The 72,089-nt window shown below is 34.9% G+C and overlaps 1 protein-coding gene across 1 annotated transcript; it reads left to right on the top strand.

The window, feature by feature from the left end:
• Window positions 1–55,993: 55,993 nt before the first annotated feature.
• LOC143248699 (barH-like 2 homeobox protein) lies at window positions 55,994–71,856 on the top strand. Its single transcript, XM_076497337.1, has 3 exons — window positions 55,994–56,537; window positions 68,062–68,287; window positions 70,115–71,856. The coding sequence occupies exons 1-3, from the start codon at window positions 56,144–56,146 to the stop codon at window positions 70,353–70,355; spliced, it is 861 nt and encodes a 286-aa protein (XP_076353452.1). The 5' UTR covers window positions 55,994–56,143; the 3' UTR covers window positions 70,356–71,856.
• The last annotated feature ends 233 nt before the right edge of the window (window positions 71,857–72,089 follow it).

Raw genomic sequence — 72,089 nt, 5'->3', positions numbered from 1 at the left:
ATGACTGCTACCGTCTCTGGTAGTGAAGTGTTTCTATTGTTGTCTGTGTACAATGTAGTATGACTGATACCGTCTCTGGTAGTGAAGTGTTTCTATTATTGTCTGTGTACAATGTAGAATGACTGATACCGTCTCTGGTAGTGAAGTGTTTCTATTATTGTCTGTGTACAATGTAGAATGACTGATACCGTCTCTGGTAGTGAAGTATTTCTATTGTTGTCTGTGTACAATGTAGAATGACTGATACCGTCTCTGGTAGTGAAGTGTTTCTATTATTGTCTGTGTACAATGTAGAATGACTGATACCGTCTCTGGTAGTGAAGTATTTCTATTATTGTATGTGTACAGCATAACAATGTGGCATTTTTTTTTAGTTTTCACTGAAAAAACAAAACAACCTAACTGTCTGTAACTGATGTATAATTAATAATGAACAAAACATCCTGTCTATAACTGACGTATAATTAATAATGAACAAAACAATCTATCTGTAACTGATGTATAACTAATAATGAACAAAACATCCTGTCTGTAACTGATGTATAATTAATAATGAACAAAACAACGTAACTGTCTATAACTGACGTATAATTAATAATGAACAAAACATCCTGTCTGTAACTGATGTATAATTAATAATGAACAAAACATCCTGTCTGTAACTGATGTATAATTAATAATGAACAAAACAACTTAACTGTCTATAACTGACGTATAATTAATAATGAACAAAACAACCTGTCTGTAACTGATGTATAATTAATAATGAACAAAACAACGTAACTGTAACTGATGTATAATTAATAATGAACAAAACATCCTGTCTGTAACTGATGTATAATTAATAATGAACAAAACATCCTGTCTGTAACTGATGTATAATTAATAATGAACAAAACATCCTGTCTGTAACTGATGCATAATTAATAATGAACAAAACAACCTATCTGTAACTGATGTATAATTAATAATGAACAAAACATCCTGTCTGTAACTGATGTATAATTAATAATGAACAAAACATCCTGTCTGTAACTGATGTATAATTAATAATGAACAAAACAACGTAACTGTCTATAACTGACGTATAATTAATAATGAACAAAACAACCTATCTGTAACTGATGTATAATTAATAATGAACAAAACAACCTATCTGTAACTGATGTATAATTAATAATGAACAAAACATCCTGTCTGTAACTGATGCATAATTAATAATGAACAAAACAACGTAACTGTAACTGATGTATAATTAATAATGAACAAAACAACCTATCTGTAACTGATGTATAATTAATAATGAACAAAACATCCTGTCTGTAACTGATGCATAATTAATAATGAACAAAACAACGTAACTGTAACTGATATATAATTAATAATGAACAAAACATCCTGTCTGTAACTGATGTATAATTATTAATGAACAAAACAACGTAACTGTCTATAACTGATGTATAATTAATAATGAACAAAACATCCTGTCTGTAACTGATGTATAATTAATAATGAACAAAACAACCTATCTGTAACTGATGTATAATTAATAATGAACAAAACAACCTAACTGTAACTGATGTATAATTAATAATGAACAAAACAACCTAACTGTAACTGATGTATAATTAATAATGAACAAAACAACCTAACTGTAACTGATGTATAATTAATAATGAACAAAACAACCTATCTGTAACTGATGTATAATTAATAATGAACAAAACATCCTGTCTGTAACTGATGTATAATTAATAATGAACAAAACAACCTAACTGTCTATAACTGATGTATAATTAATAATGAACAAAACAACCTAACTGTAACTGATGTATAATTAATAATGAACAAAACAACCTAACTGTAACTGATGTATAATTAATAATGAACAAAACAACCTGACTGTAACTGATGTATAATTAATAATGAACAAAACAACCTATCTGTAACTGATGTATAATTAATAATGAACAAAACAACCTAACTGTCTATAACTGATGTATAATTAATAATGAACAAAACATCCTGTCTGTAACTGATGTATAATTAATAATGAACAAAACAACCTAACTGTCTATAACTGATGTATAATTAATAATGAACAAAACAACGTAACTGTAACTGATGTATAATTAATAATGAACAAAACAACGTAACTGTCTGTAACTGATGTATAACTAATAATGAACAAAACATCCTGTCTGTAACTGATGTATAACTAATAATGAACAAAACAACCTAACTGTCTATAACTGATGTATAATTAATAATGAACAAAACAACGTAACTATCTGTAACTGATGTATAATTAATAATGAACAAAACAACCTAACTGTAACTGATGTATAATTAATAATGAACAAAACAACCTAACTGTAACTGATGTATAATTAATAATGAACAAAACAACCTAACTGTAACTGATGTATAATTAATAATGAACAAAACAACCTAACTGTAACTGATGTATAATTAATAATGAACAAAACAACCTATCTGTAACTGATGTATAATTAATAATGAACAAAACAACCTAACTGTAACTGATGTATAATTAATAATGAACAAAACAACCTAACTGTAACTGATGTATAATTAATAATGAACAAAACAACCTATCTGTAACTGATGTATAATTAATAATGAACAAAACAACCTATCTGTAACTGATGTATAATTAATAATGAACAAAACATCCTGTCTGTAACTGATGTATAATTAATAATGAACAAAACAACCTAACTGTCTATAACTGATGTATAATTAATAATGAACAAAACAACCTAACTGTAACTGATGTATAATTAATAATGAACAAAACAACCTAACTGTAACTGATGTATAATTAATAATGAACAAAACAACCTAACTGTAACTGATGTATAATTAATAATGAACAAAACAACCTAACTGTAACTGATGTATAATTAATAATGAACAAAACATCCTGTCTGTAACTGATGTATAATTAATAATGAACAAAACAACCTAACTGTCTATAACTGATGTATAATTAATAATGAACAAAACAACGTAACTGTAACTGATGTATAATTAATAATGAACAAAACAACGTAACTGTCTGTAACTGATGTATAACTAATAATGAACAAAACATCCTGTCTGTAACTGATGTATAACTAATAATGAACAAAACAACGTAACTGTCTGTAACTGATGTATAATTAATAATGAACAAAACATCCTGTCTGTAACTGATGTATAATTAATAATGAACAAAACAACCTAACTGTCTATAACTGATGTATAATTAATAATGAACAAAACAACGTAACTGTAACTGATGTATAATTAATAATGAACAAAACAACGTAACTATCTGTAACTGATGTATAATTAATAATGAACAAAACAACCTGTCTGTAACTGATGTATAATTAATAATGAACAAAACAACGTAACTGTCTGTAACTGATGTATAATTAATAATGAACAAAACATCCTGTCTGTAACTGATGTATAATTAATAATGAACAAAACATCCTGTCTGTAACTGATGTATAATTAATAATGAACAAAACAACCTAACTGTCTATAACTGATGTATATTTGGTAATGTTTTAACTCGTTGTTATATGTCGCCCCTGTATACAGCTGTTTGATTTATTAATTACACAATATCTAAATATTTCGTTAAGCACTTGAAAAAATTACCTTGAATAAAACTGATAACAAACATGATTCATTAATTAAATTTATTTCATACTATAGCAATCGTTGTTCATGAAAATTCATAATGTATATAGTGTCTAGACCACTACCATGTCTCTGGTGTCTCAGCTGGCCTGATAAGTCTTGGGATTGAGTGAAAGGCTTCGTCTACATTAAAAATGATAGATGTAATGAAGTTGACACGTTACTTGCTGTTATTAGCTTTCACTCATAAGTTTTTAGGATAAACGCAAACATCTTTGTGGGTTTGAAACATGTGGAAAAAAATATTTTTATTTTATGCGAGTTGACTTAGAATTATGAGTAACGTATATATAGTCTGTATATAATTATACTTTGTATAGAATTGTATATGTTTATACGTAGCTTGTACGGAACCGTGTGTGTATATATATATATATATATATAATTTGTTTATAATGAGTTTGAATTTCTAATTTAGGGAAATGTTTACAGTATTCGTCGAGTTAATAAATTATAAAACAAATAAATTAATCTTGTTTATCAAATTGGTGCACTGTGTAAAGTTTATGCGATTGTTTCAGCTATTTGTGCTAGCCGTCTCTTATCTGGAACTGATACATAAGACGATATTTTCGAGTAAAACTTATAATGTTTCTTAAATTAGTGAGTTTTGTAAACACGAGGTCTATAGTGCTTCTTAAGATAAAGTTCCTCTTTTTTTTTAAAATTTACCCTTTAAATTATTATATTTATGTATATATATATATATTGTTTTGAGAAAAAAGTATGTTGTAGATTTATGTATATTGTTTGTGCATAAAATTAATAAAGTGTTAGCTTTGTGTACAGTTCCTACATTTAGTGTTAGTTTGAATAATACTTATATTGTGTGTAGCATATAAGTGTATTGTTGTTTTCCAATTGTCGTATCAGCTCATTTTCATTGTATTTGTACGTACGCTTCTTAAAATCTCTCCTCTCAAAATTCGAGTAATATTTGAAATTGATTAGCGACAAAGTATTAAACTACATTTTATGTACATACATGGTGTTTTACATGCATGGTGACTTACATACATGGTGATGTACATACATGGTGATGTCTTACTAAGTTGTATAATATTTAGAAACAGTAAGTAATACGTTGTCATAGATTCAAGTACATTTTATGTTGTATGCGGTGTACGCAAAGTGAATGACTTACGTAAGTGTTCTAGTGTTTGAAAAGCGGTAACACGTAGCCATTTTGAAATGTCTTTGCTTTAAAACGTTGTTATGTATGGTTTTGTTAAAACAATTCCCATGCGCACACTGTCCACTAGCCCCACCTACTGGTGCATAGTAATAACAACATTGAGTTTTCAGATAAGATCAAATAAAATATATCCTAATTTTCCCACGGAACGAAATCGGCCGTTTCTTCATGATTTACATGAATGTACTGTAGAAACTGAAGACGGGTGCTTTGTGATCTACATTCTACGAATTGTATGCACAATATGCAAAGCTAATATAACCTGAATGATACCCCAATTCAATAATGATCATGTGGAACCGTCCACGAGAGTACACAGTTGGTTATTTTTGAAAGTTCTGTTGCAAAGCGTCATTCTTATAAACTGTCGCCACCTTTAACATACAAATCAACTCATGTATATATATATATATAGGTAAGATCTCGTATTTTGTATGTGTTATAAGTGAATTATGCATAACAAGTTTGTTGTTTATGAATAGCAAGTAATAATAAGATTCATGATAGCACATATGTTACAAACTCAAGTAAATAATAGTTAAGCCTATTTTCCTAAGGCGTGGTTATCTCGTAGGACATCGTTTCATTCAGGTTTGATATCAGTGTTGAAGGGTTGTAAATTATGGATAAAAGTACAATCAGACGGTATTAAGATGTATTACAACTATCGGAACTCTTTCATTAGACTCCGCAACTGCTATTTGGAAGGTGGGTGGGAGTGCAGTATTTTGTCGTTTGATGGTATGTAAGTATTGAATTACATGCTGTCTTTCTCAGCCAGTAAGGGTCTGCTTGATTATTCAAAGACGGACGTGACGTGTTTATCGCATGTGATTTCCTGTCGTAAAATTTGCTGCACGCGAACTGGGAATCAGAAGAGTCTGTAATTTTCCATTCAGTAATGTACAGTTTTAGACGATTTCTGACACCACTTTGCTCTTCATGTCGTGATAAGCCAGTGAGAACTCAAATCACCCGTTTCTTCTACCTGAATCCGTCACCATTATCTGGTAGTCTTAACCCAAGAGGTTCACTTTCTTTAGTTGTTCATTTTTACCCAATTTATTGGTTTTGTGAAGAATTGGCAAGTGTACGAGTTTATATAATGATAATACAGAAGAAGAAAAAAAACGTTCGCTAACTTTCCCCAAACTGTTCATTCTGACTGTCCGCAAACCGCTGGTTCGTTCAGTGCCGGTATACTTTCTACAGTCGTATATGTTACCGTAGTAAACAAACCAAGTTCATTGTTTGTCATATTACTAAAACAATAGCGTTTCCGACAGTGAAACGAGCGATAAAAAAAAGAGTAAACGATTGTTTAAAAAGTCGGAAATTATCAGACGAAACATGAATCGTTGCTGAATGCAGAGTTCCGTTTCGGTAAGCAAATATAAGGGTTGTGCACACAGTCACCCACCGGCTGGCACCACACTTCCTCTTTTCTGTGATAGAAGAGCCCACATAGTTTTGCTTCATAAACAGCCATGAAATTAGCATTTCATTACATTAAATGTACTTGATTATTTGATTTTAAAACAAAAACGTACAGCTGTTATGTAAAAGCAGGCTCTGTCCATAGGTAGAGATTGATTGTACAGCTTCACTTGAATAATCTGGTTTTGTTAGAGAAAAACAACATTTTTTTTCTTATCTGCACCAAACATGCTTGTCCTTTCAGCCGTGGGGGCGTTATAAAGTTACGGTCAATCCCACTGTTTTTTAATTTTGTGCAAAGCTACACAAGGGTTATCTGCGCTAACCGTCCCTAATTTAACAGTGTAAGACTAGAGGGTTTGTTTGTTTTTTGAATATCGCACAAAGCTACTCGAGGGCTATCTGTGCTAGCCGTTCCTAATTTAGCAATGTAAGACTAGAGGGAAAGCAGCTAGTCATCACCACCCACCGCCAACTCTTGGGCTACTCTTTTACCAACAAATAGTGGGATTGACCGTCATATTATAATACCCCAAGGCTGGGAGGGCGAGCATGTTTGGCGCGACGGGAATGCGAACCCGCGACCCTCAGATTACGAGTCGCACGCCTTAATACGCTTGGCCATGACGGGCCAAGACTAGAGGGAATGCAGCTAGTCATCATCGCTTACTCTTAGGCTACTTTTTAACCAACAAATAGTGGGATTGACTGTCACATTATAACGCCCACACGGCTAAAAGGGGCGAGCATGTTTGATGTGACGGGGATTCGAACCCGCGACCCTCGGATTACGAGTCGAATGCTTTAATCAACTGCCCATGCCGGGCCAGGAACAAAAAAAACAACATATGATTGGTTTGCGAATAAATAAATATATATCAACAGTAAACTGACGGATAGACAGACAGGCAGGCAGGCAGACACATGTACTGTACAAAGACGAAATATCTGTCACGCCAATGTCAAACTAGGTATGCGCGCGCCCCACGCTTGATATTGCTTGCGCCCCCTAATCATTATCATTGACTGAAATTTCCCATTGCGTTTACTTGGTTGTCAAGGAGACACACTAACGCAACATCACCAAATTTTGTGCAGTTGGAAACCTCAGATACAACTTTATGGTTTACCCGCAGCACATTTCAATTTTGAAAATAACGAAATTAAATCGCACTTTTGCTCAACAGGCTAACAAAGCCAAAACTAGGAAGACAGTTCAAAGAGAAGACCAGAAAATTCGTAATAACATTTACTGTTATTAACATCAAAATTAATAAGCTGCACGACCATACAGTTGACCAGTAGGTATATGTCTTTGAGAATCAGTTTTTCGCATGTACCGATCTGAAAGGATTTGTCAAAAAGAACATTAAAATTACACAGAAGTCAAAAATGATGATCCAGCAATACTTAAATACATATAAAATACATAATATACACACAAAAATATTGTTTTCGTGAAATGCATATATATATATTGTTACTGGATTATAATTAATTTTTTGGAACATGTTCATGAAACATTTATTTAGATATAATTTTGTGAAGAACGATTAGCCATTATTTCCTGTCATAAGATGGGCAGTCAGGTTATAGATAGAAAAATTTAAATATATACTGGGACAAACGACACATATATTTTTATTTTAATGATTTCAAACAATTTTAAAATATTCTACAGACAAGTGTTTCTTTTCATAAAGTAGTTTAAACAAAGTAATTTAATTACAAATATATATATCATAATATCAAGTTGAAATCTTGAACTGATCCATGTAATTGGTTAGCTCGATGGTACAACCTTAGGTTTGTATTCGAGCACGTGCCAGGCTCCCGACTTTGTGAGGACTCGACGGGGTACATGACGATTGAATTGTGACAGTAAAGACTATAAATCTGAATTGGAACCATTGTTTTCTTCCCGTAGGTACACAACTTGAATTTGTACAATTACGCCTCCCCTATACTCCACTGGCTCAGTAAATTCAAAGATAGAACATTATTTTGTGTTGGAAAAATAAGAAAGATATTTTACGTTAGATCTGACATAAAAATAAGGAAAATCTTTTACATTAGAACTAACACTTTACATTTCTGGATAGAGTTTCGGTGTTGAGAAATAAGCTGAATTAGGTTCTCTAATAATTTCAGATTTGTTGAACTGTTTTTTACACAACAGATTCGTCTTTCCATTGGTATATAGTTGAAAAACTGGACCATCTTCAACCTTTTTTGAATGCTAATAACTCACTCATGACTTAGGTTTTTACGTATTTTTTTGTTTCGTTTGTTTGCTTTGAATTTCGTGCAAAGTTACACAAAGGCTATCTGCGCTAGCCATCGTTAATTTAGCAGTGTAGGACTAGAGGAAATCAGCTAGTCACCACCACCCACTGCCAACGTTTGAGCTATTCTTTTACCAACGAATAGTGTGATTCACCGTAACAATATAACGCCCCCACGGCTGAAAGAACGAGCATGGTTGGTGCGACGGGGATTCGAAACCACGACCCTCGGATTACAAGTCGAACGCCTTAACCCACCTAGCCATGCCGGGCAATATATTTTTGTTTCCGCATGTTTTGTCTGTGCGGGTTATTTCGATTAAATTATAGGTTAAATTACAACGAAATGGAATTAGTTGATTTACTTTAGATCTAACACAAAAGAAGAAAAACAGATTAGTTTCTATTTTTTCAAAGATTTTGAGATATAACACTGTTGAAGTAATGTATTAAAGTCGTTGAGAATCAGTTACTAAGGCTGATGTTGGTGGAAAAAGATAAGTTATTTTTACAGTAACCTTCTGGAGATGTAAACACCATCTTCCATAAAAATATCATATCTAACAGGGTTGAAACGTATTCGTATGCAGGTACGGAAAGTGTTACGGTGTTGGTATCCGTATAAAGTACGACTCCACATGAGCTAAATGGCCAGATAAACGATTTCTAAGGTTTAAGCATAGCCCTAACCAACTCGCCGGGAAGCCTACACTGCTACTCGCCATCGATATGATGAATGGACCGGCGCAACTATACGAACAACGCAGTTAAAAGTCTCAGTGCCATATCGGGACTCGATCCTTGAACCCTCCGATATGGAGTCCGGTGAGTTAAGTTTGAGTGAAAACCAATATATAAAACCATACCGAAATAATAACAATAATATGATAATACAAGTCTCTTGTTTGTTTTAGCTTGGTGCAGGAAAACAATCTGGACACATAATACAGATCGTAAATCTCCACTTTCATAAAATGTAAAGTACACACAAAAAGTATCAATCGTGTGAGTAAAAACCAGAAATATATTTGAATCTAAACTGTTTTCTAGACAGTACTGTACGACTATAATGATTACAGCCAGAAAAACAGATGACTGGCTGACTCTACAGTGGTTGAATAGATGTAATAATACTTGACTGGCTGACTACAGTGGTTGAATAGATGTAATATTCCTTGACTGGCTGACTACAGTGGTTGAATAGATGTAATATTCCTTGACTGGCTGGCTATACAGTGGTTTAATAGATGTGATATTCCTTGACTGACGATACAGTGATTGAACAAATTTAATATTCTTTGACTGTTTTAATGGTTGAACAGATTTAGTACTGCTTGGCTGTCTTCACAATGGCTGAACGGATGTAATATTCCTTGACTGTCTTCACAATGGTTGAACAGGATTGATATTCCTCACTTGAAGATGTTTTTAAGAGTTTTCTATATTATCTTTAATGAAAATATTACTGGCAGACATAACACCCATGGTTGTGTATCATGCCACAAAGTAATCCTCAGTTTTTTAAAATTTTCATATGAAAACAAACAAACAACAAAACACGCACTAGTAAACAAAATTTTGTTACTTACGGTCCAAATGTGTCTCAGGATATTGTTATTTTGTGCAAAAGGTTCGTATTAAAAAAAAAAAAACGTTTTCAAAATGTCAGACTAAATGTCTCTGGTGTTTTTAGGCGTCTTTTGAAAATACGAACATTCCCTTACCGTGTGTAGAAATCTCCGTTGAGCTTACGTTTTCCGCGTCGCCTACCATCATGACCTGGAACGCAGTCGTACAAGACCTGTGTAGGCTTCTGTCACGGGATTGTGTTCCTTACTAAAGAAGATGAAACCTGGCGCTTTTTTGACCATTAGTCAAGGACTATAATATAAAGGGATGCTAGAGGTAATCGAAATGTCGTCGTATGAAAAAAGATAGATGTTAGTAGTGTCTGGGTTCGCGAGTCTTCCAAGAAGCTAGTGTTTTGTGCTAAAGGTTAGATTGTTGTTGTTGTTTTGAATTAAGCACAAAGCTACACAATGGGCTATCTGTGCTCTGCCCACCAAGGGTATCGAAACCCGATTTTTAGCGTTGTAAGGCCGCAGACATACCGCTAAGCCACTGGGGGTCTAAAGGTTAGACCGTGGTAAGATTAGCACATCACGATATAAGATATCATTTTCTAGATAAGATTAGCACAGCACGATATAAGATATCATTTTCTAGATAAGATTAGCACAGCACGATATAAGATATCGTTTTCTAGGTAAGATTAGCACAGCACGATATAAAATATCATTTTCTAGGTAAGATTGGCACAGCACGATATAAGATATCATTTTCTAGGTAAGATTGGCACAGCACGATATAAGATATCATTTTCTAGGTAAGATTAGCACAGCACGATATAAGATATCATTTTCTAGGTAAGATTAGCACAGCACGATATAAAATATCATTTTCTAGGTAAGATTAGCACAGCACGATATAAGATATAATCTTCTGCTACTTTATGTAAACTAATCTCTGTAATGCCTCGTTATCGGACTCAGTGTTTAGTTCTATTTCACATGAAGATGAAAGAGTGACAAGTGGATGTCAGGTAGAGAAGTTTAGGTCGTTTCTTGGAAGTATTGGTAGACAAAATGCTTTGGAAGTATTGGTAGACAAAATGCTTTGGAAGTAATGGTAGACAAAATGCTTTGGAAGTATTGGTGGACAAAATGCTTTGGAAGTATTGGTAGACAAAATGCTTTGGAAGTATTGGTAGACAAAATGCTTTGGAAGTAATGGTAGACAAAATGCTTTGGAAGTATTGGTAGACAAAATGCTTTGGAAGTATTGGTAGACAAAATGCTTTGGAAGTATTGGTAGACAAAATGCTTTGGAAGTATTGGTGGACAAAATGCTTTGGAAGTATTGGTGGACAAAATGCTTTGGAAGTAATGGTAGACAAAATGCTTTGGAAGTATTGGTAGACAAAATGCTTTGGAAGTATTGGTAGACAAAATGCTTTGGAAGTATTGGTAGACAAAATGCTTTGGAAGTATTGGTGGACAAAATGCTTTGGAAGTATTGGTGGACAAAATGCTTTGGAAGTATTGGTAGACAAAATGCTTTGGAAGTATTGGTGGACAAAATGCTTTGGAAGTAATGGTAGACAAAATGCTTTGGAAGTATTGGTAGACAAAATGCTTTGGAAGTATTGGTGGACAAAATGCTTTGGAAGTATTGGTAGACAAAATGCTTTGGAAGTATTGGTAGACAAAATGCTTTGGAAGTATTGGTGGACAAAATGCTTTGGAAGTAATGGTAGACAAAATGCTTTGGAAGTATTGGTAGACAAAATGCTTTGGAAGTATTGGTAGACAAAATGCTTTGGAAGTAATGGTAGACAAAATGCTTTGGAAGTAATGGTAGACAAAATGCTTTGGAAGTAATGGTAGACAAAATGCTTTGGAAGTAATGGTAGACAAAATGCTTTGGAAGTATTGGTAGACAAAATGCTTTGGAAGTAATGGTAGACAAAATGCTTTGGAAGTATTGGTGGACAAAATGCTTTGGAAGTATTGGTAGACAAAATGCTTTGGAAGTATTGGTGGACAAAATGCTTTGGAAATATTGGTGGACAAAATGCTTTGGAAGTATTGGTAGACAAAATGCTTTGGAAGTATTGGTGGACAAAATGCTTTGGAAGTATTGGTGGACAAAATGCTTTGGAAGTATTGGTAGACAAAATGCTCTCGACAAGTGTACAGATTTTATAAAGCTTGATGGAAAACGAGTGATAAATTAACGTAGGACCAAACTGAAGGGTAAAACTAGTATTATAAACCTAAAAATAAATGACGTTATTAGTAACCGACTGATTCAACAGACGCCATAGAATTGTATGGAACGCTATCTATAAGTGTTGAGATCTTTTATTCCCCAATAATGTCAAACAGCTGCGAAAATAACATTTCAAATAAACTGAACAAATATATGCACGTGCTGTGTAGTTCCTCCTGAATATTCTCAAATTGTGATTTACAATAATCTCTCGAACTGACTCGAGTAGTTAATACATAAATATGTAATACACACGCACGCGTTTAATACGCATATGTGTGTAATACATATTCATATATATCTAGCACACATGTATCTAATACGTATATATAGATATATATCACACATTCACATATATCTAACCCACGGATACAGCACACATATCTAAGAAACTCCACATTACGTTTTAAAAACAAGTACGATGTTAAATGATAAATTATTGTATTTCTCTTTCAGTAGACAGGGCAGAATTTCTGTATAATGTACCGAAACAGTACTAAAACTACACATCTCCACCTCTAACGAATTCGTTAGATTGTGGTACATAGATGAGGCCTAGTCTTATTAGTTTTAGATATAGCAATACATGCCCATTGCAGTAACTTAATGTAATTCCACTTTATAGCCACTTGACTTTCTGAAATATATAAATAAATAAAACGAATCGTGTGGGAATAAACATAATAATGATATAATGATTCAGGCGTGGGCGTTCTGGTTCTGGTTTAGTAACTTTCGTTATTTCTAGTAAATTATTACTCTATTTTTAGCGTTGATGAGCCAGTTATGCTACAAATGATAGCCATATTGCCATTTGGACTCCTTTTCACGTGCGCTCGTGCAGTTAAATTATAATATTAGGCTGAAAGAGGAAAGTTTTTAGAGAAAATGGTCTCGACTTATTTAGAAACTTCAAGATAATTAGTAAATGTGTGCGCCATTATGCAAGGTATAGTTTGAATAACAATGGGGAAAATTAGCTTGAAACCTTCGCTAAAAACGAGGTTTTGTCCCGTGTCGTTTTGATTCTTTCAGATTCCCAGGGGTTAACAATGTGCATTTTCCCGGAGATACGGCCCGACCGTCGGCTACAGCTGACCGGAGGAAGGGTGGAGATAAACGCATCGGGTGCAAGAGCGCTCACCCGTGGCTACAAACAAAAGCAGTAGCCAATCTGTTAGCCCAAAATTAAGTTGAATTGTTGAATTAAAGGGGTGGGTCTACTGCACGTGATCAAATTGGAGTTGGCTTGTTGAAGGCTGGAATAAATGGTGTCCAGTTCCGCTGTGTACGGCCACCGACAGCTGGCACCGTGGGTGACTGAGTCACGAGTACTTTAGACGTATTTAGAAGTGAAGTGATTGGAAAGTCACTGGCTATCTCAATGATAGAATGAATTATTGAATAGACACTTGGAGGTATTTTACAGTCGCATGACAAGCTGACCCAACCTCCATCAATTAAAAAAAAAAAAAACAACATTTTGCTTCCTGAATTGAAAAACAAAACTTTCAAATTATTTTTGCTTCTTTCACGATTTTCACTCTGAAATACACGTGGGCCATTCCCGCTTAGCTCACATACATTTTAAACTGTTATCCGACAGACTCTAGGTAAAGCAGTTAACGTAACATAATTATTGGTCCATCTCGGTTGTCACACCCTCTAACGTACACCCATCGTCGCCTCCTCAACAACTGTTTTTCCTGACTGAATAGTGCGAAAGTTAACCGTTAATTTCATATCGCTCTCTTGAAGCCATGGGACACGAACCATAATAACTCGGATTCGTAATCCGACAACACTAATTAATAGGCCACGCCAGGCCTAAAGTCGTTACGAATCCGAGTGTAGTTTATCACATATACCTACAGTGAAAACATAAACTAATAAAGAGCTAAATGAATAACACAATGGAGCTACATAAAGTTCACAAATATATATATATATATGTACGTATGAGCTATATTATGATTCATAACTGTACATGTCTGTACATAAGTTGTTATAGTTCACAACTAATACACAGGAGATAGACAAGAAAAAGCGCCCCCTTGAAAATGCCATTTTTTTATATCTTTTATTAGATAACAGAAAAATATGTAAAACTATATGTTTTTAGAATACACTCAACGAGATTTGCTCAAATATAATCTCGAAACCCAATTTTTAACACTGGCTTTTGTAAATACGTGAAGTTTTCCTGATTTTAAGTTACGTTTTCTCATAAATAGTGTTGTGCACCAGCTACAGTTTCTTAGATCATTTTACTCAAATTAGCCTACAAAATGGTTTTAAAAGTTTTTTAGTTGTGATGTCGTTAAAATAGAAATAAGAGAACCGATGTTATTGAATGACCAGGTCAACCACCTGGTGTTAATACAACTGAAAACTTATGGGCTGTAGAGTTAAACTGATTAACGAAAGATTGCAAGCCAAACACGGAGGATGAACTTTTTGAAGTTCTCAAAGAAAGATTTCAGTCAATCACTCAGGAATATCTGTACATTGAAAGCATGACACGTCGATGCGAAGCAGTAGTGAAATCCAGGGAAATGTCTACTAAATATAAACTTGTGAAACTGGTTTGTGTTATTTTGTGTTTCATTGTTACGCTCGATTATTGTTTTGTTATTTAATAAAAGATATAAGAAATTAACAATATCTTTAAGGGGTGGTCTGTTTGTCTATACACATAAACTATGTTAAAGTTCTCAAATATACATGTATGTATACATGTGTATATATATATATATATATGGCCCACCATGGCCAGGTGGCTAAGACACTCTACTTGCCAATCGTGGGTCGCGAGTTCAAATCCCGTCACACCAAACATGCTCGCCCTTTCAGCCGTGGGGGCGTTATAATGTTACTACCAATCCCACTATTCGTTGGTAAAAGAGTAGTCCAAGAGTTGGCGGTGGGTGGTGATGACTAGCTGTCTTCCCTCTAGTCTTAATTAGGGACGGCTAGTGCAGATAGCCCTCGAGTAGCTTTGCGCGAAATTCAAACCAAACCAAAATATATAAATATGTATAATGCATATTACTGTTCATAACTACGCATATGACCTTGAACACCTAAAAATTGTTCTTACTAAAACTATGGAATAACATCAATGGTTTCTATGTGTTTCATGTATTTTGATAAAATTTTGATTTTTTTCTCATTATCATATGTCACTCTTCCAAACAAGAGCCCTAAATTTGTTTGGTAGTTCTCTCCCCAGCTTGTCGCAAAATTAGGATTAGGAGGTTATCTTTTGGTAGCGCTCTTTAAAAAAACTGAAACAGGAAGTCAGTTACCGGAAATGCCAAAGCTTTCTTTTCTTAGTAGTGAAGGTGGGTAAAAAACTGTTTCAATTTGTGAATTATTGCTTCGTGAAATTAAATCAGCAACTGTAAACAAACTTTGAATGTTATGGTACCCAGTAAGAATGTTTACTTCAAACAGTGTCGAATTATTTTATTATATGATGTCATCGGTATCAGACGTACACAGACATTTTTCAACGAAGGGGCAAACTTTTCCAGGGGTTAATGGCTAAGTAGTGTAAAATTGTGAACTGAATAAAATATCCATGTACATTTGCTTAATGTATAAAGAAAGAATTATGGTTCTCATTCTCCGGGGGGGGGGCTCTGTCTTGGTATTTTAAAACCTGAAAGATCAGAGTTTCCAAGGTTAAACCATATCCTCTCTGGGGAGAGAAAACAATTAGAGGCACCTTATTTCGCTACTATTGACTGAATTCAGAATTAATTATCAATTTCATAACGTGTTCACAGCTGAAAGTGGGGAGTGTGTTCGGGGGTATTTCACCGACTCGAAGCCCTGACCTTCTGTTTCTGTTGCTCATGCGTGGTTCCACTTTACTTTGAAGTTACATTTTGCCCACAGGTCTGCGTGGTGTAACTTCCATCGTTGCGTAAAACTCGATTGTTACGTAATGTCGCGACAACATTTTTAGCCCTAACTACAAAACATGCCCATATCGGTGTGTTGCTTTCACACAGGTTACTTGTTTAAAATTTAGTTCAGCAAAGAGGCATTCCGAAAAATAAAGAAAACTCAGTGAAACAAATGGAGTCCGGATTGAGGAAACTAAACAGAACAACACACAACGTTTTTCGACCTTACTTCTTTTCGTTTGTGTGTGTTTTTAAAGCTGCGGTAAGCGACACGTTTCCTATACAAGTTCAGAGTGACACGAGGCGTCGCCTTCCTCACAACGCTTCACCCATAGTTTGAAAACATTTTATGTTATCAAAACCATATGATCGTCGAGTATCATAAATATTTTGTTTAATGACACATAGTAGTTCTGGTAATAATAATGAGAACACAAAAGCGCAGTACAAACACACGTGTGTGCACCAGTTTGTATCTAAGGCAACGAACTTGAAAGAAAGAAATTAATTTAATATCTATTTTGAACAGCTCGTCTATGCTTCTTACAGTAATCACACACGACAGTAAAGCTTTTGTAATAATCAAAAGCAGTTTCAAAAAAGAACTGAAACCGTCATTTACGAACGTTTGAATACAGAACGTGTGGGTTTATGACAGCTCTTCATGTATGGCTGATTGTAATAGCAGGTTTGACAAAACTGAATGTGTTATTTAACGGCTTAGTGTAGCACAGAATTACCATTGCAGCTGCTGGTTTCCAGTGCCAATCGGTCCTCATGATGGTGGAAATAACAAGTCACCTTTATTAGATTGATTTAGTTCTACCACGGGCTTTTCCAGTCTACTATACATTTTTTAATTCGTCAGAAAATGATGAATTAATTGTCCTTATTAAACATGCTTAACTTCGGTGGAACTGTCGTAATGACCGATATTATGAAATTATTGCGAGACAATCTCCACCTCAAGTTATTTATACCAGGAGGCGCTATTGAAAGCAGTTGAAGGAGATAACTGGTATTTAAGTCTTCCACTGGTGTAGATTTGCAGGTGTTTGTTCTCATCGCCTAAAGAAATGGTCAGTTTCTGGTGGAGTTGAGATCCACGATTTCTATAGAAAACTGTACCACTGTTTTGAAAATAAAGTGTGTTGTATGTTGTAGGTGTTTTAATACAATAAACTACATATGTATTTTATGTGTGTTGTATGTTGTAGATGTTTTAATACAATACTCTATTTTATGTGTGATGTGTGTTGTAGATGTTTTAATACAATACACTGCTTTATGTTTGGAAAATAGGTCTGGGTTGTAGAAATCTGTATGGTGTACATTATATAGTTTTACGTAGAGAGACGTTTGTGTTGTAGACGTCTGTAAGTTGTACATTATATAATATTACGTAGAGAGAGGTTTGTGTTGTAGACGTCTCTATGGTGTACATTATATAGTATTACGTAGAGAGAAGTTAGTGCTGTAGACGTCTGTATGGTGTACATTATATTGTATTACGTGGAGAGAAGATTGTGCTGTAGACGTCTGTATGGTGTACATTATATAGTATTACGTGGAGAGAAGTTAGTGCTGTAGACGTCTGTATGGTGTACATTATATTGTATTACGTGGAGAGAAGTTTGTGTTGTAGACGTCTGTATGGTGTACATTATATTGTATTACGTGGAGAGAAGTTTGTGTTGTAGACGTCTGTATGGTGTACATTATATAGTATTACGTGGAGAGAAGTTAGTGCTGTAGACGTCTGTATGGTGTACATTATATTGTATTACGTGGAGAGAAGATTGTGCTGTAGACGTCTGTATGGTGTACATTATATAGTATTACGTAGAGAGAGGTTTGTGTTGTAGACGTCTGTATGGTATACATTATATAGTATTACGTAGAGAGAAGTTAGTGTTGTAGACGTCTGTATGGTGTACATTATATAGTATTACGTAGAGAGAAGTTTGTGTTGTAGACGTCTGTATGGTATACATTATATAGTATTACGTAGAGAGAGGTTTGTGTTGTAGACGTCTCTATGGTGTACATTATATTGTATTACGTGGAGAGAAGATTGTGCTGTAGACGTCTGTATGGTGTACATTATATAGTATTACGTAGAGAGAGGTTTGTGTTGTAGACGTCTGTATGGTGTACATTATATAGTATTACGTGGAGAGAAGTTTGTGTTGTAGACGTCTGTATGGTGTACATTATATAGTATTACGTAGAGAGAAGTTTGTGTTGTAGACGTCTGTATGGTATACATTATATAGTATTACGTAGAGAGAGGTTTGTGTTGTAGACGTCTGTATGGTGTACATTATATTGTATTACGTGGAGAGAAGATTGTGCTGTAGACGTCTGTATGGTGTACATTATATAGTATTACGTAGAGAGAGGTTTGTGTTGTAGACGTCTGTATGGTGTACATTATATTGTATTACGTAGAGAGAGGTTTGTGTTGGAGACGTCTGTATGGTGTACATTATATAGTATTACGTAGAGAGAAGTTTGTGTTGTAGACGTCTGTATGGTGTACATTATATAGTATTACGTGGAGCGAAGTTTGTGTTGTAGACGTCTGTATGGTGTACATTATATAGTATTACGTAGAGAGAAGTTTGTGTTGTAGACGTCTGTATGGTGTACATTATCTAGTATTACGTGGAGAGAAGTTTGTGTTGTAGACGTCTGTATGGTATACATTATATAGTATTACGTAGAGAGAGGTTTGTGTTGTAGACGTCTGTATGGTGTACATTATATTGTATTACGTGGAGAGAAGATTGTGCTGTAGACGTCTGTATGGTGTACATTATATAGTATTACGTGGAGAGAAGTTTGTGTTGTAGACGTCTGTATGGTGTACATTATATAGTATTACGTGGAGAGAAGTTTGTGTTGTAGACGTCTGTATGGTGTACATTATCTAGTATTACGTGGAGAGAAGTTTGTGTTGTAGACGTCTGTATGGTGTACATTATATAGTATTACGTAGAGAGAACTTTGTGTTGTAGACGTCTGTATGGTGTACATTATATAGTATTACGTAGAGAGAGGTTTGTGTTGTAGACGTCTGTATGGTGTACATTATATAGTATTACGTAGAGAGAAGTTTGTGTTGTAGACGTCTGTATGGTGTACATTATATAGTATTACGTGGAGCGAAGTTTGTGTTGTAGACGTCTGTATGGTGTACATTATATAGTATTACGTAGAGAGAGGTTTGTGTTGTAGACGTCTGTATGGTGTACATTATATAGTATTACGTGGAGAGAAGTTTGTGTTGTAGACGTCTGTATGGTGTACATTATATAGTATTACGTAGAGAGAACTTTGTGTTGTAGACGTCTGTATGGTGTACATTATATAGTATTACGTGGAGAGAGGTTTGTGTTGTAGACGTCTGTATGGTGTACATTATCTAGTATTACGTAGAGAGAAGTTTGTGTTGTAGACGTCTGTATGGTGTACATTATATGGTATTGTTTAGAGACAAGCTTGTGTTATCTGTATGGAGTACATTGTATAATATTGCTTTTAAACTAGACTTCTGTTTTGTCATGGGTTTGTTGAAAACCAAAGATCTGGTTTCGTGAGGTTTCAAATCCGACATTTATATCGGACTTACTTGTTTGTTTGTAGCTGAGCACAAAGTTACACAATGGGTTATCTGCGATGTGTCCACTACGGGTATCGAAAACCGGTTTCTAGCGTTGTAAGCCTGCTGACTTACAACTGTGCCATAAGGGGCCTGCCACATAAGAATATAAATACTCTCACACCAATTATTTCTGATTGAGATTGGCTTAGCTTCATGATGTAACACTTCTTTCGTTAAGCTGTTCGGATTTTCCAGTAAGTTCTTTAATTCCAAGAACCAGGGCCCGGGATGGCCAGGTGGGTTAAGGCGTTCGACTCGTAACCTGAGGGTCGCAGGTTCGAATCCCGGTCGCACCAAACATGCTCTCCCTTTCAGTCGTGGGGGCGTTATAATGTGATGGTCAATCCCACTATTCGTTGGTAAAAGAGTAGCCCAAGAGCTGGCGGTGGGTAGTGACGACTAGCTGCCTTCCCTCTAGTCTTACACTGCTAAAACAACAAAAAATAAACTTGTCGCTAAAAGACACACGTTTTATCCTAAGTGGCATAGCACAGATAGATCATAAGGAAGATTTGCTATAAAGAATTGTGTAACAACACTGAGTTATTGAGAAACATCATTACTTGTAATTATTGTTTTTTGTTGTTGTTTATTGATAATGTAATTCTCCATATTTCTCAATATTTTACCGATTTTTTCCAGCTTAATAGAGAAAAGTTGTATTTTCTGTAGATACTTAGTGTCAGTAGGTAATACGAATGAATTTTAAGTCACAAGAGATTACCACCTAATTGAACTTTAAAGTATACGTAATTATAATTAATTACAATCACGCTTCACCTACTCAGGAAAGTTGTCCAGAATAATAATTAACCAGTTACTACTGTGTGACGTATGAACGATTACTCCAATGGCTTTATATAACAATAAACATATTATCAGTTTCCTGTCCGTTAGTTACTGAATTATTTGATGTCGTGACGGTAACGTGTCATCAGTTATTTGTTAGTTACTGAGTTAGTCGACATCATGACATATTTAGACAACATGTCATTACTTATTTTTATTTACTTTGTTGGTTGATGTCGCGACATTACACCGATAACGTGTCATCAGTTATTTGTTGGTTACTGAGTTAGTTGATGTCACGAGATGACTTCAGATGTCTGACAATGTTTGTTTGAATTTTACTCAAATCTAAATAGCATTTCCTTAGTATAAGCTGACAGATTAGAAAGGAAACACCTAGTCGAAAGTACCCACCAACTCTTGTTTACTTGAATAGTCAGAAATAACAGTCACTGTTACAGCGCACCCAGAGTGCAGAGCTTGACTTTGCGTCAACGGGATGAATACCACGAATCTTCGGATAAACAATCGGATCATATCAACCACTAGGCCACCGTGATTGGTCCGTATAATGATTCAGCGTATTCACGTGCATAATTTATTTTGCTCATCACGAAAGCGGTTCCAGCAACATTTTAATAAACTAATAAAAGTCTGACAACTTTGAACAAAATGTACAAACCTGATACATTAAATGTTGCCTTGATGTTAAATTAGTACTACACAGTACGCTATTTATTTATAGTACCAAACTACAATATTTACTTATAGTTCCACACTGTAAAACATTTATTCATAATATCACACAATACCACATTTAATTTTACGTTATGCCCTCCACACGATAGTGAATAAGGTAAATGAAAATAAAAATTTATGCTACTTGTCTATTATAATTTATGTTACTTGTCTATTACTATTTATGTTATTTGTTTATTATAATTTATATTACTTGGGTGTTATAATTTAGCCCCCTAGTCGCTCAGCGGTATGTCTGTGGACTCCCAACGCTAAAAACCGCGTTTCGATATCCCTGGTGGGCAGAGCACAGATAGCCCATTAAGTAGCTTTGTGCTTAATTCAAAACAACAAGCAACTATTATAATTTATGTTACCTGTCTGTCATAATTTATGTTCCTCGCCTATTACCATTTATGTTACTTGTCTATTATAATTTTTTGGTAGGACATTACTTTATTTCTACACTGTGGATATTGTATTATCGTCTGCAGTAACGATATAACTTCTGTGTGACTTATCTATTGAACATATAAAACCACATTTTCCTTTGTACATTTAGTTGAATAATCGTTCATTGTTCTCTGCGTTTCAATAACATACATAAGATGAAGTGTATTCAACGTTAATATATTTTAAGTACCTGACCACTAGGGTTAAGTGCATCTAGATATATTCGAACTTTATCATAAGAAGCCCAGTAACAACCAGAGATATACAGAAACGTTAAAGATGGCAAATCCTAAACAATGATTTTTTTTACTACATTATGATTTTAATTTCTGGACTTTTTACTTTTCTGTGATACTTCACTGCTATTACGTGTTGAGAAGTTATTTTGTTTTCGGATCTTAAACAAAATTATATTTTATTTATCATTGGTGTGTGATTTAAATCACTATATACGATTTGTGATTCCAGAGTTTGAAGAGATTTTATTACGATGTGACAGAATTGTTCTAGAATTGTAAGGCGTTTAGTGCTTCTTTTAAACTGTAGGGGAGTTGTTTTTTTCCGGTGTTTTAAGGCACTTAATATTTGTTGTTATGTTTCAAAGATTCATCAACTCTATTGTTTCTAGAATTAAAAACATTTGTTTTTATTGTGTTTTATCAGCAGTTCGGGAGTGATTTTGCTACAACTGTAAGACATTCAGTAATTGTTATAGTAACTTCCTTCAGTTTTGTGGAGCCTGTTGCTGGAGTTAGGAGAGATTTAGTATGTGTGGTTTATTACATTTCATTCAGTGTCTTCAGAAACTGTTTCTTTTTTTAACAGTTTCATCAACTGTTTGGGAGTTGTTTTCAAATTTTGAAAACGTTTTATGTTTCTATTATTTCGTTTTACCAACTTCGTGACAAATACTGTTTTCAGAGTATGAAGACATTTACTATTGTTTTTTATTAAAATGTTTTATCAACTGCGAGTTGTTGTTTCGAGAGTTTGGAATCAGTTGTTTCTTAATTCATCAGTAAATACTGTAAGAGTTGTTTCAAGATTTTATGAAAACATGTGACGTAACAATGAATGAAAACCTTACTTAGAAAATATATATAGACTATAAATAAATATGCATGTGTATCCTATGTTAATTTAAGTTGTGTGTTTACCATTTATCTCTTGTCCGCGAACTGCTTCCATAACTTTGCAGCTAGCAGGGCCATAACAGTTACTAAAAGTGGCTAAAGCGTGTCCGGAGAGTCACCCAGCCATAATGGTAGGTTAGGAGAAGGTTTTTAGGTTTGCTGAACCTGAATCTAACATTGTAGGTTGTATTTATGTCTCTCCTCTGGATCCAATGAGCTCCTTTTTTGCAACTGTGTTCATCTACCCTCTCGCGAAGACTCTGTTAAATACACAGGTTCCAATAATTAACTTTGACACTCGATAATATATTCATGGATTTTGTTACCTAGCTCTCAAAATCTAACTAAAAACAAGATGGTTAAGAAACGTGCCACGTTATCATCCAGCACTCGACATCATTTCTGATGGAATACTTAGTGACATATTGTATAGGTTTAAATTACGAGGCCACTCAATTCCAGACTTACACTATAGATATTCAACTACCTTTCCATGTGTGAATACATTCTTAGGACACATATGTTAATGTGCACGCGTGAAGGAATTGTAAAACTGAGAGCAATGAAACTAGAATTCACAAAGTATAAATACTTGGAAAGTTACCCATGGACAGTTCTAGTGTGAAAGAAGAAGAGATCCGAATGGACTTTAACCTTCTCGGGTCAGATGAGACTTAAACACCAGTCAAAACCAACAGATCTCAAGCAAATGGGAATTCAATATGCCACACATGCTCAAATGTCACGAGATAATGTTCTTAAAATGTTTGTTCAAAACACGACCGTCCTGCTTCTGGGGAAGCTATAGAATTGATTGGGGATAATGACGGAGCATGGTCGCTACAATGGTGACTTCTGTGGATTACACAGGGGGAGTTTTGAACCCCATAGGTGGGTGCTAGTATTTTATACTAGTGTATGTATATACATTAATAATGTTATTGTTTCTTTTTATCACATTTCCACTTACACGAATAATATTGATTTTATTTAGTAAGGTGAGAATATTTTATATCAGTGAAAATATTTTTCTACACTGTTTAGTTAACAGTTTTGGTCATGAGTAAACACACCAGAGCCACAAAAAATATTTTTACCAAAACTACATCGTTTTATCATTACTAATACCATTGATTAGTTCTATTCTTCTTTATGTTTGAAGTCATCCCTTAAGTAATGCCCGATTTTAGGTTCAGAAAAAGAGAAAGGATTTCAAACGCTTTTAATGTTATTTAATCAGTAATGTATGCTCCACTATTATTAATTACTTCCTGCCAATGATTCTCAATCTTCTGAATGTCACTTCTATAAAATGATTGGGGTTTGGAGGAAAAGAATGTAGAGAGGGTAGTTTTGACATCTTCATGTGTTCCAAGCTCTTTTCCATCAAGATAGTTCTGCAAACTTTGGAACAGATGATAATCAGATGGGGCAAGGTCTGGAGAACAAGGAGGATGTGGAAGATTTTTCCCAGTCTAGCTCTTCAATCTCTGCAGATGTAATACTTGCTGTATGGGGCCATGTATTATCCTGGTGTAACACAACATCTTTATGATTGATCGAAGCAGGCCTCTTTTCTTTTAGTGCAACATTCAAGCGCTCTAACTGTTGACAATAGAAGTCTGATGTAATTGTTACATTGAGTGGTAGCAACTAAAAGTGGATCACACCAACAATATCTGACCAAACGCTTAACAAGACTTTCCTAGGGTGGAGGTCCATTTTGGACTGTTCTTTAGTCAGTTTACCAGCACTGAGCCAATAAATGTTTGCAGCGCTTAACATTTTTATAAAATATTCATTTTGCTTATCCAGTCACTATCCTGTACAAAAAAGGTGTGCCACGTTCATGAGAGTGCAGAGAAGTGCAAATGTCCACTATTACTCTAAGGTTGGCTTCTGTAAAATCATGGAGGACCCATTTTCCGAGTTTGACATTATTCCAAGCTGTTGCAGATGAGTGAACTGTTGAATGGGTTGAATTAAGCTTATGTGCTAGTTTATCAACTGTTACAGCACAATCTTCATCAAGTGCAACCAACAGCAAGTCATCATTAAACTCAGCAGGATGACCTGAACGTGGCGCATCACTTAAGCTGTGGTCACCTGATCTGAACTTCTGAAACCACCTTCAACAATGTCTTTCATTGAGAGACTCCGCACCATAAACACCTTGAATGTTTCGTGTAGTTTCTGCGGCACTATTGCCTTTTTTAAACTCATAAAGTATTATATGTCTAATGTGCTCCTCAGACACATCCATCTTCATAAGGGTTTATTTGATTAATGATTTAAAAAAGTGAAGTTGGATTAGTTCCTTTTATTTGTCTGAACATTTTTATACATGTTGTACTACATATTTTAGTCATTAAAGCCTTCTATAAAGTCAGAAATTATGATGCACTTTTTATATTATATTTTCGGACATTACTTATGGGATGACCTGATACATTTCACATAGAGAGCAAACGATTTGTTTGTTTGTTTGTTTTTGCATCTCGTGCAGTGCTATACGAGAACTATCTGCACTAGCCATCCCTCATTTCGCAGTGTAAGACTAGAAGGAATGCAGCTAATCATCGCCACCCACCGCCAACTCTTGAGCTACCAACGATGATGATGGGATTGACCATCACATTATAAAATTCTCACAGCTGAAAGGGCGGGCATATTTGGTGTGACGGGAATTCGAACCCGCGATCCTCGAATTACAAGTCGAGTGCTTTAACCATCTGGCCATGCCGGGGCAAAACCAACGTGTTCACCCACCCTTTTATGTCCAGTCCACTTCTTTACTTCTAGTGTCGTAATAGATAACAACTTAACATCGCTCAATACGCAATATATGAATCCGACCAATAAAAAACAATATAAAAACAACAAGGCAATTAGATAGCGCAGCTTACGAAAATATTAAAGTGAAATTTTTGGAGAGAATTCTGTATTGTTTAGTGTTTCTAAAATATTCATAAGTTTCTCTAATATTTTTTTGGGGGGTTAGCTGCATTGCATCTCTCTGCAAATATCAACACACCATCTTTACTTGTTTTTGTCTTTTTTATCTATTATTCTGAACTAGATCCAGAAGGCCATTCTGATGTCACAGGGAAACATACAAGAGTTAACTGGTTAATTTCGAAATTCTAATTATTTTCGTCTTTTCGTGACTTGCAACCATGAAGTTTCTTTTTTTTAAGAATGACGACAACAACAACAAGATGAGAACAGGAACGATTCACGTGAAATTTTTCATCACTGTTCCTTCTAAATGACTATGATCAAAATAATCCAAAATCGCATAGGAATTTACGTTTGAATTTGTGCGAGCGCTCATGTGTGACTTCTATCAAACTACTTCACTCGGGTTTTTTATTATTATTACTTTAGAACTATGTATACACTTATTCCGGGACCGGTTTGTCAGACATTATTTTTTTTAACACCAATTTTCTGCCTGCAACTGAAACTAAACCATAACCACATCAACAGAAAGACGCGTGGGAACATCTTAGATGACGTCAGCATTCCACATTTCATATATTTTAATAACCACTCTCCAATGTCACGATTTTTCTCGACTTCCCTTCTTTATGTATCAATAGGCCATTCATCCATCTATCTGTCTCATTAACATCCATCCATATATAGATTAAATATATAGATCTATTCATCTACATGGTCATTCATCCATAGATCAACATCTATTTATTTATAATGTCATCCATCCATCTAGAGATCAACAAGTATTTATTTACAATGCCATTCATTCATTTACAAATCAACATCTATTTATTTTCAATACCATCCATCCATCCATCTAGAGATCAACATCTATTTATCTATATGGTCCTCCATCCATTAAAAGATCAATATCTATCTATTTACATGGTCATCCATCCATCTATAGATAACATCTATTCATTTACATGGCCATTAGCCCATCAACAAATTAACATCTATTTATCTACATAGTAATTCATCCATCTATACATCAACATCTGCTTATTTACAATGCCATTCATTCACCCATAGATCAACATCTATATATCTACTTGGCCATTCATTCAACTATAGATCAACATGTATATATTTACAATGTCATTCATCCATCTACAGATCAACAACTATTTATTTACAATGTCACCCCTCCATTTATAGATCAACATCTATTTATCTACTTGGCCATTCATTCATCTATAGACCAATATCTATTTATTTACAATGTCTTTCATTCATCTACAGATCAACATCTATTTATTTACAATCTCTTCCATCTATATATATTTCAATATCAATTTTTCACAATGTCATCCCTCGATCTATAGATCAACATATATTTATTTACAATGTCTTCCAGCCATCTATATTTCAACATCTATTTATTTACAATGTCTTCCATTCATCTAAAGATCAATATCTATTTATTTACAATGTCATCCATCCTTTTATAGATCAACATATATTTATTTACAATGTCATTCATCCATCTATTTACTTAATGATCACCCTTCATCCATAGAGCAACATCTATTTACTTACATGGTCATCCATCCATGTATAGATCAACATGCATTTATTTACAATGTCATTCATCCATTTATCGATCAATAACTATTTATTTACAATCTTACTCCTCCATCTATAGATCAACATTTATTTATCTATCTGGTCATTCATCCATCTATAGATCAACATCTATTTATTTACATGGTCATCCATCCATGTATTGATAAAAATATATTTTTTAACAATTTAATCCCTCCATCTATTGATAAAAATATATTTTTTAACAATAAAATCACTCCATGTATAGATTAACATCTATTTATCTACTTGATCATTCATTCATCTAAGATCAACATCTATTTATTTACAATGTCATCCATCCATATTTTGATAAACGTCTGTTTATTTACATTGCCATCCATTCATCTATAGATCAACATCTATTAACTTACATGGGCATCCATCCATGTATAGATCAAAATGTATTTATTTACAATGTCATTCATCCATCTACAGATAAAAACCTATTTTTGCACAATATCATCCCTCCATCTATAGATCAACATCTATTTATCTACTTGGTCATTCATTCATCTCAAATCAGCATCTATTTATTTACAATGTCATTCATTCATCTATAGATCAAAATTTATTTATTTACAATGTCTTCCACCTATCTATATTTAATATCTATTTTTCACAATGTCATCACTCCATCCATAGAACAACATCTATTTGCTTACATGATAATCGATCCATGTACAGATCAACATGTATTTATTTACAATGTCATCCCTCCATCTATAGATCAACATCTATATATTTACAATGTTATTCATCCATTTATAGATCAACAACTATTTATTTACAATCTCTCCCCTCCATCTATAGATCAACATCTATTTATCTACTTGGAATTCATTCATCTATAGATCAAAGTCTATTTATTAACAATGTCTTTCATTCATCTATAGATCAACATCTATTTATATACAATGTCATCCCTCCTTTTATAGATCAACATCTATTTATTTACAATGTCATTCTTCCATTTATAGATCAACAACTATTTATTTACAATCTCTCCCCTCCATCTATAGATCAACATCTATTTATCTACTTGGCATTCATTCATCTATAGATCAACGTCTATTTATTAACAATGTCTTTCATTCATCTATAGATCAACATCTATCTATATACAATGTCATCCCTCCTTTTATAGATCAACATCTATTTATTTGCATGATCATCCCTCCATCTATTGATCAACATCTATTTATTTACAATGTCGTTCATCCATCTATAGATCAACAACTATTTATTTACAATCTCACCCCTCCATCTATAGATCAACATCTATTTATCTACTTGGTCATTCATTCATCTATAGAGCAACATCTATTTATTTACAATGTCTTTCATTCATCTATAGATCAACATCTATTTATTTACAATGCCATCCTTCCATTTATAGATCAACATGTATTTATTTAGAATGCCAGTCATCCACCTATAGATCAAAATCTATTTATTTACATGAATATCCATCCATCAATACATCAACATCTATTTATCTACATGGTCATCCATCCATGTATTAATCAACATATATTTTTACAATGTTATTCATCCATTTTTTTGATAAAAATAAATGTTTTTACAATATCATCCCTCAATCTATAGATCAACATCTATTTATCTATTTGGTCATTCATTCATCTATAGATTAACATCTATTTATCTATTTGGTCATTCATTCATCTATAGATCAACATCTATTTATGTATTTGGTCATTCATTCATCTATAGATCAACATCTATTTATCTATTTGGTCATTCATTCATCTATAGATCAACATCTATTTATGTATTTGGTCATTCATTCATCTATAGATCAACATCCATTTATCTATTTGGTCATTCATTCATCTATAGATCAACATGTTTTTATTTACATGATCATCCGTCCATCTATAGATCAACATCTATTTATTTACAATGTCATTCATTCATCTATAGCTCAACATCTATTTATTTACAATGTTTTCCATTCATCTATAGATCAACATCTATTTATTTATATCATCATCCATCCATCTATAGATCAACATCTACCTATCTACATGAACATTCATCCATCTAGAGATATACGTCCATTTATTTACTATGTCATCCCAACATCTTTAGATCAAAATCTATTTACTTACAATGTCATTCCTCCATCTATAGATCAACATCTATATATTCACAATGTCATTCATCCATCTATTGATCAACAACTATTTATTTACAATCTCAACCCTCTATCTATAGATGAACATCTATTTATCTACTTGGTCATTCATTCATCTATAGAGCAACATCTATTTATTTACAATGTCTTTCATTCATCTATAGATCAACATCTATTTATTTACAATGCCATCCTTCCATTTATAGATCAACATGTATTTATTTAGAATGCCAGTCATCCACCTATAGATCAAAATCTATTTATCTACATGAATATCCATCCATCAATACATCAACATCTATTTATCTACATGGTCATCCATCCATGTATTAATCAACATATATTTTTACAATGTCATTCATCCATTTTTGATAAAAATAAATGTTTTTACAATATCATCCCTCAATCTATAGATCAACATCTATTTATCTATTTGGTCATTCATTCATCTATAGATTAACATCTATTTATCTATTTGGTCATTCATTCATCTATAGATCAACATCTATTTATGTATTTGGTCATTCATTCATCTATAGGTCAACATCTATTTATCTATTTGGTCATTCATTCATCTATAGATCAACATCTATTTATTTACAATGTCATTCCTTCATCTATATTTCAACATCTATTTATTTTCAATATCATCCATACATTTATAGATCAACATCTATTTTTTTAAAATGTCATTCATCCATCTATAGATAAACGTCTATATATTTACATTTTCATCTCTCCATCTACAGATCAACATTTATTTATCTACTTGGTCATTCATCCATTTATAGATAAACATCTATTTATTTACATGGTCATCCATTCATGTATAGATAAAAATATATTTTTAACAATATAATGCCTCAACCTATAAATGAAAATATATTTTTTAACAATATAATGCCTCCACCTATAAATGAAAATATATTTTTAACAATATAATCCCTTCATCTATAGATCAACATCTATTTATCTATTTGGTCATTCATTCATCTATAGATTAACATCTATTTATCTATTTGGTCATTCATTCATCTATAGATTAACATCTATTTATCTATTTGGTCATTCATTCATCTATAGATTAACATCTATTTATCTATTTGGTCATTCATTCATCTATAGATCAACATCTATTTATGTATTTGGTCATTCATTCATCTATAGGTCAACATCTATTTATCTATTTGGTCATTCATTCATCTATAGATCAACATCTATTTATTTACAATGTCATTCCTTCATCTATATTTCAACATCTATTTATTTTCAATATCATCCATACATTTATAGATCAACATCTATTTTTTTAAAATGTCATTCATCCATCTATAGATAAACGTCTATATATTTACATTTTCATCTCTCCATCTACAGATCAACATTTATTTATCTACTTGGTCATTCATTCATCTATAGATTAACATCTATTGATCTATTTGGTCATTCATTTATTTATCTACTTGGTCATTCATTCATCTATAGATTAACATCTATTGATCTATTTGGTCATTCATTCATCTATAGATCAACATCTGTTTATTTACAATGTTTTCCATCCATCTATATTTCAACATCTATTTATTTACAATGTCATTTATCCATCTATAGATCAACATTTATTCATTTACATGATCATCCATCTATCTATAGATATACGTCTAATTATTTACACTGTCATCCCTCCATCTATAGATCAACATCTATTTATTTATATCATATTCCATCCATCTATATATCAACATCTACCTATCTACATGATCATTCATCCATCTATAGATATACGTCCATTTATTTACATTGTCATCCCAACATATATGGAAAAAGATCTATTTATCTACTTGGTCATTCATCCATTTGTAGATCAACATCTATATTTCAATATCTATTTATTTACATTCTCATCCCTCCATCTAGAGATCAACATCTATTTATTTACAATGTCATCCATCCATCTATAGATCACCATTTATTTACTTAATGATCACCCTCCATCTATAGAGCAACTTCCATTTACTTACATGGTCATCCATCCATGTATAGATCAACATGTCTTTATTTACAACATCATTCATCCATCTATAGATCAACATCTATTTATTTACATGATCATCCATCCATCTATAGATCAACATCTATTTATTTACATGATCATCCATCCATCTATCTCTTTTAATCGCCCGTCTATATACTTACAACTATCTATCTGTCTATCTGAGAAAGTGGTCCCATCTATAATTTGAAAAGTGCCAAACTACACAAGCTTTGCAACAGTGAGAGCGACTCTATAGGTTAGTCACTGCAGGTGTCGATTAATAGCACACCTATCACTAGTAGGCCGACGATCTCAAGGGCTTTCCAGTTATTTAGAATGAGCCTTCTCAAACAATGATCACCGCAATGATTTTTAAGGACTCTGCTAAAATAAAAGAAGCTTTAGGTCACGTCATACAAGTCCAACCCTGTTGTAGGCCTCAGCAAGTCACTTGTGTCTCCTGAGCTACAAGACTACAATGTACAGTTATTCATCAGGTACATCGTGGAGGCACTTCAGGTGCACGCGATCTCAGAATTACTCCACTTAACAGATCTCCATTTCTATCGCCTCGCACAAAGACTGCTTTGAAGCCTGTGGCGAGAGTAATCGATGAAACCAAAAAGTCCTGTATCACAAGATTGTCAAGATAAACATACGACCGATAGCAATTGCTACCGCGAGCGGCCATTTACGCCAGCGGAATCAAAGCTTTTGAAGATAGCAGTGTAGCTAGCAACAATAGTCACGACCAACAATAACACGAGCTTCTGCTATTCCTGAAGCGTCGAGCACAGCTGCTCATTTTACACGATCATGCCAACTATCAAGTCTACTGGCCGACCAACTACTATTAAAAAGTATCGTTTCGTTGTGGAACCGAGGGAATCTGTGCAGACTTTCCACTTTCTAGAACAGATTATAGGATAGCAAGATTCGTCATAAAATAAATTACACTTTTATTGTGTAGTAAATAATGACTATCGACAACGACATTTTCTGCTCGAGATTCTCTGAGAAAATGTTTTTTTCAATTTTCGTCCATGAGTTGAAGAAACAAAAGAAAGTCCTATCGTATAGTTGTTTATACTGCTTGTTATATGTAAGCGGCTTTGAAAACTGTGACTTTAAGACCTCTCTCCTTTCCGTAGTAAACAATGGGTTGCCACGTGCGCTTTTGTACATCATTCTATGGAAACTGTGTGGTGTCAGTTTCACTGGAACGTACCCTGCTAACGACAATGGTAGAAAGGGCATGTTTAAATCTCGTATCCGTATCTTAGAAGCAAACATTTCCATAAACCATCAAGTAAAGTTTGTATTTAATTAACCTCTATATTATAATAACACATTCTAATCAATCTTCGCTGTATTTTGCACGATCCGTGGTTGGTTCGTTTGCTGTTGGGCTGTCTGCGCTGTACCCGCCATAGGTATCGAAACCCGTATTTTTAGTTTCATAAGCTCTCACGTTCACCGCCAAGCCATCGCTAGGGGAAGGGACCAGTGGCACAGCGGTGTGTCTGCGGACTTACAACTCTAGAAACCTAGTTTCGATACCCGTTTTGGGAAGAGCGCAGATAGCCCATTGCGTAGATTTGTGTAAAAACTTCAAACAAAGAAACTGCAAATCCGAGCCTCAACTCTGTGTATCTTGATTACAGGATGAAAATTCACAAAGATTTAGATATACTGGGTTTGTGATAAATTATAATACACCTTCACCGGAATCTGTCACTAAAGGTTGTAAAACAATAAACGATATCACGTTTTAAACATTCCTCGGAGTCAATGGAACATTCTAGAACGTTAATTGTTAATAATCAGAACATTCTACAAAGTTAACTGTTAATAATCAGAACATTCTAGAACGTTAATTGTTAATAATCAGAACATTCTAGAAAGTTAACTGTTAATAATCAGAAGATTCTAGAAAGTTAACTGTTAATAATCAGAACATTCTAGAACGTTAATTGTTAATAATCAGAACATTCTAGAAAGTTAACTGTTAATAATCAGAACAATCTAGAAAGTTAACTGTTATTAATCAGAACAATCTAGAAAGTTAACTGTTATTAATCAGAACATTCTATAACGTTAATTGTTAATAATCAAAACATTCTGGAACGTTAATTGTTAATAATCAGAACATTTTAGAAAGTTAACTGTTAATAATCAGAACATTCTAGAAAGTTAACTATTAATAATCAGAATATTCTAGAAAGTTAACTGTTAATAATCAGAACATTCTAGAACGTTAATTGTTAATAATCAGAACATTCTGGAACGTTAATTGTCAATAATCAGAACATTCTAGAAAGTTAACTGTTAATAATCAGAACATTCTAGAACGTTAATTGTTAATAATCTTCGATGTTTTGTTCGCAGTTTCCTCCTGAATTATTTTGTTTTTGTTTTTTTAGGTCACGGAAAGAAAGAGGAAAACAAAACAAATGTTATTAGTTAAAAACACAACACCTGTATAAGATAAGCCTAAAGTACTTAATGAAAATCACAACAAAAAACTAGGGGTTTGAAACAATTACAAAGCTTAAAGGGACAATTTATTAAACACTGATAAAAAGGAGGCGTGAAACTGTTGCTATAAACCTGTCATTTTCACTGCATAGGTGTCAGTCAATGACGGGTGGATTTAACCTTTTTCTTTTTTCAACATGGCCAGGTGGGTTAAGGCACCCGACTCATAATCTGAGGTTCGTGGGTTCGAATCCCCGTCGTACCAAACATGCTCACCCTTTCAGCCGTGGGTGCGTCATAAAGTGACGGTCAATCCCACTGTTCGTTGGTAAAAGAGTAGCCCAAGAGTTGTCGGTGGGTGGTGATGACTAGTTACCTTCCCTCTAGTCTTACACTGCTAAATTAGGGACGGCTAGCTCAGATAGCCCAAGTGTAGCTTTGCGCAAAATTCAAAGTAAACAAACATATATTAATCTAGAAATTTTCTAAAAGTGAAGTTCCGTGAAATAAGTTGATTATTTCTTTAGTTAGTTTGGGTATTATAACAGTTCCATTTTATTTTCGCTACTTAGTTTACACTGGCAAAACAGAGACTGGACATAGCATATCTCGGTCTGCGGATCGAAAGACCCAGGGTTCGAGACTTAGTGCCGCTTGAATACGCACTGAAATTTTAATTGTTAGAGGGTAAATATTTTTAAAGATCCAGACACAACCCTTGTGGCGGTGGGTGCTTCTAGCTAGCTTCCTATCTTCTCATTATTAAATAACTAATATTGTATATTAACTCGCATCTCAACAAACGTGTGAAGAAATTCACGCACGTTTCATTTGAGGAGCATCTGGTGAGCAATAACCGTGGAAGAAGAAAACATTTTCAAAGGTTTGGTTTGTTTTGAATTTCGCGCAAAGCTACACAAGAGCTATCAGCGCTAGCTGTCCCTAATTTTGCAGTGTAAGACTAGAGAGAAGGCAGCTAGTCATCACCACCCACCGCCAACTCTTGGGCTACTCTTTTACCAACGAATAGTGGGATTGACCGTTACATTATAGCTCCCCAATGGCTGAAAGGACGAGCATATTTGGTGTGAGGGGGATTCGAACCCGTGATTCTCGGATTACGAAGCGAGTGACTTAACCACCTCGCCATGTCGGGCTATCTCCAATGGTCTGTGATCAAGTTTATAGAACATGCATTCACATCCAACGAGTAAATGGGATTTCATGTTTCATGTCTCACCATCTATTGTTTTCTCAAATTCAAACTTTAATTTTATAGCATCGTCAGTTTCCCTCCTTTTCCTTTTTAATCAAATCATATGAAATCTAACCAATCAGATCATATGGAATCTAGACAATCAGATAATACGAAATCCACAAAGCTTTTACTGACGTCACCAGAACGAAGTCGTCGAAACTTGGTGATTTAAAAAAACCATGATTTGAGTTAGCCCTCTACTGAAGACAATTAGTTTATTATATAGGAAATAAACCAGCGAAATTCAAACTTTCCAGGAACAACTGTCAAAGACAGGTGTAGATAGAAGTGGTAAAAATTCTCTTTACCATCGACAAAAACAAACGTTTAGGTGGGTAGCGTCCACTCTCAGAGCCTAAAGAGTGTCTGTAACACAGTGGGGATAACTAGGTGATAAAAGAGGTGATAAGTTTTTGCCATTGTTACGTAGAGGCTTTGGAAGTATATTCTCCCATGCTGGTCACAAGTCCGTGTATTTTTTCGTTAAGCAAGAAAGTAACTGATTATAAACCAGTGTTGTTGTTCGATAAAAATGAGTTCCCCAACTGTGGTAGATGAGAGATCAAAATGAACATTTGATGTTATTACCCGTCTCCGTACACACAAACACGGCCACATGTGGTAGTTGGAGAATATGCCAATACTATGGACTTGATAACTTATTGCCCATAAGCCTAACGTTTGATTGTTTGCCAGAGAATAAACACGTGTGAAAAAAAGAGGGGGGAGGGCGATTCTAAAAGAAAGTTCAAGGACGTCGTATTACATTGGAAAACGCACGCTTAAAAACACGCAGAAGCCACCTGTTACGTAGAGCACTAGCGATTAGCCCTCGGGCCCCTCCTGGCGCACACAATTCTCCATGTTGCTATATCTGACCCTTGGGCCCAGGGAAGTATTCCGTTACTCAAAAGGTGGTCCCAAATCATCGTTTTCGTTAGGGGGTTGGTTATTACTGAAACTATAATTGAAGGGTGTAAAGTGACCTGATGTGTTTCTCGGCTACCGGACCTAGTCTGAGCACATCAGAGTCTAAGATTAGAGCTAGAAACTATAGTGAATATTTCTGGTAAGGTATTAATATCGATCCGAGTATTGCTTCCGTTAAGTGAATAACAAAAGTGTGAACCAAAGGATTCTTGGTTTGCTTTCTTACGACACAAAAACACACTTCGCCCTTTAGAATCATGGGTGCGCTATAAGAATGACAATCAAACCCCACTGTCCGGTTAGGTAAGTGTACCCCAAGAGCTAGCGATGAGTGCTGTTGATTCGCTGACTTCCTTCTAGCCTATCGGTTCGAAAATATGGAAAATTATGTGTAGGTAGCCATGTGTGTGGCTTTGTGCGAAATTATAGAACTAATCATAAACTTATTGTCCCTCAGGTCAGTCATTTCGAGTTTCTATACTTGCGTCCTGCTTTTCTTACGAACAAGAGTTTCGCATACTCTGACCGTATGTATAATCCTACCTTATATTATGCTAACGAGGTACGTCCCTCGTATTAAAGGCGATGAAAAGAATTGTAGAACCTGACCTAATCAGTGAGGACTTTACATGGCCTCATGGTTAGGGCACTGACTAGCAACAGGCGGGTCGCGGAATCACATCGTGTCAGTGAACATGTTCACCCTTTTAGCTATGGGGTCGTCATAATGTGCAGAATTCTATGATTCGTTGATAAATAGTAGTCCAAGAGTTGACGAAGGTTGATTTTTTTCCTCTCTCTCGTTGAGACCTTAATCCTAGCGCAGATAGCCCTTGTGTAGCTTTGCGCGAAATTCAAAACAAACCAAAACCTTAATCTAAAGTCGTTTGGATTAGAGTCAGCCGGTATTGTTTGTAAGTCATGATGAATTTTATTTAGAACCGAGTGGCAATTATAGATGACCGGCGCCAGAGATTCGAACTTGCAACCCTCAGATTGTGAGTCAAACGCACTAACCACTAGGCCATGTCTGGTCTCTTTCCAGTGTATCACATCAAAATTAGGGACAGCTGGTGTAGATAGTCCTCGAGTAACTTTGTGCAAAATTTAAACAAATAAAGAAAAATCAGTTGATAAAGTGGAAAGTTGAGTCCGAGAGAGTGGCCCCCTAGTCGCTCAGCGGCTTGTCTGCGGACTTATAACGCTAAAATCCGGGTTTCGATACCCGTGATGGGCAGAGAACAGATAGCCCATTGTGTAGCTTTGTGCTTAATTCAAAAACAACAACAACAATAACCGAGAGGGTGAGCTTGGCCATTCCTCTTTGAAAATATTTTTTTTAAAAATTAACCGTCCAATGTAAAATGTCGCTAAGTATATAACATATCTTAAGGGTAAACACAATCATTTTCAGATTTTATAAGAACCGAAGCTGGACTATTTAAAACGACTTTGCGTGAGAGGTAAAATGTTCGCCACGCCCATCGCTACCTGATCCACCTGGTGAAGGAAAGTTAGCCGCATATTTCAATCTTTTCTGGTGAAGACAGTTTTAGCACATTCAAACAAATTGAAATCATTATCCCTACTTTAGTCGGGGTTAGTTAAACGAGCTAAGCCACTCGAGCGTAATGAGGACATTTCAGAAATCTTTTGTTAAAAAAGACACAAAAAAAACTTGTTAAATGTTTTATAAACAGTTTCAGAAGTTAACGTTGTAGTCGTCGTCATTCAAGTGACTGATACCGTTAGCTACTTTTTATTAAAACATATTTTTAGCGCATGTAGGCTACTATCTCAAATATAGAAAGGTCTGGTAATATTTCAAGCTATTTAAATATTAATGCTTAAATGTATATTAGCAAAACGTTCGCATTTCAAACGGTAAAAGAAAAAAAGTTGCTAGACGTGTTTTCCACTAACACAGTAACGTGACGCGTTCATTGGGTATCTTCCTAGTGAGTTGCAGTTGATGTGTAAGCTCACGTGCTAAATGAAGTTGTGTACTGGTGTATCAAAAACACACATATGACTTACAGTACCCTAAAATGGAAGCTAATTCATCGCTGGTCGCTAATTTACTTATATAAAAATATAATACAAATAAGTGGCCAGTAAGACCGTTCGTTGTGCTTGTTGGAATGATTTAAGGTTTTTAGCCAGAATAAGAAAATAGGTTCCATGTTAAGATTGTTTTATTTCGCCTGTAATGTTCCAGATCAGATACAGAAATGTGTCAGTAAAACAAGCGTTGAGAAGCAACGCTCAAATCTGTCTCAGTTAAATAAATGAACACACAGTTTCTAATCAACTAACAGTAGATGTGTTAGTTCTACGTCAGTTTCTCAATGAAGCCCATATAATTCACACTTTTATAAATTATTTCTCAAAGCACTGTATTTTGTTTTAATGTTTCTACATACGACACTCATTTAATTACACTAACTTACAATATTTCCTCGTCTGTCTTCCTCTTAGTAACACTCAGTTATAATATTTTTTTGGATTTAATGTTCATTTACTCACACTTTATTATAACATGTTATAATAGCATTATGCTGTTTATTTATGTTCTCAGATTGGTCTTCTGTCATCTGAACTTCCACGTTTGACGAAATAATTCGTGATGATTTCAATAATTAGTTAGTCCTGGTTAACTATCTTTAATTTACAATTTCCACTACGCTAGGTAACAGAGCAACACACAGCAACTCTTCAGTGTTTGTGTTCTGTTTATCAACGTAAAACAATCAAGAAGCCTGGATTAAGACTAAGCAATCCACCAGCGGCCATAGATCTATAATCCTATTCGAATTAATATGACGCCTTCCCCTCAGTTAAATGTCTGAGGGCTTCTAACGCTAAGAATCGTGTTTCGATACCTGTTGCCACTATGCTGAACATTTGTCACTTGAGATAGACTGATTTATTTCCTCTCAAGTTCAATTTTAACCAAGGGATCCTTCCAATGATCGAAGGATAGGATGCAGCCTGTGGGCTAACCGATAGATAGCTTCGATTCCAAGAGACTCCAACTTGGATGTACTTGACTCAATGCTCGAAGTGAGAGGGGCATGTTTCTATTATTAAAATAAACATCAGTTTAGCTTCGTGAGAGTCAGCCACTCTGTATAAAATAGTATTCTCCCCAAATACTGATGAAGTTGGTTTTTAATGGTAATGGTGCTCTATGTTCTATCACTTTGAAATTTAATTTTGATCTAATTGATAACTAATCAATGTGCTCGTGGAATTGATGTCAAGTCGTGACAATTCGAGCACTGCTTAACAGTTTGTACCGAAAATTGGAGCGAGTGAAGGCAGGGCTCCTTGAAATGTTGTTTACCCCCTCAAATTAAGAAATTTTGGGGTTGATACTGAAGTACACGTCAGGCTGGTAGAATGTATATGTATTTCGTTATATTTTTGAGCTTTCTCTTGTTAGAGTTCACGTTTCGAGTACTACAAGTTTTAAGGGATGTTTAATAATATTTTAGTGAAACTCAGATTACAGAACCGATGGTTTCTTGATTTATGGATTAGAAGCAGAGTATGAACCAATGATATTACTGCTAAGATTGCGCGAGGACGCTTACTACCAATCACAATGAACTGGTACGTTTAATTATGAATAAACAATATATTCGAACATTTACCACTTGGCAGGTGTAGACTCGTTAGCATTTAATCTTGGACATTTAAATTGTAAACTTTACAGGGCACACCTGGTTTAGCAAGCAAACAGGTGGCGCTCTCCAAATGTTATTCAGTTAATGGAATAACATTAATCATTATTTGCGCTAAGACTGCTGGCCTGAACGTGAAGGAACGTAATTTTCTCCACGTGGTTGTTTGCTGTGGATAATGACTTACCGATAGCGAGAGTTAATACAGGATTTCAACCAACCGAGACATTGGCAATGATTGAGGCTTGTTTGTGTTTATACATTTAAAATGAATTGAAGCCGCATCTTCAGTAAAACGTGTCACTGAAGAAAAAACACACAAAAAAAAACATCTTACACTAGTCACTGTTTAGTCAGGTCTGTATATTTTCTGTCTATGGCTGTTTCAAAACCCTGGAAGTCCGAAAATTTTTGGTTTACCTAAAACAGTAAAAACTTCGAAATAATTTGAAGACAATTTTAACGTCAATAGTCTAAGTTGGTTTTGGTCGTTTTCCATCCAAAATGATTTATAAATTAAATCTTTTTTTCTCTCTATCTTCCAAGTAATAGGAATTATTTTCGCTGTTTATCGGGTTGTTTTATTACAACTACAAGAATGGTAACCGAAGTAATCTCACAGTTTACCATAGCCTGATCTGCAGAATAGAACAGTTTCGAAATGCGACAAAAACATTAGTGAGACACTTTTACTTTCCATAGAAATATGACATTCTCTTTACACGTTTCTTTGTAAATGTTTGTTTGTGAATTTCCTGCGAAGCTACACGAAGGCTATATGCACTAGCCGTCCATAATTTAGGTATAAGACTAGAAGGAAGGCGGTTAGTCATCATCACTCACCACCGACTCTTGGGCTAATCTTGTACGAACGAATAGTGGGATTAACCTTCACATTATAACGTTCTCACCGCTGAAAGGGCGAGCATGTTTGGCGTGATGGGGATCCGAACTCACGATCTTCAGATTACGAGTCGAGCGCCCTAACCACCTGGCCATGCCAGGCCGTCTGGAAATGAAAACTAACGTTTTACGAAACTATATATATATAAGAGGCTAAATATTTACCGATGTTGAGCCGGGTATAACGAAAACGAATAAAAGTCACGACATCTTGTTCAGATATTTAGGAATGATCTTATCCCCAGCAATGTCTTGAAGTGAATCCTAATTAAACGATAATAGATTCAGAATAAATGGATGCTATTTCATAAACAACATTTCATTACCGAAGATGGCCTAAGAAGGTCAAACGTTGTTCTCTGCTTTATTTTAGTAAAAATTTTAATATCCATACCAGTCGTCTTAAGATACCTTTTTACTTCAAGTGGGTTTCTCGTCATCGCGAATTACTTCATAACCTGATTTATATGAAATTGTTAGAGAAAATTTCAGTGTATTTTTTTTTATTTGCATGTAGAAAGATTTGATGATGCAATTACAAAAATATTTTTCGTTTCAAAAAATTAAAGTATCCTCACCTCCGCGGGGTTTCTACCTGGGGAAGAACAATATACTTACTAAACTATTAACTTTCTATAACCGCCGAAAGCCTTTCCTGGAATTATATATAAAGAGAGAGAGAGCAACGTGACTTGATAAATAATTAGAGATGAAATTCTTCAATGATAGCGATTTTACTGAGCAAGTTTCTACACATTTCACCGGTTATTTAACGTCCTAAGGCAGACCGAATTATCTTGTTTTTCTCTTAAATTCGTACAAATGGATAATAAAACAGTATAGTAGTTATTTGGTTGTCGCTTTAAGTCAATTACGATTTTCCAAGCGAGTTTAAAGCAAGTACACTGTGGGAATTGGGTTACAGTCATCAGGTGGTAGTTGAACACTGACACCAATTCTTTGTAGTCTCTGTAAAGTGAGATGTGGGTGAGTGGTAACGGAGTAGAAAACTGGAAACTTAAAAACAAAAACGACAACGAATCACATAACAGGGAAGGTTATTAGCAGTTTAGATATCGATTAGAACTTTTAACTTGAACATGACAATAGTACAGGATTATTCGAGATTGCTTCCAACGAATTCGTTTTATCATTATTCGCAACGTATGGTACAACTAATAAGGTTGGCATAATTATCACGCCCTAAACGTTAAGCCTAGCAATGTTTTAAACGCGAGTTGGGGTGGGGGAATGTGAGGACATTTTTATGATGCGAGTATCGTTTCTCTATGTTCCCTGTACTAGAAGAAATGTACTTTAACCTTTGACATGGCCAATTCCACATGGTAATGTCATAGTGAAAAGTTATTATTAGTTTTTCATGTTGATGAGAAACCCACTTAAAATAAAACCGTATTCTAAAGACGACTGGTATGGGTATTAAAACTTTAATGAAGAACGGGTACGAGATTGTAGAGGGCATTAAAGTTAGATGTATTTATTAAATATTAACTCAAAATCTAACTGCAACGCCCTCTACAATCTCGTACGTATTAAGACTCTCGTCCCTGAGACATGCACCCTACAACGGTCAGATGCTAACTCTCTTTGTTAACCTGAATATGACCTAAGAAGATCAAAACGTTGTTCTGTAGTTTATTGTAAATCAAGTTTTAATACCCACACAGGTCGTTTTTAAAATATAAATAATTAAGACAATTCTTGTCAAAATCGCACAACACTCTAACGCATAACAATCCCAAAACAAATGTGCCAAAGCCTTGCTTTAGAAACTATAATGTTGCTAAGTTTTTAATCAAGTTATCACCATTGCTTTGAACTTAACATGAACTCGGTTATGAGGTTATTAGAACATGAGTTAGAGATGTATTCCTGTTTTAAAAACTGATCCAGAGGATATTATTCTTCTGAAACGACACAATGTTAAAACCTAGTCCTGACCAATTCAGTTTTAACTTCGTTTTGAATTTCCCTCAAACATTTACTGTTCTTTAATCCAAACCATCTATTTTATATCCACCAGTTTAACAACCCTTGTTCACATTTACAGTTGTTTAATCCAAACCATCTATTTCATATACACCAGTTTAACAACTCTTGTTTACATTTACAGTTCTTTAATCCAAACCATCTATTTTATATCCACCAGTTTAACAACCCTTGTTCACATTTACTGTTCTTTAGTCCAAACCATCTATTTTATATCCACCAGTTTAACAACCCTTGTTCACATTTACAGTTCTTTAATCCAAACCATCTATTTTATATCCACCAGTTTAACAACCCTTGTTCACATTTACATTTCTTTAATCCAAACCATCTATTTTATATCCACCAGTTTAACAACCCTTGTTTACATTTACTGTTCTTTAATCCAAACCATCTATTTCATATCCACCAGTTTAACAACCCTTGTTCACATTTACTGTTTTTTAATCCAAACCATCTATTTTATATCCACCAGTTTAACAACCCTTGTTCACATTTACAGTTCTTTAATCAAAACCATCTATTTTATATCCACCAGTTTAACAACCCTTGTTTACATTTACAGTTCTTTAATCTAAACCATGTATTTCATATCAACCAGTTTAACAACCCTTGTTCACATTTACAGTTCTTTAATCCAAACCATATATTTTATATCCACCAGTTTAACAACCCTTGTTCACATTTACTGTTCTTTAATCCAATCCATCTATTTTATATCTACCAGTTTAACAACCCTTGTTCACATTTACTGTTCTTTAATCCAAACCATCAATTTTATATCCACCAGTTTAACAACCCCTTTTCACATTTACTGTTCTTTAATCCAAACCATCTATTTTATATCCACCAGTTTAACAACCCTTGTTCACATTTACTGTTCTTTAATCCAAACCATCTATTTAATATCCACCAGTTTAACAACCCTTGTTCACATTTACTGTTCTTTAATCCAAACCATCTATTTTATATCCACCAGTTTAACAACCTTTGTTCACATTTACAGTTATTTAATCCAAACCATCTATTTTATATCCACCAGTTTAACAACCCTTGTTTACATTTACTGTTCTTTAATCCAAACCATCTATTTTATATCCACCAGTTTAACAACCCTTGTTCACATTTACTGTTCTTTAATCCAAACCATCTATTTTATATTCACCAGTTTAACAACCCTTGTTTACATTTACTGTTCTTTAATCCAAACCATCTATTTCATATCCACCAGTTTAACAACCCTTGTTCACATTTACTGTTCTTTAGTCCTCGACATTTTGAATGGAAAAAATATAGAACATAATTTCACAAAGAGTAAGTTTATGAATACATCAGTGTTCGTTGGTAATTTGACTCATTTTTATTTGGATGATACTGTCACCAAGTATTTCCTTTAAATTACGTTGCTAAATATATTTTCATACTCAGCGTTAGATGTACGAAATAGAAAAAATGATTGATAGTTGTAAATGGACGAACTTTACGTAAGAATAAATTTACGAAAAGAAGGTTTAAAAAAAAAGAGTCTCTGATAAAAATTATATAAAGTAGTTCAAGATATTAAACTATGGAAAGAAGGTTAGGTAGCGTATGAAGAACAAAAACACAGTTTTATCCAATAAAGTGTATTTTTCAGCCGCGGCATAGTGGCTCATAGAACGACTCTGGGTTTTTTGCTTCTTGTTTTCCAAGTACAAAGTCTTAGTTCTGTTATTTCTTGACCGGTTTCAGATCTGGTTACAATTTTAGACCCAGGAGGTCAAGCTCTTTCAGTTGATGTATTTGACCATGCTCAAAGCTTCATAGATTAATTTACTCTAATCGTGACTGTAAGTGTAGGCTGGTAGAGGTCTTTGTGAGTAATAAAACCGAATCGGGTACACGCGTGCCTCACTTTTGTGAACGCTGGAGTACGAAAATGTGGGTAACAAAAAGGGGTCTGATGGATAAATTTGCACTAACTCTGCCTAAAAGAATTTCAAATTCCACGATTATTGAGAATTCCCTCTTGTTTACGTATCAAACAGTACGTTAAGGTATATAAAGTAATAAGAAATACGCAGTTTCCTTTTTCTTCGGTATTCCTATTTAAATTCACACACAAGGACTTTTGAAGAAGTCGTGCTCAGGTTGTAACTATAACTCTGGAGTTAGTGAGGCTGTAATAATACGAAGACTAGTTGATGGCGGTGGTTAGGTATATCTTAGTGTTGCCCTGTATTATCTCGGGCGTTCTCTGTAATTCAGTGGTGCTATTCACCGACTGAAATTGATTACGTTCAAGGTATTAAAATACAGAGCGACATCTCTTGAGTGGTGCCTCGTCGGAGGTGGACCCTTTCAACAGTTCCTTCAACGACTGCTATGAGGTGTGACCTTTAACTTTGGGCGTGGGGCGGATAGTGCTGACCCTGTAATTTTAGACACCGAAGAAACTACTGGTCTTGTCGCTGGCGCCATCAGAAGAATACGATATTTGCATTCAATTCGATTTAGTTTAAATTTGAATTCGCTAATTCCAAGACATCTCCAGGAGTCAATTTTTAAACAGTTTATTAGTGATCAGTATTTCAAAACAGGCACACACAAACAATTAAATAACTTACAATATTCTAGTATTGATAAGGTACCTTAGTTTTACCTAAGAAAAAAATTGAATTCCAATACCTGCCCTGGGCAGACCGAAGATAACTCATTGTGTAACCTTTGTGATTAATAAGAAACAAAAACGTAAACTCAACCTGTGTTTATGTGTAAATATCATGCATTTTTATTTACATATTTCAATGGTCCACCGCTAGGAGAACTGTAAGTCTTCAGATTTATAGCACTATACTCAGGGGTTTGAGTTCTCTCGACGGATACAATAGAAGACACGTTGTGGCTTTACTATATACAAAAATTAACAACAACACCCACCCATACGTATTTCATCGGTTTTCATGTAAACCATTTATTTCTGTTGATTCGATTTTGGCAAAATACTTCGTTACGAGGTTTCTGTCTAACAAGATATTCAACTTTCCCTGAATGAATCAATATTATATTGTGTTAACAGTAAGAAACTTTTGAATGTTTTTTCTGGAGTCTGGAGAACTGGGAACTTCTTTGGAAAAGTATAAAATATAAACTGACAAAATATAAGGATATTTAGGGAAGTAGACAGGGAAGTAGCGTGGAAAGACTTACTTAGTTCAACGGAATTTCAAACAGAAATAAAATCACACACAGCTTCTACGAGTTATACTATAGTTAACTATAATTATACATTCGCGTGTGGTATTAGTTATCGATTGTTTTTAAAGTAATTAGTAATGATAAAAGATGTTCAGGAGAGCCTCGAGTTCACATAACTATAGGTTTTCATAGGTTTCTGTTTGTTAGACAGCGACACGTATTTTAGCTTGGAAAGTAGGCGCCATTTTGGTTCTTAACAAACGAATAATTGTTTGGTTTCTACCTCCAGAGTGTGTGACGTCCCAAGAAATATTTCAGTATGCAGATGGTTGATCCAGTTTAAATTAGGTTTATCTTTCTCTCTGTGACGTTGCTTATCTAGACATCTCAGTCTGGGGGTTTCTGATCAAATATTTAGGTCTGTTATGAACCTCACACAATGCCAGGGCTGTCTGCGTAGCAGTCCCTACTTTAGCGTTGATAGACTAGAGGGAAGGCAGCTAGTCAACACCACCCATCAACAAAGAATAGTGGGATTGATCATAACTTTATAACACACGTAAGGTTTAAAATGTAGAACTTATACGGTAACGGTATTCGAGCGTCCTAGCTACCAGGACATACTAGGCTGGTCAGATAACTTAAATAAGTGACGCAAAAAATCGTCGTTTTATTTTTTCGAACATTTGCAAAAACAAACAAACAAAACTACACAAGGACTATCTGCGCTAGCCGCCGTTAAGTTTCAACAGATATAGGAGAGAAAAAAGACAGCTTGTCAAACGCGCACACCACCAACTAACTCTTGAGCTAATACAATCGAACAGTGATTTTAACTGTTTCTCAGATTACGCACTAACGCCCATAGAGCGTAGAGTTCGTCTGATGGGACACGAATTATAGACTATCGGAATCACATTCCAGTACCTTGACTACTGGGTCACACCCAGCTCAGCAGACAAGAAATTAAACACAATCACTGTATCCATTAAGGATATTAAAAATAGAAACTAGTGAAACAAAACGTTGAAGGTATGCTGTATGTGTTGGCGGAAAGAAAACTATATCGATATTATGTACTTTATCAAAGGATAGTTGAATATACCCGCGTACAAGAAAAACTCTTGAAAAACAGTAGGTGACAGATGTTCAAATTTACTGTTATTTCCACAACATGAAGAATGAACGCACACTGTGTAACACTTGAACCAAGGGGCAGGAAGTATCAGGAAACAAACAAATTTACAGATTTACCCTCAACTTTACGTGCCTTCAGGGTTCAGACACAAGGGAACAAGAATTCGCAACCTTATCATTTGATAACGTGAACGTCGTTTTTGCGCCAGTTGTATAATTAAATTACGACATATTTTCACCTCAGACATTTTTTTTATTATTCGCTACGTAACGAGAATACAATGATAAAAAAAATGTAATATAATATTGCCTGAAGCATCCATTGAAACAAGTTATTATTTTTTTTCTGTGAAAATGGATATTTTATGAGTAAGAAATACGCTTGCGAATTAAGACCTCTGTCTATCTGTAGAAGGTAATATACAGAGCATGTTTCCTATAGCAAAACGTAACAATAAAGTGGTTTAATCAATCCATATAGAACACGAACGTACCGTTAATACCGTTTTAATTCAATGGGGTTACGTATCACAATATATAATCTCTATTTCAGATGTAATGAAACTGACTATTGATTATGACCCAAGTATTAAAATGAGAGCGAATGAGATAGCAATGATACGGATTGAGAGGGGAATAATATATAACAGCAAGAGGCAATTGAAGGATAATAAAAATTAATTTAAGATGTCAACGCACATTAAAGCAGGGCGTATGAATGAACCAGGCAAATGAAAAAATAAATACAGAAGCTACTGATTATGATGACGTTATAATGTAGCGAGCACGGTTAAAGATAAAAAATAAAACAGTTAATATTTCAGTTATTAACTGTGACCAATTAAAACACCAAGTTGATGTAGTTAATAATTCAAGCTGAAGCTGTTGTAGTTAATAATTCAAACTCAAGTTGATGTAGTTAATAATTCAAGCTGAAGCTGTTGTAGTTAATAATTCAAACTCAAGTTGATGTAGTTAATAATTCAAACTCAAGTTGATGTAGTAAATAATTCAAACACCAAGTTGATGTAATTAATAATTCAAACTCAAGTTGATGTAGTTAATAATTCAAACTCAAGTTGATATAGTCAATAAATCAATCACCAGGTTGATGTAGTTAATAATTCAAACTCAAGTTGATGTAGTTAATAATTCAAACACCAAGACATTGCAGTTAATAATTAAAACACTAAGTTGATGTAATTGATAATTTAAACTCAAGTTGATGTAGTTAATAATTCAAACTCAAGTTGATATAGTCAATAAATCAATCACCAGGTTGATGTAGTTAATAATTCAAACTCAAGTTGATGTATTTAATAATTCAAACACCAAGATCTTGCAGTTAATAATTAAAACACTAAGTTGATGTAATTGATAATTTAAACTCAAGCTGTTGAAGTTAATAATTTAAACACCAACTTGATATGGTTAATAATTCAAACACCAAGTGGATGTAGTTAATAATTCAAACTCAAGTTGATGTATTTAATAATTTAAACACCAAGATCTTGCAGTTAATAATTCAAACACCAAGATCTTGCAATTAATAATTAAAACACTAAATTGATGTAATTGATAATTCAAGCTCAAGCGGTTGTAGTTAATAATTAAAACACCAAGTTGATGTAGTTAATAATTCAAACACCAAGATCTTGCAGTTAATAATTAAAACACCAAGTTGATGTAGTTATTAATTTAAAAATCAAGATGTTGTAATTAATAATTCAAACACCAAGATATGTAAATAATATTTCAAACATGAAGTTGATGTACTAAAAATTCAAACACTAAGTTGCTGTAGTTAATAATTCAAACTCAAGTTGATACAGTCAATAAATCAATCACAATGTTGTTGTAGTTAATAATTAGAACATCAAAATGTTGTAGTTAATAATTCAAATACCAAGATATTGTAGTTAATAATTCAAACATCAAGATGTTGTAATTAATAATTCAAACACCAAGATGTTGTAGTTAAATCAAACACCAAGATGTTGAAGTTAAATCAAACACCAAGAAGTTGTAGTTCATAATTCAAACGCCAAGATGTTGTAGTTAATAATTCAAATATTAAGATGCTGTAATTAATAACTCAATCACCAACTTGATGTAGTTAATAATTCAAATATTAAGTTGTTGTAGTTAATACCAATATCTAACAAAATGTTTAACTTTTCTTGTTCCTGGGCAGAAAGTGTTATTTCCCAATTTCTTGTGCCTAAAGTAAATGGAAAAGACCTATTTTTCTCTTCAAACTTTGCTTTTGTGACCTAAGTAATGAAATTTTCAAATTTATCCATTTTCCAGAACATTCCAGGTAGATTCAGTGCTGAGTAGCTGATAGAACTTACAAGAATTTTCAAGAACTTTCTCAAATGTTGTAGAAATTCAATAACCTTTTAGAATTTTCTAGAACTTTCCATAGTAATATATATACAGGGGCTCACCATTCACCACTTCAGTTTAGTTTTAACTGCTTAAGTGAACACATAGACCTATCTGTTTTTATCAGAGATAGCATCAAGAAGCTGCAAGCATTCTGCTATGTATGTAGCCAATTTATCAAGACAAGAGCGAAAACGTACTCTGTGACAGCGTCTGCTAAAATGTGTGAAGCCTATAAGGCATATTTTGGCATGCCTATCGGGGATCAAGACAAACTATGAGCATCTCATTTTACCTGCGAGCACTACAAAAAAACTCTAGAAGGTAAGACGGAGAATTTGTGCTTCCTTGAATAGTAAGATTTTATATTATACAAATTTTATACCTTTTAAAATTTAAATATTTTTTTTAAATTTCCAATAGTATAGAAAAATATCACATATAGAATATTTTGCATAAACCTCTTACACATTAGTTGTGGATGAAATAAATGTATTCTTCATAATAACAATTTTATTTTGCTCTTTTGCAGTATGGTACAGAGGGGAAAAGAGAGACATGGAGTTCACTATTCCAAGAATTTGGTGTGAGCCTACTGACCACTCAAGTAATTGCTACTTCTGCATGGTGGAAGCTTCCAAACGTCGGACTGGCAAGAATGCATCTGCCATCATGTATCCAGACCTTCCATCGCCCCAGTGTCACACTGCCCTGAGCTTCCTGCACCCACTCTGCCAGAGAGAAAGCAGTCATCATCAGAAGAAAGCAGCAAATCAGAAGAGGAGGTAGGTATTGAAGATCCAGATTACAATTTCAGAGATACAGCTGGTGAGGGAAACCCATACTACCCCAACCAAAGAGACCTCAATGACTTGATCAGATATCTTGGTCTAAGAAAGTTTAATGCCAAGACTATATTTGGGGGCTGATACGTGAAAGTGATTTACATTACAATCGCAAGTCTCGAAAAACTACTCACTTCTAAACATTTTTGTATAACTTTAGTATAAATACATGTAAATATTGATTCATATGTTGTTTTATTCAGACCTTATGTTGACGAAAATGTGCAGATTTGCCCGTTTTTACATAGAAAATAGGCTAATTTCTAAATTTCATTATCCAGGTTACAAAAGCAAAGCTTAAAGGGAATAATGGCCATTCTCTGTACTTTTACAACATAAGCAGTTAAGAAATAACACATACTATCCAGGAATAAAATTTGTGTTACATACTGTTATTCAAACATCAAGTGGTTGCAAGTTGACAATTCCAACACTAAGTTGTTGTAGTTAATAATTCAATCACTAAGTTGCTGTAATTAATAATTCAAATGAGGAAGTGAACATAATCACTAACACAGGATATACAGTGAACATTTCTACTCTACAAACAACACAGTTAACAATACCAGCACAACGTTAAATAGTTTATTTTGGAATTTCGCACAAAGCTACTCGAGGGCTATCTATGTTAGCCGTCCCTAATTTAGCAGTGTAAGACTAGAGGGAAGGCAGCTAGTCATCACCACCCACCGCCAACTCTTGGGCTACTCTTTTACCAAGGAATAGTGGGATTGACCGTCACATAATAACGCCCCCACGGCTGGGAGGGCGAGCATGTTTTGGCGCGAGTCGGGCGCGAACCCACGACCCTCAGATTACGAAGTGGACGCCTTAACGCGCTAGGCCATGCCAGGCCAAGTTAAATAGATACATTCAACTTCAGATATAGAACAATGTACAAAACTAAATAAACATATAAAATAGCAAACACAATAAAACTATCTAAGATATGTAACAGTACGTAACAGCTAAGTAAATGGTGAGCAATAATAAGCACATTGTAACAGGCAATGGTTAATTGTATATAAAAAGGAGGCATCCTATGAGAATCCTAGTGTTTAAATTGGTGATAAAATGGTCGCCTTCTTTAAGGCAGCTGTTTTTCAGGTTATGGTGTAAAGTAGGCCTTCTGTGAAAATGTTAGAGGTTTTGTTTATAATAATAATAAAAAAAAGAGGCCAAGCTTTTCATAAGACTTTTAATAGTTGATTTTATAATAAAAAAAATACTTTCTATGAGACGCCTGTTTGAGAGATGAATTTACGAAACTGACTTCATGATATATTTAGAAAACTTCTTTGTTACTTGTAAAAATACTGTTTGATCGTTTTCGGACAATTTCTAACAGATCAGCGAAAGCTTATTTGAAGTTAATGGTACGACCTCACCCACATTGGTGCCCTCTTGTATTTGGAACCCTCGGTAACTGGGTAATTCCCCTATCCTTATCGCTGCTCCTGACCTCAAAACCCTTTTTTTTTATTTTCTTAGGATCCACAATCTTAAGTCCTTTCGCAAACAGCAAATGTACGGAACAATACCGGGCTTAAACAATTAGTGTTACAAATGGGCCACTCCTTTCACTATTATGAGCCGTGGCAAACGCATCGTGCGTCTTATGTTAAGGGCCTTGAAATCTTTATTTGGTATCGGATTTTAGAATTCTGCTACCTAACTCCGCGCTCAGTTGAGCCCTTATTAAAGTGTTATATTTAAAAAACAAACAAACAGACAAAGTCCAACCATTCATTCTGTAATTTATCAGTTTAAACTCTTGTATAAAATTCAATCCAAGTCAGTTTTGTTTGTTGCTACATATAACGGGTGACAGTAGATACAGAGACGAACAGCTTTGCCCTGTCTATAAAGAGGTAATTGTTATTTTTGGAAAGGATCGATTGATGTTACTCAGCACGTGTCTCTGGAAAAAAATCAATAAAAGTAATTAGTATGAACAAGCAAAACGAAAAACGTGTTTTAATTTACAAGTACAAAAATAATTGGCTGTTTGTTTTTGTAATTTTGTTCAAAGCTAACTGGGCTAGCCATAAGTGATATTGTAATGATAGACTACATGGAAGTTAGCTACACAACACCACCCTCCCCAACTCTTGGGATACTCTTTTACCAACTAAATGAGAGATTGACCGTCACTCCATAACTTAGGCTGAAATGGTGAGTAAGATCGGTAAAATAACGAGGGTTGTTTTAGAGTAGTGTCGCATGACTAGAAGTGTGGTATGTCGCATGACTAGAAGTGTGGTATGTCGAATGACTTGAAGTGTGGTATGTCGCTAGAATGACGAATGAGAAGTGTGGTATGTCTTGAAATCGCATGACTAGAAGTGTGGTATGTCAAATAATGTCGCATGACTAGAAGTGTGGTATGTCAAATAACTAGAAGTGTAGTATGTCAAATGACTAGAAGTGTGGTATGTCGAATGACTAGAAGTGTGGTATGTCGCATGACTAGAAGTGTGGTATGTCGAATGACTTGAAGTGTGGTATGTCGAATGACTAGAAGTGTGGTATGTCGCATGACTAGAAGTGTGGTATGTCGAATGACTAGAAGTGTGGTATGTCGAATGACTAGAAGTGTGGTATGTCGAATGACTAGAAGTGTGGTATGTCGAATGACATGTATAAGTTTTTATTTAAAGTGCAAGTGTGATTTGCAAGTTTTGTTGTTGCTACGTTTATGAAAGTCTTCGTATGACCTTGTGTTTAAGAAGCTCCAGTTGCCACCGTCAAACATCAACATAGTTGTGTTGGTATAACACCATTAACACTATAAGTACTGTAAACATAGTTGTGTTGGTATAACACCATTAACACTATAAGTACTGTAAACATAGTTGTGTTGGTATAACACCATTAACACTATAAGTACTGTAACCATAGTTGTGTTGGTATAACACCATTAACACTATAAGTACTGTAAACATAGTTGTGTTGGTATAACACCATTAACACTATAAGTACTGTAAACATACTTGTGTTGGTATAACACCATTAACACTATAAGTACTGTAAACATACTTGTGTTGGTATTCAACAAACACTATTAACACTACAAGTTCTGTAAACATACATGTATTCAACAAACACCATTAACACTATAAGTTCTGTAAACATACATGTATTCAACAAACAACATTAACACTATAAGTACTGTAAACATACATGTATTCAACAAACAACATTAACACTACAAGTACTGTAAATAGAATTGTGTTGGCATCCAACAAACAACTCCAACACTACGTATACAGTAAGTATAAGTGTGTTGGCATTCAACAAACATCATTAACACTACAAGTACTGTAAATAGAATTGTGTTGGCTCCAACAAACAACTCCAACACTACGTATACAGTAAGTATAAGTGTGTTGGCATTCAACAAACATCATTAACACTACAAGTACTGTAAATAGAATTGTGTTGGCTCCAACAAACAACTCCAACACTACGTATACAGTAAGTATAAGTGTGTTTGCATTCAACAAACACCATTAACACTACAAGTACTGTAAACATACTTGTGTTGGTATTCAACAAACACTATTAACACTACAAATACTGTAAACATAATAGTGTTGGCATTCAACAAACAACATTAACGCTACAAGTACTGTAAACATAATAGTGTTGGCATTCAACAAACAACATTAACGCTACAAGTACTATAAACATAATTGTGTTAGTATTCAACAAACAACATTAACACTAAAACTATACTGTAAAAAATAATTGTGTTAGTATTCAACAAACAACATTAACACTACAAGTACTGTAAACACACTTGTGTTGGTATTCAACAAACAACGTTAACACTACAAGTACTGTAAATATAATTGTGTTAGTATTCAACAAACAACATTAACGCTACAAGTACTGTAAATATACTTTTGTTAGTATTCAACAAACAACGTTAACACTACAAGTACTGTAAACACACTTGTGTTGGTATTCAACAAACACCATTAACACTACAAGTACTGTAAACACACTTGTGTTGGTATTCAACAAACAACGTTAACACTACAAGTACTGTAAACACACTTGTGTTGGTATTCAACAAACACTATTAACACTACAAGTACTGTAAACATAATTGTGTTAGTATTCAACAAACAACATTAACGCTACAAGTACTGTAAATATACTTTTGTTAGTGTTCAACAAACAACGTTAACGCTACAAGTACTGTAAATATACTTTTGTTAGTGTTCAACAAACAACGTTAACACTACAAGTACTGTAAATATACTTTTGTTAGTATTCAACAAACAACGTTAACGCTACAAGTACTGTAAATATACTTTTGTTAGTGTTCAACAAACAACGTTAACGCTACAAGTACTGTAAATATACTTTTGTTAGTGTTCAACAAACAACATTAACGCTACAAGTACTGTAAATATACTTTTGTTAGTATTCAACAAACAACGTTAACGCTACAAGTACTGTAAATATACTTTTGTTAGTGTTCAACAAACAACGTTAACGCTACAAGTACTGTAAATATACTTTTGTTAGTATTCAACAAACAACGTTAACACTACAAGTGTTGGTGTTCAATATGCGCATATACCTTTAAGTCAGAGAAACAATCTTATGTTTGTGTTAAACACGTAACATAAACTTAAAAGTAAAATGAACTTTTGTATTATAATATTTAGTATACAACATTCATCTTACAAACATATTAAACTATTTATGTTAATCCAATAAGCTTATGTTTTGAAATAAACTTTAATTTATAGTCCTACCAAATATTTATATAATATGCAGAGTGTTTAAAATGCAAAGGAACAGTTTACAATAGTTTTACATGCCCAGCAAACGATAGATTCACACCACACCTCAATAATTATAACAAAATTAAAATTAGTTTAGTTAGTTGGATAATGACTATTTATTCAGTCCTCGTGACATCGATACTCAACTTAGTTACTCTAATTTATTGAAAAAATCGTTTCACTTAATGGTATTGAGACAGATTTAATAGTTTGTAAACTATAGGTTTCTGCTGTAAAGTATTTACATTGTAAATCGTTCGCCATTCGAAACGCAGAAAATCGAGACCTTTCGGCTAAATAACTATTTAATTTTATGTTAGGCTTATGGTTGTCCTTATGCTTCTGATTGGTTGAACTAATTCGAAGTTATTTCAGGAAGTTGTGTGATTGGATTAAGGCCCCGTGCTAAGCATAAGAAAATCCAATGGAGGTGCGCAAAATCTTGTCAATCACGGGGTCGACTGCGAGAGGAAAGCGGGTTCTGAGCTCAGCCCATTAACCATGTCTGCACTTTCAGTTACAAAGAAGAATCAAAACCAGGTCGTTATAGGCTGGTCGCAGTCTGCGTTCAAGTTGTCCTAATTGGTTCTTATATGGATTGTTGGCAAAGAGCTGGACAACAAAACCAGTTCAGAGTCATGACCATTGACGTTCGCGTGCCCACCGAGCATATGTCGGCAGGAGAAAGAAGTAACGAAAACGGCACGTGTCCCCACGATCGTCGGTCTTCTACGGAGAGTCCTACACCGTCATCGTTTTTCATTCGGGATATTCTGAACGAAACAGCCGATGTAAAGTGTGGGTTGGTCCGTAAAGATCCAAAGAACGACACTTCGTCAATTTCAAGAGAATTTGGTGAGTGTAAGACTAGCCTGACACAAGCTCCTGAGACGAACAGCCGTGTTAAGCCTAGCTTCCCACCAAGTCGTTACGGAGAAAACCTAAATGAAGCGAACCCGCTTAGTGATGAAGAGGACATAGTAACAGGTTAGAAAACTTGTTTTGTTTTGTTGTTTTTTTTTTTTTTTTTGGGGGGGTAAGTTTTTGTAAAATCTTTATAAATGTAAGGTATCGTGTGAGTATAAAGCGTAACTTAGAAATATGAAGTTATATTATGACTCGAAACTCAGCAAAACCCAACTTTTGCTTCCTTAAAATTCGCCAACCATGATCTAATTCAAAGAAAATAATATTAAAAATTTTAATATAATTACTGTGTTTATAGAATATATTAGCGAAGACAGACTGTCAGAAAGTATAATTTCCTAACGTAGACTAAATTACGACAAGTGCACGTGGTAACTGTTCGCAAACATGTATGTTTAAAAATAACATCAGATATTAACCAATTTCTTGGTATTTTAAGCAAACAGGATCAACTAATTTCTCGCCCGATTTTTATCCTGACGTCATCATTAAATTAAAAATCAAATTTATTAATATTTAACTTCACACCCACACTTTATCTTGACAAACAATGCCTTCTTAGGCCCGGCATGGCCAGGTGGTTAGGACGCTCGATTCGTAATCCGAGGGTCGCGGGTTCGAATTCCCGTCGCACTAAACATGCTCGCTGTTTCAGCTATGGGGGCATTATAATGTGACGGTCAATCCCAGTATTTGCTGTTAAAAGAGTAGCCCAAGAGTTGGCGGCTGGGGTGATGATTAGCTGCCTTCCCTCTAGTAACACATTGCTGAATTAGGAACGACTAGTGCAGATAACCCTCGTGTAGCCTTGCACAAATTTCCAAAACCAAACAAACAAACAACGCCTTCTACCTCTGGACAGTTGATGTTACCTAACTTCACAACTGGTGAAACATTTGTACTTTCTTCTTACTGGAACCTAACAGAGGACCAATAAAGGAGCAACTGCAGAAGAGTGACGTCAGTTTAGAGTGATACCAACAATTGATTAAAGAGTATACTTCGTCAGCTTCTGGTAGCCTGGTCAGGTGCAAGACTCACTATCACAGAACCAGGACAAAACTCACACTTTGTAAATCTGTTTAACCCTGAAATGATGGCTTATTGGTGTGTGTGTGTTTGTTCATAAGCCAAGTAATGCATGATGGGTTATATATTCCGTGTCCGCCTCGAGTGTCGAAACCCTGTTTTTATAGTTATGATCTCTCAGACTTTCCGCTGAGCACGCTGGATAGCAGTTTATTCCCGTGTGTTTATATGTTTAGTAACTCAGAAGTAGTGCAGCTGCGTAAGATAACATGCTGTTCTCTCTTAGTAACTACTAAAAATGTAATGTTTCTACTGTTAAAAGACATGAGTCCTAAGTATAAAAGGTTATATTGAGCGCTATCTGGTGTTAAGAATTAAACGCTATGTGACATTAGAGTCAATCCTTAAAGTTAATTGGTATAACATAGGTAGGTAATTTTGTCTAGAGCCATTTACAGTGTTAGGTGTAAACTCTCTAGTGAACGCCATCTGACGTCCAGTCTATAGATATACACATTAGAGGTACAACACGTTGCCAGTAGTTCTATCGATCGCCATCTGGTGTCAAAAGTACAGAATATAAATAGTATTATAAATTTAGGATAATCAATTCTACTAAGTATCATTTAATGAAATGTTTGATATTGCCTGAATAGAAGCTCATTTATAATTGGTAGAGGTCGTTGACACATCACACCAACTAACGAATCGGAGACCTAGTTACTTATGACTTTACATATTATGGTAACAGATTGGTGCAATAATTTATAAACAAAAATCGTACGCCATTTTCAATAGGGTCGGTCTAGAAATTATTGAACAAAATTTAGGGTCGGCCGGGTAACTGGAAAAAAAAAAAAAAAAAAAAGAATTTTTTTCTTACCAGGCCTTAATGACCCTGTGCCTAGATATGAAGAATTGTCGACCTCTTGATGGAAAACGTTTGTTTGTGTGTTGTAAAGTGCGAAACTACATAATGGAGTATCTGTTCTCTGTCCATCACGACTATCAAAATCTGACCTTAGGAGGGCTTGGAAACGTTTCATGGAAATGTCTGTCTTGCGTACGTATCAGAATCCAGCTTCTTAAACAACCATGTAGTCACATGATGATGGCTTTGTGGTAGGTAGAGAAATTCGTTAAATACTTGTCGTTAGGTATGTGTATACTAGAGCTGACTGTAGACAGTGATCATTCTGTCCTTTGTTAATGGAAAAACAATCTTTCTTTGTCCGGTGAGTACTTGCTGGGTTATAAAGAGATTCTTCTGTAAATACTGGTCAATAAACGGTCAGGTTTGACCCTCTTAATTATAACAGAAAGTTGAGCTGAAGAAAATTGCTGCTTATGGTTCGGTGGTCAACTTACGTTATTGTTTACGTTGGAAATCTCAATTATCGGTTTTCTTTTCATTGTACAATAATAGCGACATTCAGTTTGTATGTCCTTCACTAATCTCTATTTCATTCTCTAAACCACATACATGTCCACACGGTCGCTCAGTTCAAATGTTGTTCTGCTCTCATCTCGGACTTCAGTTTACTACTGCATTTTTGTAAACTATGTATTCTATCTGTCGTCGATGTTTATATAAGTTTCATGTTCAGTTTCCCAGAGTTAATGTTTACACAGTTTCACTCTTATTCGTCGGTATTTCTAACGGAAATCATTTTCGATGAATAGTTTAAGGTGTTTCTGATTCGTCATTAAACAATCCATACGTAAGTTTCATTCTGTAATCTAGTTTTCACACTGTTTTTATATTTTACAAGACGTTCGTTTTGTTATACCGGCAGGAAAACTTTTTTAATAGATGGCAAAACGTTTCTTCCCTTTTTCGGGCAAAGACCACATCAGCTAGAACTATCAGCTGAGCTGCTCTACATACAGATAGTTTTTAATACGGTAAGTGCGCCGTTTTTTCATAAGCCCACTTTTTTGCGTGCTAATCTGTTTTCATACGATAGCATGCCACAGCGTCTGGCTTAGGTGGCCAGTCTCATATTTTTCTCGGTAGTCACGTGAAAGTTTATGTTCCCCCCCCCCTCAGTAACTGATGATCTCGTGTTTTTGAATTTATTCCTATTCATTATTCTCAGTTAACTTTATAAATTTGTACACATTTATTTTTGTCTCAAGTTTTAGGTTATTAATACAAATTGGATTAGTTTTGTAGTTTCGAGGACGTCGGTTTCAGAATCGCTTTGGCAGAACCTCTAAGTTTTCTAACGATAGAGTGGTTGGTGTTCTACAGCCCAATTACGACACTAATTTAGGGGCCGCAGCACCGGCTTGCCGGAGTAAGGGGGGAGGGGGCTGACTTTTACGCTATTGTGGATTGCCACCTGTTCGCTCCCAGTTGCGCGTCGCTGCACGTGTCACTGCACCGATCAATAGCGCTCAATAGAGAAACTGTTTTCCGTAAATTTTGTTCATATCCGGCACATGGTAGATAAACTGTATCGCTGATAGTTGTTATTAAAAAAAAAATTCATAATACGCATAGAAATAAGCGAACTTTCTTTAGTGGCTTGTACCGATCCGCAGATGTGTCGTTACGGACTTGTCTACCCGCTACCCAAAGAAGTGGCTCGCTTTCCCAGAATAAAAACTGAAACCTGGATTTCGGTGAGTGCATCAAAGAGGGCTACATAAGTTTAATGTTCAGCTAACACTGCTTTACACATATGACTTCTTCAGTGTCCAGTTAGTTCAAAATGGCGTCCTGGCACCGCATGTTTATTCTTTCGTTGATGTATCGTGTATAACAAGCTCTGCATGGAATGTTAAAAACTGTGTCGATACGTGTGTAACTAAACAGGTAAACTTTGCTACTATAACACACCGAGTTATAAAACAACAAAACTCAAACCACAAGGAGGAAAGAAGAGCAGTTTTGGGTTAAGTCTGGTCATTTCAGCTGGGCCAGTAATAAGAAGCGCCACCTAGTAGTATATATACACAGTTTCTCAGACATAGGAAGCAGTGCTACAGTGACAACTATGCGTGGTGACGGGTTGTTTAGTGTCGGTATTAATAAAGCCAAATACAGTTTTGCATAGAAAGTAGAAATTTGAAGTCCAGTTAAGTCAATAGGGCACAAACAGTCTGGTTGCTTTGTGCTAATAAATGCCAAACATCCACCCAACAAAGTGAATAATAGGTTGTAATCCTTATTTCCTGTTTTCTTCACTGAAGAATTAGAACCGAATGGAAAACTACTGATATCTCTCGTTTCATTTCTTTTATTTGGAATGAAAAATTAAGCAAGTTGTACTAATAAAAACAAATACAAGTTGTTCACATATATTAATTTAACATTTCATAAAATTATTTCATCATCGACTTGAGTTAGAGATCCTGTAAGGCGGGTACCGTCTGTCTGGTCGTTTTGTTACCTAATTTGTTTACTCCCCAGTGGTTTAGCTCGAAATTAGTGTGCTTATGACGCTAAAAACCTGGTTTCGATACCCGTGGTGAGCACAGCATAGACAACCCATTGTGTAATTTCGCGCTTAACGACTAACAAACAGCTTGTACCAAACTTTAAGAGGTTTAGGCTTAGCTGGAATACTGTAATTTCTATCACTTTCTCGTAACGTAAGGATATGAAGATGGGACAAACTACGTAGCCCAAACCTGAAGTGTTGTACCGAATTATACCGTACCAACGCACCAACGCCTTGAGCTTTATATAGAAACAAGATGTGTAAGGTGTTTCACGACTTGAGCTTTATATGGAAACAAGGCGTGTAAGGTGTTTCATGACTTGAGCTTTGTATAGAAAAAAGACCTGTGAGGTGTTTCACGACTTGAGCTTTATATAGAAACAAGACATGTTAGGAGTTTCATGACTACTATCGTCTTTATTTAGCTTTGTAACCAAACTAGATATATAATCGTGTTTCAGGGTTCCCATTGAGGAGGCGGGGGGGGGGGTATTCATGGTGGCGATCGAGTCTCCTCCTTTTTAGACTGCTAATACACGTTAATACCACAAGAAGCCATATCTAATTACACATTAATTAACAGCGAAACTGGTATCCTTAGCACAGCACGTCGTTTCAAGCGTTCTGTACGACCAACAATCCAGTTTCGTAATACAAAGTGAATGGATGGGGTACAATAGAAAAGCGTTCTACACTACATTGACCGGTACAGCTCCGTACTATAAAATCACATCCTGTTTAGGGTAAACCGTTTAGATTTCTATCTAGGCTAGAACAAAAAAATATAATTCGGAAGGCTGGTCTGTTTCTTCACATCTGACTACTCCTAGCCAGTACAATACAGCTCTTAAACTGGACGATTTATATTACAACATGTCTACTTCATATTATATAACAATGTTCAAAATAGTTACTAAAAGGAAATGTATTTACCTGTAACTGTAAATCACGTGTGTATACTTTAAGTAATATTGATCAGACAGTATCCACTTAATTTTTTAAAAACTCATATCAATATTTATTACAATATAACTTATTCGTCAGAGAATTCTCGTTATAACACATGCAATAGATATTTCTAAGAAACGTTTCCTATCCAAAGAAAACCGTGGGACGACTTTTATGGTCGTTATGGAGAAGTTGCATCTGTCCTGTACTCTAGTGGATATCACGTACATGTAAACTAGGATATATTTATTTAATTATTAAAATTATTGCGATAGATATGAATTATTAAATGTTAATAATGCATGGTTATATTCGCCAATAACCTTCCGTGTTTTCAACATTTGATTTTGTGGATGAGTGGCTCAGATAATATAGCCTCTTCCGGTCAAAGATTAACAGTTTATTACGTCATTCTTACAGCTCTGGGAAGGTAAGTTACTCAATTTAGACGGAAACCATATGATTTCACAATCAAAACTGTTTGTATACTTAGTTTTTAAGTGTGACGTTTCTTTCTACTATATCTCATGTTCGTCTGATTTATAGATAGTTAGGAACGTGGCATGTTCCAGATAACGGGGTGGGGGCTCTCCGAACAGTAAGAATTATAGAAATGAAGGGGGTGTTTCCAGTTCCTGCTACCAGTGTTTCTGGTCTGTAACCTTCAACACCTATTAACCCTAAACCGTAATAGAAGCTAAAATCTCTCCCTGCAGGTCCGGAAATACAAACCGTGGGAAGCCTCGAGATCATGCGCTTGTTGCCCACCTGCGCGTGAGCATATTCACTCTCTTTCTCAGCCCTCCATCCCCCCCCTCTCGCTTTCTTCTCTTCCCCGAGTCAATAAAAACAAGAAGGTCACTCTAAGGCAGATTACCTGTGAGATTGTGGGAGGGAAGAACTCATGGTGAATGAATCTCCATGGTTACGCAGATCCCCGACACTTCATTAAATGATAATAGTCGCTATCGAACCATTATAATGTTTGCTGGTCGTCGGAACGTGAACAAACTATCTGCAATCGCAATTGTTAACCCTAGAAAAAAAAATAGAAAAAGTGAAACTTGAATCGGCAATTACAAATCCTTCATAAAACATCTGTCTATGATAAAGGCTTTATTTAATACAATTAAGCCTATGTGACTGTAGGTTAGATATTATCTGTTGTTTGATTAAACAGGCTATTATCGAAAAGTCCTAAAGCTGTTAGTAGTAGTTCTTTGTGTGTGTTTTATTTAAAGAAAGAACCTGAAATGTAATCATGTTGAGGCCATTATGTTTTGTATTGTTAACAGAACCCGTGTTGACTGCTTTGTTTATTATAGGTTAGAGTGTTTGGGGACTGCTCAATGGTGTTGTTAAGCAGATATGTATTAACGTCGTATTTAATGTATATATTAAGCTAAGTAATTCTTGAATATAGTATTACATGTATAACTTATATTGTTTTTTGTTGTTTTTTTTCAAGTTGTGCTGTTTTTTGAACGCAAGATGTTCCATAGTCAGACGTATTTAAAAGCGGGTTAACCCTAATATACATACCTATATGGGCTCCGTCTGATTTCTAACGTGTCTTTTGAAAGTATTTATGCACCAAGCTGTGTTTGCGGGTCCATGACTCTTGTTTTCAGGGTTTTCCTAACAACATACGAGTCACTCTGTGATGGAGCCAATATTGCAACTAATTCTACGTTATTTTGTTATAACTCTAATCAATACAATGCAAAAGTGAATGATATGTAAATCGTTTGGTAACTTAGTGCTTAGATAAACTTGGGTTCTGTTAGTAATGCAATTATCCGGTAATACGCGTACGATATGTTTGTACACATGTACGAATTTGAATCTGACATCTGAAAGCCTTAAAGCAGGAGTATGTTTAATGTTTATAAAACTTTATTCTGTTAACATAGTTTATAGTGGCAGGTTTTGACAGGAGTAGCGATTTCAAAGAACTTCGTTAAAATGTTATATAATATTTCTTAGCCGTTGTAAAAAGAAACTCTCTATATATATACATAATATATATATATTTATAGGTGTAACAATTGCTTGAACAAGTGTATTTTAAAGTTTTAATCCCACGAAACGATGCTAAATTGTTTATTAACATGTTGAATAAATTTGTTTATCAAGTTGCTAAGTCGTCCGCAAGGTGTTGCAATACGATGCCTAAGTAATTGGTTTGTTTGTTTTTGAATTTCGCACAAAGCTACTCGAGGGCTATCTGTGCTAGCCGTCCCTGATTTAGCAGTGTAAGACTAGAGGGAAGGCAGCTAGTCATCACCACCCACCGCCAACTCTTGGGCTGCTCTTTTACCAACGAATAGTGGGATTGACCGTCACATTATAACGCCCCCACGGCTGAAAGGGCGAGCATGTTTGGCGCGACCGGGATGCGAACCCGCGACCCTCAGATTACGAGTCGCACACCTTAACACGCTTGGCCATGCCGGGCCAGCCTAAGTAATTCAATGGTTGAAGGATAAGTGTATGGTAATGTGATGATTATTCGTTTATATCCACCCTGTGTTCGACATATCCACTTACAAATACGTTAAGAGCAAGATATGCGTACATAGAGCTTGTAAAAATATCATAAGCTCATATCTTAGCATATATTTGCTGTGTGCTCTAGACCAGAAGTTCTATTTAAAGTTCTGACTATATATATATATATGTATACACATATACACACACATGACTATATGTATGCATATAGTTCTTAGAAAGTTATTGGTCAATGTGAAAACGACAACACTTATTATATCCAATTATTATAAAATATACACTCCTTCAAATTTGACGCTAATCACAGTGAAATCATTGAGCCAGGTTAAATTGTCCTGTTCGTATCGTCGGCTAACACAAGTAGCAGAAAGTAGTGAATGACACCATTATACCTCAGTTCTGTCAGACACCATCAGGCCTTAGTTTTGTAAGACACCATCAGGCCTAATTGAATACTTCCTCTTCAATAATTGCGTCCCACACTCGAAGCACACTGTAATTTGCCGGGAAGGCACGGGGTCACCGGGAGGTCAATCCATGAGCCATGAGAAAGCGTCTGGCGATGATGCCCTTGTTTTCGATTAGTGGTTCGTAAACTGACCTTTTATAAAACGGGTCGGGGTGGAGACAGGGGATCACTTCAGTTACTAGCCAAGGAAGGTTTGACTTTTATCTTGTTGACAAGTGACTGACGTAGTGTTCTGTTGTCCAAACGATCTAATAACCTACAGACTTCAGAACGTGTATCAGACGATCTAATAGCCTTTAGACTTCAAAACGTCTACCCAACTTATTAACCCGTTTTCAACAGATTAATGTGTTCCAAATATTTTAAACTCTTGCAAGAAAGTACGAAGAAACGTACTAAGTGTGATGACGAAATTAATTTTTTGATTTACAGAGGTCGCTGCGGAAATAGAGCTCATCGTAATTGTGGAGGTGAATGTGGCTCATACGCTTTGATTAGTTAACTCGTTGTTAAATGTGTAAAGGGACTTACACGTTGTTTGTATTCATGGTGTCCTTCGGTTAGAACGTATGTGACTGACACTCGTTATGTTATATTCGCATGCTTTGATGTTTCACACTAACAAGTTAGCAGCGCATTTTTATTCACAATATAGTAAGTTAAGTAGTAATCACAGAAACAACGCCTCCCAGTGGCACAGCGGTGTGACTGCGGACTTAAAACGTTAGAAATTGGGTTTCGATAACCGTGGCGGGTTGAACACAGATAGCCCATTGTGTATTTCATACTTACCACTTAGCAGGTCAAGTGTATTCACATTAAGCGTTAAATATCAGTGAATGAAACAAGAACAGTCTTTTTCACACATACCAATCAATAACGCGATTTTATTCACACTATGCGTTGAGTAATAACGAAAGAAACAATATTAGTGTTTCCTGATGACGAGTATTTTTTCACACATATCTATCACCCGCGCGAATTTATTCACGCTAATCATTATGTAGCAACGAAATTAGCGATGGTAGTATTTTACACGTAGCAATTAACAGCGCGATTTTATTCACACCGATCGTTAAGTAGTACTGAAAAGAAACAATTACAGTAGTTTTAATTGCGGACCTCGCGAACATCCAGTGCTAGATCCTCGTCACATCAAACATGCTCGTCCTTTCAGCCGTAGGGGAGTTATAATGTCACAGTCAATCCTACTATTTGTTGGTAAAAGAGTAGCCCAAGAGTTGGTATTTGGTGGTGATGACTAACTGCCTTCTCTCTAGTCTTACACTGCTAAATTAGGGACGGCTAGTGCAGATAACCCTCGTGTATCTTTGCGCGAAATTCAAACCAAACAAACAGTTATCTAGTGTTAGACTTCACTAGGGGATTTTCAATAACTTATAAGACGGAAAAACAGTAGAGATTATTACCTCGTGTACCATCATGCCTGAAATCCACAGTCTTTCAGGCAAAAGTAAAGAATCTAGAAAATTATCACTAGAATGGTGCAAAGGACTTTAATTATTTATGTACTAATTTACATGCGGGGTCCTAGTTACAATGTCCCCATCTAGTAACGTATGCGGCCACAGGCCGTGTTTGAACAACAACAATAAATCCTGTTAGTTACTCTGTATTTTACGTAGTAAATATGTGATTTCATTGTTCTGTTTTCGTTCAGCTCCATGCGCCGAGCGCTGTATCTGGCAGAAACGTAAACTGATTCGATGTGATGCAATACGTGGACACTAACCGGGGAGAGCGGTGTAAAAATCAGTCGGTAATTGGAAGGTTAGGTAGGTGCGTCGCGTTTTATAGTCTGAAAGTTGTTGTTCGACGCCAGGTTATTAATGTAACAATTAATTTTTAACTACGCGTAATAGTTACACGAATGGTTTAATTTTTGTTTTGCCTGTACAAAGCTACACAATGGGCTATCTGAGCTCTGCCCACCATGAGTATCGAAGTCTGGTTTCTAATGTTGTAATCCCGCATTCATACCGCTGTACCACTGGCAGACGAATTGTTTAAAACAACTGCTTTACAAATACTTTGAAATAGCAACCTGAATCTATATACATATAAGCGCTCAGGTTACAAGGTTTTATAACTTTATATGGGTAATAAGTAAACACTTTTTTTTGGAAAGCAATAAATTTGATAATAATCTAGTTTTAAAATTTTAAAAAAAAAAACTTTACAAGACACGTTATTTTATTACTAACCCTTAAAATATAAACTTAATTTTAGAAAGTCTTTAAATGAACTTTAAAAAATTGAAATATTTTAACGTAAAAATATAACAAAAGATTGTATGTTTTCTATAAATTTTAGACTTAAATCTATTACTTTTCAAAAGGGTCGGCATGGCCAAGTGGGTTAAGGCGTTCGACTCGTAATTTGAGTGTCGCGAGTTCGAATCCCCGTCGCACCGAACATGCTCGTCCTTTCAGTCGTGGGGGCGTTATAATGTTACGGTCAATCCCACTTTTCGTTGGTAAAAGAGTAGCCCACGAGTTGGCGGTGGGTGGTGATGACTAGGGAGAAGGCAGCTAGTTGTAATCTAGGGACGGCTAGCACAGATAGCCCTTGAGTAGCCTTGCACGAAATTCAAAAAACAAACAAAAACATTTTTTTTCAAAAAGTGGTTAGCTGTTCTCAATTGTTGTTTTATCTTTATACTGTAGAGTAGCCTTTGATAATACGAAACCAGTTAGTAAGGAAGAGTGATAAACAGTTTGGTTAAAAAAATAAAGGTTTCGAAGTGTCTTATACATACTTATCTTGAAGCGAAACCACGTTGAATTAAACATCACATATATATAAATAAAGTTTTATAGTTGTATAACAATTTACGTCTATATAGATTCATGATGTTAGAAAAACACCTAAGTTCAAGAAATTTTGATAGAAATGAATATAAACCTTATGACCCGAGCGCTTTCTAAAGATGGTATTTCAGATTTTGGAGGTAATTTTAATTCATTTCACTTCTATAAATAATAAGCTACACACATATATATATGTGTGTGTGTGTGTGTGTGTGTGTGTGTGATGGGTTTGAGCAGGTTATTCCCTTTATTCTGTGACACAAACACGATTTTTTGTAACTAACAGTATACTCAAAAAGTACAGAATAATTGCTTGAAATGAATGGCTTTTTTTTTATCCTCATCAGAACCAGAGGGGGAAGTCCAAAACAACAATAGGAACTCAGATTCGCCTTGTGTCTTTAGGACTAAAAAGCAGAGAAAGGCAAGAACAGCTTTCACTGACCACCAGTTGCAGTCTTTAGAAAAAAGCTTCGAACGACAGAAGTACCTGAGTGTTCAGGACCGCATGGAACTGGCCTCGAAGTTAAACCTAACTGATACACAGGTCAAGACTTGGTACCAAAACAGAAGGTCAGTAATTAATTTACGTGTTTTTGTTGTTTTGTGTGAGAGTTGTATGTGGTATTAAAACAGATCAGACGTTTTACTTTTGTTGTTGTTTTTATGTTTACTTGTTTATTGTTAAACAAACTAATTATACAATGGGCTATCTGTGCTCTGCCCGTTTTTAGCTTTCTAAGTCCTCAGGCTTGTTCTTTGGCGCCCCTCGCTAGTACAGCGGTATGTCTCCGGATTTACAACGCTAAAATCAGGGGTTCGATTCCCCTCGGTGGGCTGAGCAGATAGCCCGATGTGGCTTTGCTATAAAAAAAAAAAACACACAAAAACTTACTCTTTGGCCACTGTGAGTGGTGTGCAGGTAATAATCGGGCGTATTACGTCTATACCAAAACAGAAGGCTGGTACATAACTTGATACATTATGGTATTTTTTCTGCATATATACTGCAGATCATTTCGTCAGACAGGTTACGCCTCCTACTGGGAAATAAAACATACTTTTCCATGCTACTGTACAACAGGAAATCCGACAGCTAAGTCAATGTAGCAGAACAGAATTGAGTTAACGTGTAACTCGTAAATACAGATTACAACTGGAGACTACACAGTGCAATCTAACAAGGTCGTCTGTAGAGAACTTTGCGTCGTTTCAGTTGCGTTTCGGTCCTTACGTTCAGTAACTAGCTGATTCTCTGTAGAGGGGTTCGATTACTCTACGAGTTTATTCTTAATTATACATAAAATAAATATATGCATACCTGTATTTACTTTTCGATTTTACATGAATTCACAAGGTTCGGTCTTAATGTAACTCCGATAAACGATTTGTCAAAATAATTGAATACATTTTTTGACACGAGTACTGATGTTTATAAGCACGTGACAGTGACGTGCGGCGCTGCCGCAAGCTGAAAAATAAAATCAGAAAAAAAGCGATATCCTTTGACCCTGATGATTGTTTTCGTTCTTCTTAGTGCAAAGATACACAATGGTTATCTATACTTTGACCACTCAAAGGAATCAAACCCTGGATTTTAGCGTTATATCAAGCTAATGAAATTTACTAAACTAAGAGCTCTATTTAAACATCGCTTATATAAAATGGGTAATCAGAACAGTCATAAGGTAAAATTTCTAAAGTATACTTCTCCTTAAAGACTAGCCTACTTTGACTGTAAAACCGAAGATTCATGGTTTGTGATCCATTGACGCAAAAATATTCTTTACACTTTGGGCCGTGTGAGCACTATAAGAGTGATGATTTGCTTGTTTTAGTGAAGAGCTGCACAATGGGCTATTTGAGGTATATTCACAGCTGAAATAAAATTCTGAAATGTAGCGTTGTAAGCCCTCAAACGTACCGTTTAGCCACTGTGGGGCAAATGGTGACAGTCAATTCGATCAATCAATAATAGCCTGAGAACTGGCTGTGGATGCTGTTATCTATGTTTTCTTAAAAGTTCGAAAAAATATATCAATTAGATTTACTTGTAGTAAGCTTAGTAAGCAATAACAAATAATCAAATTTTCATAGAGATAAAGTAATATTTCCCACATTATATTGGTTTAGGTCAATTTGTTCCCAATTTGACATAAAAAGAAACAATACTTGTACGCGAGATTTCGAAATGCATATAAGGGTTAGATGCAACTTTGAAATTTGCACTTGTCTCGATTTAACAACGAAAGATTTATTTCTATTGTTTAGCTTCTGTAAAGATTGGTTGAGTACAAGAAAAACCACGCAAAGTTCAGAGTAGAGTGATTATCTTTAATAATATATTTAAAAAAGCAAATCAATCAATACTTATTGAAGGTGCCTTTTGTATGTTTCCAGAACCAAATGGAAGAGACAAACGGCTGTGGGGTTGGAGTTACTCGCTGAAGCTGGAAATTATGCAGAGGTACAAAGAATGGTGCATTCAACGCCATATTGGTTCTCTCATCTCACACCTCCCTCGTCTCATCCGCCTTTAGACAGTCTCACCAATCTAGATCTCTACTACAAGCACTCTGTTGCTGGGTTACTCAAACCCTTCCCGTTCAGGCTGTATCCATGGTTACAATCTCCCCCTTGAGGCATTAGTTCTTTATCTGCAACGCCCCGGAATACTTCCGAAGCAACACGTGGCTCAATAGCGACGTCAAGCTCCTATACGTATTCTAAAGAACAGTCTTGGCCATCATTGTAGACGTAATTGATGGACAAAATAACCGACATCGGTGTGGGTTTGTTATAGATGTCTATTAATGTGTGTGAATTTCAGCAAAGAAATTCCATTCTATGAGTATTCATAAGTTATCAGAAATTTCTTAATGTTAATTGAAACTTTAAAAACAAACAAACTAAAACGAACACTTACCAGTTAAAACATAAATATTATGATATCTTGCAATATTCATACTTTCCTTAAGCCTAAAAATATAAAAATGGCCTTCATAGGTCTGACAACTGTGATATCGAATATACAGTTTTAAATTCAAGAATTGAGTTCACCTTCTAAAAGTTCCTGTTTTGTGTTGTCTGATTAGATTGTATTTGGAAAGAGATGTCTTTTAGTCTTAAAAGTATGATTCTGTGAAGAAAGTTAACATATTTGTCATCATCACGGATTACAAAAGATCTGAAAGATGTAAAATCTGAGAAATGTTTAAGAGGTCGAGATAAACCTTTGGATAATCTATAGTTTGATATTTAATAGGCAAGAATCTAATAAAACGTGACAAAATGTAAAGCGTTAAGAACTGTTTAAAGTCCCTGCCCCTCAATGAAAACACATATGGTCATCCTTTAGATGCTGAGTTGCTCTGAATTGAAGAATTCTAATATACTAGTGGTTTGAAACTTCAGTCATGATCTGAGGATTGGAAAAGAGGATCTAACCACATAGTATAAGAACTGAAGTGATTTAAAGATTCATGGAAAAGTGGTTAACAGTTTTAATATAGATTTAATATAGATCAGGTGTTCAACGATTCATAGATGACTTAAAAGTTAAAGTTTGTCAGAGTTTCGTATGAAGCCTAAGGAGTGAAAGGTGGTCTAAAAGTTGGGTATAGAGCAAGAATTAAAAGAGGCCTGATCGTTTGTTGAAGTTTTAGCTAAAATAAGTAAAATATTCGAATCCGAAAGCTGTGGAAAATAAGTGAAACTACTGAAAGAAATACAGTTCACGTTGATCGAATGTTCACCACCTTAATTATGCCGTCTGTTGTTGGATAGAATCTTTATATACTGAAACATGTATGCCGTTCCTTTGTTGACATGGAATGCATACACAAAACCAACCAATCAAAATCATCAAACTTAGTTTCGTCCAATTGGATTTTTTTAAAGGTTTTGTATATATCAGGTGACATGTTTCTTGATCCTTCTTTAACTCAGGATGAAGAACGTATATATATCATGAGTGTGTAATGGAGTTTTACATTTCATGAGTGTGTAATGGAGTTTTACATTTCATGGTTAACTATGTAAATAAAATTGACTGACGTAACTAGTTTCATAATTCTTTGATCACAAGCGTGAACAGTTACTCATCTTTAGAAATGTTTCTCACATTAGTCGTGACAAAACGTGTCTTATATTGCTAATGTTTCAATTCCATTGAAAGATAAATAAAAACAACTATATCGATGACAATGAAAGTGACAGAAGAAAGGTTATATATATTTATACAAGATGAATACGTATTATTCCCCGACTTTGGCATGAAAAAACAACTGTGACACGATTGACCTTACAAATTCGAACACATCGCATGCACTTATGCATGTTATTTACATCTTTTAGACCAATAGGAAAACACCGG

This window comes from Tachypleus tridentatus, chromosome 4, assembly GCF_004210375.1.
Source record: "Tachypleus tridentatus isolate NWPU-2018 chromosome 4, ASM421037v1, whole genome shotgun sequence".
Classification (NCBI taxonomy): Eukaryota; Metazoa; Arthropoda; class Merostomata; order Xiphosura; family Limulidae; genus Tachypleus; species Tachypleus tridentatus.
Note: the sequence above shows the minus strand (reverse complement) of the source record. Positions and strands in the feature narration are given on the sequence as shown.

Coding starts and splice junctions, on each gene's coding strand:
- LOC143248699 (XM_076497337.1), top strand. CDS start 56,144: ATGGATTGTTGGCAAAGAGCTGGACAACAAAACCAGTTCAGAGTCATG. Junction 56,538..68,061: donor TGAAGAGGACATAGTAACAG/GTTAGAAAACTT, acceptor TATCCTCATCAG/AACCAGAGGGGGAAGTCCAA. Junction 68,288..70,114: donor ACTTGGTACCAAAACAGAAG/GTCAGTAATTAA, acceptor GTATGTTTCCAG/AACCAAATGGAAGAGACAAA.